This window comes from Molothrus ater, chromosome 26 (genome assembly GCF_012460135.2).
Source record: "Molothrus ater isolate BHLD 08-10-18 breed brown headed cowbird chromosome 26, BPBGC_Mater_1.1, whole genome shotgun sequence".
Taxonomy (NCBI): Eukaryota; Metazoa; Chordata; class Aves; order Passeriformes; family Icteridae; genus Molothrus; species Molothrus ater.
In genome coordinates, this window is record NC_050503.2 from 1,901,438 (window position 1) to 1,971,156 (window position 69,719).

General features: G+C 54.1%; 3 protein-coding genes across 6 annotated transcripts; 1 reads left to right on the plus strand and 2 right to left on the minus strand.

The window, feature by feature from the left end:
• The first annotated feature begins 3,421 nt into the window (after positions 1 to 3,421).
• On the plus strand, positions 3,422 to 7,152 carry OAZ1 (ornithine decarboxylase antizyme 1). Its single transcript, XM_036399210.1, is given in 6 exon segments — positions 3,422 to 3,599; positions 5,505 to 5,562; positions 5,564 to 5,650; positions 5,759 to 5,931; positions 6,426 to 6,511; positions 6,620 to 7,152. Coding segments are annotated over 6 exon segments (651 nt in total). The 5' UTR covers positions 3,422 to 3,483; the 3' UTR covers positions 6,751 to 7,152.
• Positions 7,153 to 9,546: 2,394 nt separating this feature from the next.
• Positions 9,547 to 13,536, minus strand: PEAK3 (PEAK family member 3). The gene is made up of 4 exons (XM_054517317.1): positions 13,430 to 13,536; positions 12,654 to 12,781; positions 11,609 to 12,402; positions 9,547 to 11,151 (listed from the first exon to the last, which is right to left on the minus strand). The coding sequence occupies exons 1-4, from the start codon at positions 13,534 to 13,536 to the stop codon at positions 10,159 to 10,161; spliced, it is 2,022 nt and encodes a 673-aa protein (XP_054373292.1). The 3' UTR covers positions 9,547 to 10,158.
• An 8,328-nt stretch (positions 13,537 to 21,864) lies between these two features.
• Positions 21,865 to 56,210, minus strand: LINGO3 (leucine rich repeat and Ig domain containing 3). Of its 4 annotated transcripts, none has more exons than XM_036399545.2 (3): positions 55,426 to 56,210; positions 39,641 to 39,744; positions 21,865 to 23,708 (listed from the first exon to the last, which is right to left on the minus strand). In XM_036399545.2, the coding sequence occupies exon 3, from the start codon at positions 23,673 to 23,675 to the stop codon at positions 21,870 to 21,872; it is 1,806 nt and encodes a 601-aa protein (XP_036255438.1). In that variant the 5' UTR covers positions 23,676 to 23,708; positions 39,641 to 39,744; positions 55,426 to 56,210; the 3' UTR covers positions 21,865 to 21,869. The 4 variants fall into 4 exon arrangements, with proteins under 4 accessions (XP_036255438.1, XP_036255440.1, XP_036255441.1 ...); XM_036399547.2 differs by lacking the exon at positions 55,426 to 56,210 and adding an exon at positions 54,308 to 54,376; XM_036399548.2 differs by lacking the exon at positions 39,641 to 39,744.
• Positions 56,211 to 69,719: the final 13,509 nt, after the last annotated feature.

Consider the following 69,719-nt stretch of genomic DNA (forward strand, 5'->3'; position numbering starts at 1 on the left):
GCAAGGGCTGGAGCTGGGCCAGGCCTTGGCATGGAGCTCAGGGCAAGGTTCTGCCCCCCGAGGCTGCTGGGCACTGCCCAGGCTCCCCAGGGAATGGTGCCAAGGCTGCCAGAGCTCCAGGAGCTCCCAGGGCTGCTCAGGGTGGGGTTCTTGGGGTGCCTGTGCAGGGACAGGGGCTGCACTGATCATCCCTGTGGGATCCAGCTCGGGATATTCTGGGATGCTGTGGATCTTCCCTGTGTGTTGAAAGCAGCTGTGCCACAGCAGAGCTGGGCTGCTCAGACTGTCAGGGCTCACTGCCCCCTGAATCAGGTAATTCCAGGGACTGAGATCCCAAACTGGGAATGCAGCTGGAGCAACAACCCTGCTCCAGAGTTACTCTGCCACAGGAAGGGCAGTCATGGCAAAAACCAGCTGGGGATGGCAACATCTCCAACTGCCTCAGCCATAATCCTGAAATTGTGAGTCAGAGGCTTCTGTGTGAGGATTTCTGAATCAGTGTCTCTGCTAAAGTGAAGTTGGGCTCTCTCAGCAAAACTGCAGCTGGAACTAATCCCCCGTGGTGTTTGACACAAACCCAGCACAGGTTGCTTGGGCTTTTGCAGAGCTCTCCAGGCACTCAGCTGTGAAATGGAGTGATGGACCATGGAGGTGACAGGGATTCAGAGGGCAAAGCTGTTCCCAGTTCTCAGGGAAGAGGAAACAGCTGCAGCGCTGATTCTGCTCACACAGAGCCATTATAAGGAATTACAGGAGGATTACTACAGCAATAATAAATGCCATTATTGGAAATAATGAAATCTATCACCGAGTGCTGATGTAGCCCTTCCACCCCCTGACACCTCCAGCCCCCAGCAGGAAAACCTTGCTAGCACAACACACAAACCAGGAATTGCTAAATCTCCTCTGATGTGCTCCGTGTGCTCCGGATATTCCGGAATTGCAGCTCTGCCATTGTTTCAGGCTGGACTCTGGGCAATGCATTAAACAGAAGAGTTTCCCCTCCATAAATCAACACCCTCGAGGCTGAGGTGAGCACAAGCTCCGTTTATGTCGTGTTCTGGGAGCTGAGTGCAGATGCCTGCAGCAGGAAAAGGACTTTCTTCTCATCCCTTTCACTTTCCAAGACTCCCAGAATTTTTTTCCCTGGCTGCTGGCCAGGCCAGGCTTCTCTGAGCTGCAGGAGAGCAAACACTGTTGAATTTTTGTTTTTAATTTTGACTTTTTTTATTGGACACTTTGTTCCATCCTGGGTTATTCCAGCAGCTTCAGGACACAAAAGGTGGGTGGAGATTTAGACAATGATCCCTCTGCAAAGTGGAGCTGATCAATCCATTGTGCTCAGAGCTCCTGGATGGGGATATTTTCAAGCAAATAAAAATAAAGGTAGCAATAAAACCCCCTAAGAAGTGGTCAAATGCAGCTCTGGTAGCTGCAGGCAAGAAAACAGGTGTGTTGTGGCCTGAGTTGATGAAGAAAAAAAGAAATGCAGCCATCTATAAGTTTTTTAATGGAAAACCATGATTTTTAAAACCATTACAATGTCTCTTTAGCAGTTTTATTTGGTTCTATAAACACCTTTCCCCACTTAACTTACAAGGCATCCCTGCCTACAAACACCATCACTTACACCATTATTTTGAGCTCTCTTTCCATACAGGATAAAATCCACTGCTCAGGATGTGCCCTGGATGTGCCTCTGCCTTGGTTTGCAGGCTGAAATGATCAGAAATGGCTCAGCCAAAGATTTGATTCCCAAACCCATGGGAATGATGACCTATTTAGCTTTTTGTGCACATTTCCTGCTTTAAAATGGATTTTGAAGGCTTTTGGATTTTGAGGGCTGACCCTCACCCCCAAGGCATGAAGCTGCTTCCATCAGTCCCATCCAGAAGAGCAGTGGGGGTGTCCTGTTTCCAAATTCCCATCCTTTCCTCGGGACTGTTCTTGTTGTGGGACTGCACAAAGACCCAACCACATCCCCAAGCCATGGATTTCCAAGCCCCTGGCAGGAGATGGAAAGCAGAGGGCATGGCTTGGCTGGTACAGGGATGAGCCCAACTTCTGCTGTGTAAATAACCAGAATTTATCCACTTTGTCATGAAGCAGAGCAAAAAAAGTCTTTTTAGCCTAAAAGATCATCACTGTCAACAATTCCCACTCCTAGTCCCCAACTGATCCATTAACCAACTCTTCCCCATCCCTATTCCCCTATAAATCCACGATCCAATCATTCCCCATCCCTATTCCCCTATAAATCCATAATCAAACCATTCCTCATCCTTATTCCCCTATAAATCCGTGATCCAACCATTCCTCATCCCTATTCCCCTATAAATCCATGATCCAACCATTCCTCATCCCTACTTCCCTATAAATCAACCATTTCCCATCCCTACGCCCTTATAAATCCATAAACCAACCCTTCCTCTTCCCTATTCCACTATAAATCCATAAACCAACTTTTCCTCATCCCTATTTCACTCTAAATCCATGAACCAACCTTTCCCCATCCCTATTTCCCTATTAATCCACAAACCATCCATTCCTTATCCCTTTTCCACTATAAACCCATAAACTCACTGTTACCCATCTCTATTCCCTTATAAAACCTTCACCTAGCTATTCTCCATCCCTATTCCCTTATAAATCCATATACCAACTATTTCCCATCCTTATTCCATCCTAAACCCACAAACCAACTCCTCCCCATCCCTATTCCCCTATAAATCCATAAACTACAGCGAGCCCAAAGGGGAGCAGTCCAAACAAAACCAGCTCACAACTCCAGAACCCGACTTTTCAGGGACCCACCCCACTGCTTGTGGTGGGTTTATTATTAATTTTTAATTAAAACTTTCCCTCAGCATAGAGCTCCGTGCGAAGCCCTGAGGGCGCGATGCCCACGGGGGTCCCACAGGTGATCCTGCGGCCGCCTCTCCGCCGCTTCCAGCCCCAGGGCTGCACCCTACGGACGTGCCCGTGTTTTTCCATGACTCTTCACGTCTCTCCCTCCCGGTGCTCCCTTCACACCCCGCTCCTCCCCCAGCCCCCCCGGTTACCTCAGCCGGGCGGGGCGCGGGAGCGGGACTCGAACCGGCGGCTCCGAGGGCAGTGAGGGGTTGCGGAGCGCCCGCCGGCCGATGCCCCGCCAGGCCCCGCCCCGCCCGCGCCGCGCGCAGCCAATCACGCGCCGCTATCCCCCGCCTCCCGTGCGGCACCCCCAGCCGATGTCCCTCCCACCGCGCTCCTTTTAGCCAATAAACAGCGAGATATTTAAATAGACATCTAAACTGCCCAATAAAAGCTGATTTCTCGTGCGGGGGCGTGGCACGAGCTGAGAGGCGTGGCTTCTTAGGGGGCGTGACAGAGGGAGGGTATATAAGGAGGCAGTGGGGCCGGGGTGCCATTTTGTGTAGCAGCGCCTGGGGAGAGGGGGGCGGAGGCGGCGGAGGGTTTCGGGGTTCGGACCAGAGCGGCCGGATGGTGAAATCCTCCCTGCAACGGATACTCAACAGCCACTGCTTCGCTAGAGAGAAAGAGGGGAATAAAAGCACCATCATGCCCGCTGTGCTGAGCCTCAGTACCGGACAGAGCAGGTGAGGCGCCGCGGCCTCCCTCAGCCTCGCACCGCTGGGCCCTCGCTGTCTCCTTCCTCTTCCTCATCCTCGTTGTCGCCTCCCTGGTGGCCGGAGATGGGCGGGGGACGCTGCGTGGCCAGCGGGGGAGGGGCGGCCTGGCCCTGGCCCCGCGGGGAAAGGCGGCAGGGGAGGGTGGAAAAAGCACAAAAAAAAGGAGATTTTGAGGCCCCAACGCTGCCCCGGCCCTGGGAGGGACCCCTGAGGGCACCCCCGGGCTGGGGGAGGCTCCGGACAGGGCTGGGGGGGGGGGGGGGGGGGGGGGGCGAGGGGAAAACAATAATTAGGCAAAGATATTGAAGGATTGAAGGCTGTTATCCCCTTATGTAACCGTGGATACTCCGCAAAACGAATCGAGGGTAAGAGTGTTACGAGAGCTGGTGGTTAAAAACTCAACCGAAAGATTAAAACACCCCCCACAGGTGCTGGGAAGAAAGAAAATACCTGAATTAAGGTGGCTGGTGTGGAGCGGTGGATGCTCAGGACATCGAGCTGCCCTTTCCACCTCGTGTGTGGACTGTGCAAGGAGTTCTTTAACCGTTTTATATTTAACTGCGAGCTAAAGATTGGTTTTTTTCTCCCTAAGAGCACGTAAACATCAGTAAAATCTATTTATGGATGCAAACCTTCCTTCTGCACCACCTTTTTGGGCAGAAAGGTGAAAATATTGAAGATTGCCACAGCACATCTTTGGAAAAGGGTTTTAAACGTTTATTTATGGGGGAAATTAAAAATGTGTAGTTCACAGTCATTCTCAGATAAAAATAAATAATGCTGATATTAAAGAAAAACGTCTCTTTCTAAGAGCTTAAAATAATGGGTTGGATACTCATTGAATTAAAATAACGCCTTCAGTTAGCACAGATTTTGTATTTTTAATAAAACTTCGCAGTTGTTACCCTTGCTTCATATTAAAAATATAAATATAATTTACCTTCCAGCACATAATATTTAACCTCTCTGCCCGTTTCCAGCCTTTTTAATACGGATTATTCATCACAAGTTTCAAGCTCATTTAAAAAAAAATAAAAAAAACAACGAAAAACGAAAAAAGAAATTAAAAAACCCCCAAACCAATCCAAACCCCGCAACTCGGGTGCAAAATGGTGGATTATTTTGTAGCTGTTTATTCGGATTTGCAAATGGCTGCAGTGGCTGCTGCTGGCACCCGGAGACAGGACGATTGTGAAAATTCCCCCAAGGGCCTCGATTGCTGCATCTGCTGAGATGACGCAACTCAAGAGTGGAGCCTGCGGGTGAAGGATGGTGCAGAGGGAGGGGCCAGCGCTGCTCTGCCACGGGAGGAGTGAAACAGCCTTGAAAAGGATGGGGAGAAACTTAAAAATATTCCTCGCACCTTCAGAAATGCAGTGTTTTTTCTCCTCGAGTGCTGAGCGTTGTGGGATCGCTCTGAGGAGTTCAGTGGGAAGAGGTTTGGAGGTTTTGCAGAGGTTCAGGTGTGGCATCAGCTCAAACTGAAATTCCCTGGAATTTCTTGGGAAGGTCTGGTGGGGAATAACCCAGGGGAAAAAAGTGATCCCTGCCTTGCTGGGCTGGAGGTTTGTGCTGCCTCAGAACAAGGAGAGCAGAAAACAGCAAATTCCTGCAGGAAGGTTCTCCTGAGCTCACATCAGGCCTGCCCTGGCACAGAAACACACCTGGCTCACCCAGCCTGAGCGTTTCTAGTCTCCAAGTGAGTCTTCACTCAAAATACTGCAGTGGCAGCTCCCTGGTGTGGAGCTTCCTTTATCTTCCCACTCGCACTGGGAGGAGTCCTTTGGCCTAGGTTTGGGTTTTTTAACACTGTTTGAATCCTGCAGGTCCCAGGGCTTTGCCCAAGCCTGTGTAACCATGTTCCCTTTGCAGTTCCAGGGTTCCCTTCAATTGCTGTAGTAACCTGGGTCCGGGGCCTCGGTGGTGCTCCTGATGTCCCTCACCCACCCCTGAAGATCCCAGGTGGGCGAGGGAATAGTCAGAGGGATCACAATCTTTCAGCTAATTTATTTTATTCGGTGAGTATGAGGTGCAATCAGCTCGTGGTGAGCTTGCTAACATTCCCTGCTTCAATCCTTCCCCTGAAAACGAGCAGGAAAATCACTCTGCTCTTGTCCCTGCTGCAGGATAATCGGCTGAATGTCACAGAAGAACTAACACCTAACAACAGGACAAGAATTCTCAATGTCCAGTCAAGGCTTACAGATGCCAAACACATCAGTTGGAGAGCAGTGCTGAACAACAACAACCTCTACATTGAAATTCCCAGTGGTGCTCTGCCTGAGGGGAGCAAGGACAGGTGGGGCAGGGAAAACCTGGCTGTGAGTTAGCACGAGGCCTCTCAGGGGGGTGGGACAACACTTTGCTCTTTGTATTTTTAAAGTTTAATTTTGGGTTTTGAAGGCTCTCTTGTGAGCCTGGTTTCAGGGCTGCAGGCAGAACCAAAGTCTGGGGTTTCAGGCTGGTTTAGGCACTGAGATTTCCAGGCTGTTTGAGTCTGTCACTGCAGCTCCATCAGCTTTTTCTGTGCCACTGAGGAGTCCTGCCTGGGCTTCAGGGATCTGGTGGTGTGAGGCTCCAACCTGTGCCTCTTCCCTAGGAATTCCTGTGTGGATTGGCTCTCAGGGCTTTGAAACTCTCTCTGAAGGAGCACTTGCTGCCAGAACTCAAGCGATCAGGGTGGGGTTGTTGGGGTGCCTGTGCAGGGCCGGGGCTTGGCCTGCATGGTCCCTGTGGGTCCCTCCCATCCCAGGACATGCCCTGGGCACTGAACCCCTGCTGTTTCTCTTGCAGTTTTGCAGTTCTTCTCGAGTTTGCTGAAGAACAGCTCCGAGTTGAGCACGTGTTCATCTGTTTCCACAAGAACAGAGATGACAGAGGTGGGTGTTCCCTGCGCCTCCAGAGACACAAAATGCCTTCTGGTGGAAATTTCAGGTGATTTTTTCACTATCCCATGGGTGAAACCTGTCTCCTGCTTTATTTTCTAGCTGCACTGCTCCGTACTTTCAGCTTTTTGGGCTTTGAGATTGTGAGACCAGGGCATCCCCTTGTCCCCAAGAGACCAGATGCTTGCTTCATGGCCTACACGTTTGAGAGAGACTCAGCAGAAGAAGACTAGATTGCAATGTTTGCCTCTTTAGAGCTTTCTTGTTGTCTATAAAAGATGATTCTGTAGAAATTTTGTCAACATCTTATTCCAGTCTATCTTAACTCTTGTACGAAAACCTTGTGTGACCCAGCTGCTTTGGTGGTGAGATGTTGAAAATTTCAGACTCCACATCTTTCTCTGGATTTTGTGCGCATGTCGTGGTTGTGCAAAAATAAATGCTCCCTCCAAATTTAGCAGTATATTTCTTGAAGTTTAATATTGTGTTTGTGATACTGAAGTATTTGCTTTAATTCTAAATAAAAATTTATATTTTACTTTTTATTGCTGGTTTTAAGCTGTTTAAAGACTTGCACTCTTGAAGAGGTGGCTCTGGAACTGCCCCAACCATTAAAGTTGCAGGTGTGGAAAGGCTTTGCTTGTTCTTTGCTTGACTGGAACTCATGGGTTTGCTCTGACAGGGCTTGGAATAATCCAGCAATCCTGGAAAAGTCGAATTTTAGTGAATAATTAGCAGGTGTGCTAATTAGGAGCAGTGCTTGCCTGCTCTGCCAGTATTTTGGAGGATATTCAGGGTGTGATTTGGTTGGGAAGTCTCAAGTGAAACACAATCAGCTCGACCCATGGCTGCTTTAAATACCAAATATGCAACTTAAATACCTGGAATTTTATAGTGTTCCTGTAACAGTGCAGCCTTTCCAGTGTGTGCAGGTGAGTGCAGGAATTCTGGCTGTGAGCTGGGAAGGTTTGTGGCACTGCTGCACCTCAGTGGTGTCACCAAGGATGCTTGGGGGGGTTGAAGGGTGAGGAGGGGGCTGTGCTGGGGCTCCACAGACACCCCTTGGTGTCTGTGTCAGGGGAAAGGGGCTCCTTGAGATGCTGGAATTAACAAACCTGGGACTGAAATGACAACAAATAAGTTTCCAAAGGGGCTGAGCTTTAAACTGTCGTATTTCCATGTTTTTCAGTACTTGCAGGCTTGTTTAGAGCTGATGAATCTTTCCCCTATAAAACCTTGGAGCAGGGGGAATCCTTGGGATGGGTTTATTTCACCAGGTTCTGCTGGGTGTGAGTAGAAGTCTCTGAGTGCTGTGAAATGTGTGAGGCCCTAAAGTTTCTCCCACAGCCATCCCTGGGCTCAGCAGTGCTGGGATCCCATGGAATACACTGAAATGTTCCCTGAAACTCCTCGGAGATGCAGCACAGAGTCACTGGGGTGTGTGAGCAGTGATGGTGCAAAGTGGGGACTCTTGTTGGGCTCTTTAATTTGACTCTTCCCAATTCTCTTGTGGCCCTACAATTGTGCTGATCCTGGAGGGATTTTTAGAAGGCCAGTGACAGTGGGAAACTGCCCAAAGCTGGGCTGGGAGAGATTTGGCATGGAGCTCAGGGCAAGGTTCTCCCCCTGAGGCTGCTGGGCCCTGCCCAGGCTCCCCAGGGAATGGTGCCAAGGCTGCCACAGCTCCAGGAGCTCCCAGGGGCTGCTCAGGGTGGGGATGTTGGGGCCAGGGGCTGCACTGATGATCCCTGAGGGTCCTTTCCCACTCAGGATATTCCTGGATATCATGGTGGTGGCATGACCAGGGGAGGGTGTCCTTGTTTTGCACAACAGGCTGGCACAGGGCTGAACTCCTGCTCTGGTTATCTGGAAAAATCCCTGTTTTCCTCTGCAACGTGGTACCTGTGCCATGTTCTGCTCTCCACGGGTACAGGAGTGTGGAATGTGCCTGGTCCTGCCTCCATGGGACGTTTTGCTGGCTTTGGATGCTCCTGGCAGAAGGGGGAGGGGGTCACCCACGCTGCAAACCAAAACTGGGGGACTGGGCAGGAGCTGGGGGAGCGGGTTTGGCTCTGTCTCCCCGGGATGAGGGGCTGTGCCACGGCCTTTACTGCCCTCTGGTAGCCACGGCAAATACTGCAGGAGACACGGGGACAGCAGGACTGGGCTCTCCCGGGACACCTGGAATGAGATCTGAGCCCCATTTCTGTGCCTGGGTTAATGGGGTCCAGCCTGGGCAGGGAGAGGCTGCTCTGGGGGATTTGGGTGCTGCTCCAGGTGGGAGCAAACCAACCATGGGGCTGGGACTGAGCTGCTCTCTGCAGGGTCCCAGCTCTGGTTTATTTTTGTGTTTTGGAGCTCAGGGACTCCTAGGAGGAATCCTCCTCACTCCAACCATGCCCCAGGCTCTGGGTGTTTGCCTGGGGAGCCACTGTCACATCCATGGGCACAGCAGCTGTGGGGAGGCTCTGTCCCACTGTGTGCACAGCCCTGCTGCTGTCAGGTGATGGAGTCACTGAATCATGGAGTTGTTTAGGTTGGAAAAGCTTCCTGAGACCACTGAGGCTGACCATTACCCCATCACCACTAAGCCATGTCCCCAAGTGCCACATCCACGCTTGGAACACTCCCAGGGATGGTGACTCCAGCACTGCCCTGGGCAGCCTGTGCTGATGCCTGATCACTCTTTCAGTGAAGGAATTTTTCCTGATACCCAGCCTAGATGGCTGTGAGTGGATCAATAATTGCTGAGAAATAATTTAAATGACCTTCACCATGCTGGTCCCTCGACATCTGGATGGATTTGGGGACTGGGTCCAGGTCCCACGTGCTGCCAGGTGTTTCACAGCAAGGAGCAGATGCCACAGCCCTGCCTTGGTGCCCATGGATTCACCTGAGCTGTTCACAAGGGCCCATTGGAGGCTGTTCTGGGTAATCACCACCGGGCAGGGCAGTTTGGCTTTGTGTTTCCCTCTGGATCCATCCCTGGCGTGTGTAATGCTGGCAGAGAAGCACATAAAGGACCAGTGTTTGAGAGGCTTGGCTCCAGGTTTTATTGAAGCTGTATTTTTCCCTTTAAAAATGTCATTTTTATTAGTGACTGTTCCACAAATTGTCTCTGGGAAGCACAGGCTGAAGGAGCTGTTGTTTCTCCTCTGCTGAGAAGGGTGAGCTGTGATGGGTGGCTTTCAGTGTTGTTTAAAACAGCAAAAACCTGGTGGCTGCAAAAAGGCTCTGAGAGGGTTTTGTTCAAAGTCTGAACCCCATAAACTTTATTTGGTATTATCAGCCACTAAATTGGTGCTTGGGACTCCCATCCAGCTGCCTTTCCTCAGGTGCTCTGATAAACCAGACTTAGAGGATCAAGGAACAATGGTTTGAGGGTATAAACCCTGTGGTTTTACTCACTTCATCATCCATGGGTTTGGGTTTGCAGAGCTTTCCCAGTGAAGACCTGCTGGAATTTCTCAGGAACTGATGGATTTCATAGAATCATAGAATGATTTGGGCTGAAAGGACCCTAAAAATAACTTAGTTTCAATTCCCCTGTCCTGGGCAGGGACAGGTTTGGGCAGAGACAGGTTTGGCCAGGCCCTCACGAGCTTTGAGGAGACCTTTGGGTGGGCTCTCCTGGAGGTTGCTTAGGGAGCATAGAGAACCTGGGTGACCTGGTAAAGGGTGTATTCAGTGACCCCCTGGAAGTACTGGCAGCACAGCCACTCCTCCAGGCCTGGGCTGACCCCAGCCCCAGCTGAGTTCTCTGCAAACCTCAGGAGCAGCAGAGCCCTCTTGACCTGCAGCCAGCTCTGGAGCAGCTCCAGGCTCTTCCTGCTCCTGGCAAAGAGCTCCTGGCGTGGTCCCCAGAGCAGCACCTGCAGGATGGCCCTGGCCTGCAGGATGGACACCCTCTGGTGAGGATCCCTGTGCAGCAGCAGCGAGGCCAAGCGCTTCAGTCCTGCTGAGTAGATGGACAGCGAGGGGATTTCGGGAAGCCTTTTGCTTCTGAAGTCCAAAATGTTCTCCAGGGAGATGTCCACGTGCAAGATCTGATAGATCAGCCTGCCCAAGTTCAGCTCAGCTGCTGTTGGAGGGGAAGGTGCAGCAAGAGCCTGGCTCCAGTCCAGCTCCTGGCTGCTGGAACAAGGTCTCTGCTTCTCCTGCACCTTGAAGAAGCTGCTGATGAGCAGCCGTGGAAGGGACAGTCCCAGCGGCTCCTTCTCCCTCTGGGGGGGACATGGGCACTGCACCAGCAGCAGGTTCTCAGGGCACAGGTCCCCCTGGACCACGTTGTGCCCCCGGAGGTGCTCCAGCCCCATGCAGAGCTGCAGCAGCAGGAGGCAGCCCAGGCGTTCGTAGTGCCCGGGGCTGCTCCTGTGCAAAGCGTGGGAGCCCTTCACAAACTCTGCCAGGGTCTGCTGGGGAACCTCGGCACAAAGGAGCACCTGCAGGACGGGCTGGGGGGCAGGACAGGCTGGCCCCTCTCTGGAAGGGCCCTGGCTCTGTGCTCCAGGGATTCCTGGGAGCACCAGCTCCCGGGGGAGGCGGTCGGTGAAGCGGCCGAGCAGGCGCTGGATGCTGCAGTGCGTGCCCAGGGAGCTCTGCACGGCCAGGCTGGAGCAGCACGGCTTGGGGACCTGCAGGGACACACAGGACAGGGCCAGCTGTGCTAGGACAGCTGGCCTGGGCTGGGCCACCAGCCCTGCTGTGACCCACATGTGGTGCTGCACCCTCTGAACCCAGGAATGGAGCCAGAGCTGGGATATGAGGGTGATGCATGGGCTGGGCTCTCATCCTGCTCTCCTGGGCAGCCAGCTCTGCTCCAGCCTCTCCTCTGCCTGTGCTGGCCCCTCTGGCTGAGTTAGCAGGACCTGTCCCCCAGCAGGGCTGTTTTTGACGTGTCCCTTGCCCCCAGGGGAAGTGTCACCCTCACCAGCCAGCCCCTGCCAGCAGCACTGTGTCATCCAGCAATGCAGAAGTGGCTGCAGAAAGGGGAAGTGGCCCCAGAGTCGTGTTCCGTGGAAAAGCCAACACTCCTGGATCTCCTGGCTCCCTCTGCACCACCCAGACCTCTCACCCTGATTCCCCCCTTACCTTGGCTGCCAACTGCAGCTGGCTGTGCTGGAAGGTGAAGCCCACCCTGAAGTACCAGGCGTCCCCGCTCTGGCAGCAGGGCTGGGGCTCCAGGACACCGAGGGCTGCCCAGCGCTTCCCCACCAGCTCTGCCTCCAGCAGCTGCTGCCTCTCCTCGGGGCCCAGCAGCTCCTCCTGCAGCAGAGCCGAGAGCCGGGCCAGGGAGGCCTCCTGGCACCCCAAAACCACCCCAGAGACCCCGGCTGGGCTCTCCAGGAGCTGCCCCAGCTCCCCGTCCCCTGTCCCAAATGTCAGCTCCTTCAGGCGGCCTGAGGGGGCTTTCTGGGGGCTGCTTGGGGCCAGCGGCTCCCCCAGGCTTTGGGACTTGCTCAGGAGCTTCTTGGAGGGTCTGTCCCGGGGGGGAGCCCCCTGTCCTGCCGGGATGCTGTACAGGCTGCTGCCAGCCCGGGGCTCGGGCTCGTCATGGCAGCGCTGGGATGGTGCCGGCGCCGGGAGGGACTCGGCTCGCTGGAGCTGCTTTTTGGGCAGGGGGGGAGGCAGCGGGTCTGGCTGGGCCCGGGGGAGGGGTCTCACAGCGCCCTCCCCTCGGCTGGCCTTGCGGGGAACGAGGTGGGCACGCAGCTCTCCTGGGGACGGAGGGACAGACGTGACAGGACAGACAGGACAGAGGAGAGGAGTGGGATGGGATGGGATGAGTGGGATGGGGTGAGTGGGGTGGGGTGGGGTAGGGTGGGATGGGATGAGTGGGATGGGGTGAGTGGGGTGGGGTGGGATGGGATGGGGTAGAGTGGGTGGGATAGGATGGGATGGGGTGGGATGGGTAGGATGGGATAGGATGGGGTGGAATAGGGTGGGGGGGTGGGATGGGGTGGGATGGGAGTACAGCACGTTGTTCTTTGCCCCCTGCATATTTCCAACCCCAAAGCCACAGCCAGCACCGGCCAGAGGGGTGACGCGGGCTGGGGGGAAGGACAAGGCCAGCAGTGCCACCGCCCGAGGTGACACTCAGCAGGCAGGGGCACAGCGGGGTCAGGAGGTCACTCACCCACGTTGCTGTAGATGAGGGCTGAGCTGGGGGAGCGAGGGGGGCACCCCCCCGGCGTGTCCGGCATGGGGGTGGCCGCGCTGGGGGCAGCCGGGTCCGGGCTGGCGCTGCGGGGCGCGGAGCTGGCCCTGCAGGGGCCGGGAGCAGCAGCGTCACCCCCGGCTCCCGCTGCCCCCGGGGCCGGCTCAGGGGAGGAACGCTCAGAAAAGGGGAAGCAGCGGCCTGGGGAGCCTTGGTGGGGCGGTTTTGGGGAGAAACACGGGGAGTTTGGTGGCCCAGTGACTTCAGTTGCCGCTCTGGGAAATCCTGGGGCTGGCAGAGGCCCCAGGGGCTCCACACGCACGGGACACACCCAGGTGTGCCCAGGGCCTGATGTGGCACCGGTGGGCCCTGCTGGGTGACCCCAGGGAGGACACAGCGCTGGTAGAGGTGTGGGACAAGAGCAGGAAAGGCCTTTGACAGCCCCAGCCAAGCCTGGGGGACAGGACAGGGGTCTGGGCATGGGGAGAGAGCCCGAAGGAGGAGGGCACGGGGATGGAGCCACTGGTTTCACTTCCCTGTCCTGGCGCTGGGCTCTGCCACCAGCGATACCAAAACCACGGTGGCTTTGTCTAAACCTCCCCGTTCTGCCTGGAATCTCCAAAGTTCAGCTCTGTCTGAGCAACCCCAGATGGTGCCCCCAACTCCCCAGTGCTCCCCAGACCCCTCAAAACACTGGGCTTGGGGCAGCAGCCGCGCTGAGAGCAGCTCCTTCCCCTCTGCAGAGCCCTCGGTACCTGTGAGGTGTCCTTGGGGGCAGGGAGGTCCCACGGGGCTCCAGCTGCACATCCCGGAGCCGCAGCAGCTCCTGCTGCCCATCCCAGCCCCTCCTGGTGCTGCCCATGGCGCTCGGGGCTCGCCTTGTGCTGCCTCCCAGCCCGGCAGGATGTGCTTTCAAAACCTGCTCCGGGCTCGGCTCAAGGAAGCTGGGCTTGGCTCAGCTCAGTTTGGCTCAGCCGGGCTTGGTTCAGCCGGGTTTGGCCTCGCGCCCCCAGAGCCCCCTGGCACTGCCCCGGTGTCGCAGACATCTTTGATGGAAAATCCTTTCCTTAGGATTTTTCCTCCTGAGAAGCTGAGAGGCCTCAGGAACAAAATGCAAAGCAATGGTTATCTGCTGCTGTGGAATGCAACAGGTGGGTCTGTGATTGGTCTCATGTGGTTGTTTCTAATTAATGGCCAATCACAGTCAGCTGGCTCAGACTCTCTGTCTGAGCCACAAACCTTTGTTATTCATTCTTTCTTATTCTATTCTTAGCCAGCCTTCTGATGAAATCCTTTCTCCTATTCTTTCAGTATAGTTTTAATATAATATATATCATAAAATAATAAATCAAGCCTTCTGAAACATGGAGTCAGATCCTTGTCTCCTCAGAGCCCTGTGAACACGGTCACACCCCGGCCCTGGTCACTGTGTCACCATCAGTGCCACCTGTGGGTTTGTGTCCCTCCAGCTGCTCCTCCTTCCTAGATGGCTCCAGGGACGGCTTGAAGGGTGGCAGCTGCTCTGAGGAGGGGATTGACCCCCCCAAACCCCCCTCAAGTTGCATAATTAATTCCCCCTACGTAATTAAAACCCCCTTCCTCTGGGTTATTACTCTGGGAGGGGTTGGCAAGGAGGAATATTTTAATTTTCTTACATGGACCGAGGTTGTGGGTTCAGTTCCTTTAAGAATTGGAGCTGCTGATCCCTGTGCTTCTCTTCCAACTCAGAATATTCTTTGATCTGTGATCTGTCTTTTTTGCTGGGATCTGCTGCAGCCATTGCTTGAGAGGAGCCCAATTCTTGGAAAAAACCTTGGAAAAAAACCTTTTTTTTTTTTAATTTTTAAATTTTGTCTCCCAGAGCTTTACAGATGCTCAAAGTGCGCAAGTGACCCAACTTAGCTGGGAAAAATCCTCCCATTGGTGTCTATCCCCTCTAGGAAGAAGTCACTTTTTAAACACTCTAAAGCCCAAATATTTCAATATTTCCTCCCTCCTATTCACTCTTTGAGTCACCAGTGGTGCCACTGTGGGTGCTGTGGGAAGGCAGCTGCAGGGATTTCTCCTGGGGGCAGTGAGGTTGGGATGAGCAGCCTTTGGGAAATGTGGATTTCCATGAGGAAAACAGAAAATTTCACTTCTGGAGCCCAAGAACAGCAGGACCCTGGGTCCAGGCACCTCTGCAGGGTTTTGGTGGCTGGGGTGGGACTCGGGGGGTGCTGGGAGCCTGCAGCCACCCCCGTGAGGAGCCCACAGCTCCCTCCCTGTATTTATTTCTGTATTTCCCAGGGTTGTGTCTGTTGGCTGGGCTGGGCTGTTTCTGGGTGCTGAGGCCGTGTGTGAGAGCTGATAAAAACTCTGTGGGGCTGAGTCATGCTTGGATCCAGCTCAGGGAGGAGGAGCAGGGCTCTGGGAGGGGACAATCAGCACCATCCACCCCATGTTGCACCAACAACCAGAATGGTTTGGGTGGGAAGGGACCTCAAAGCCCACCCAGTGCCACCCCTGCCATGGCAGGGACACCTCCCACTGTCCCAGGCTGCTCCCAGCCCTGTCCAGCCTGGCCTTGGGCACTGCCAGGGATGCAGGGGCAGCCCCAGCTGCTCTGGGCACCCTGTGCCAGGGCCTGCCCACCCTCACAGTGTTAGAAGCATCACTGTTTTCCCCTAATGAATAAAATTACCTTTAAGAAGTACCGAAAGATGGTAGGAATAAAATGACAGAATTCCTGCCATCCTGGGACCCTGCCAAGCTAGAGAGAGGTGGCCAGGGAAAGAGGGGCAGCCAGGAACAGCCTTTTAGCTGTGAAATCCCTCATTTGTCTTACTCCAACCAAGGAGAAAATGCCAAGTTTAAAAGCCACCCAAGCCCTTAACAAGGACAGTCATTTCCTGTTGCCAACCTCTGCAGGACTGTGCAAAATTCTGATTTAGTGCAGCATCCATGAATCCTTTGGTGGGTTCTGCTGCCTGTTCCAGGTGGATAAATCAGCTGCAGGACACGGCCCTGGTGGCATTGCTGGCCCTGATGGCACTGACAGCATTTGCAGACTCTGGTGCAGGAGCTGCTGAGCCCTTTTCCCCCTGGTCTTGGGGGACTGATGCAGGGAAGCTTTTCTTAGCTCCAGCCTTTTGTGCTTTGTAAGGAAATTGATTTCTCTTCCCAGTGGGAGATAGGATCTTTAATCGCAGCTGCTGGAAAATGGCATTTTTCTAATTGTCTTTATTTCTTTTGCTGTTTTTTTGCCATGACATCATTCAGCAGCCCCAGGGTGCTGTGGGGATGCTCTGTGCTCAGCTCAGGGATGATCCCTGGGGCACTGAACCCACCCGGGGGGCTCTCTCAGCATTTCCATCCTGCACCACCCCCCAAAAGGAGCAGGGGGTTCAGTCCTGGCTCCCACACCCTCGGGCACAGGCAGGAGATGTAACCTCCACCCTTCACCTCCCTTTGCCACGAAACTCATCTTGAAGCAGGAAATGAGAGAAAAACCCCAATTTCCTCCTTCCTCTCACGGCAGCTCTCTCTCATGGGGGCTGCAGCCTCACGGTTAATTTGGCAACCAGGGCCACCCCCCTCGTGTGGTGGGGAGGGAGTGGGAGCCTCCCCGGCCCCCAAGGAATTTTTGGGGTCTGGAATTCCGGGCTGGGGTGGCCCAGGGCTCGTTTCTCCAGCAGATGGAGGCATTGCTTTGTTGCCACATTTCACAGAGAGAAAAGCAAGGCACAATTCTTCCCAAGGATTTCTGAGATTCACATTCTCTGAATCCCAGAGAAAGGGAAAACACAACTCTTATCACTTGCTGTGCCTGTGTTGTGCCCAAGTAGAATACAATATTGTCCTAGGGTGACATTATGATGCTTGTATCTGTTCTGTTTATGCTGGATATCACGTTCTGTGCCTTCAAGACTGGCTCTGAAGAGTGAAAGTTTTGTTTGTTTTGTTATCAGCTGCTCCCCCACAGCTGGCGCGACACAGAGACAGGGCAGTGCATGGTGCTGCTTTTGCTTTTTGCTTTGCTCTTGCTCTTGCTTCTGCTTTGCTCCTGCTTTTTGCTTCTGCTCATTAGTTAGTTTAGCTAAGCAGCCCAAATTTTTCCTGGACTGTTCCTCCTTTCCCTTTTTTGGACCTACTTGAACCTGCTCCGGACTGGGACCTGGGAAACACCGAGAGTTTGCACCTTGTGGCTGCAGCAGCTGCCCCAGCACCAGAGGGACTGATAACAGAGCAACCACCCCCAGGAGAGACTTTCTGAAGTTGTCATCTTTTTCAGAGCAGTGAAAGAGTGGTGTCATCTGGTATTGTTCATTTTGTGTGCTGGGGGGTGCTGTGCCCGTTAAATAAACAGGTTCTTTCCACTTCTCTCAGAGGAATCTTTCCAAACCAGTTGGAGGGGAAGAGCCCTGTGGGTTTGCTTTCTGGAGGGGCCCCTTTTGGAGGTTTTCTCCCAAATTTGCCCTAAACCAGGACAAATATAGAGATTGTTTATCCAAAGTGAAGATGTTTTGTTTCCTTGGCCTATCAGGCCCAACTGTGTGTGTATGTTGGGACTGTGAGCTAACAGCCATGAGATTCAGTGCAGTGTAAACAGTTGTGTGCAGAGTGAGTGTTTAGTGGATTCAGTTTAGATAAAATGTAGAGTTGTTCCAGATTGCAAGGCAAGATGTACTCTATTACCATCTGGATGGCAGCTGTCTTCTGTTCAGTGGGCAGTTTTTCCTTATCTCTTCCACAATCACTCCTCCCTCAGGGCAGACACCTGCTGATAACAGCTATTGAATGTCTCTGCATGGCTGATAAGAACTACAGCATCCCATTGGGAGATGTGAGCCCAGAGGGAGGAGCCAAGCATTCCTGCCTGGATATAATCTGGAGATTCTGGAACACCAGCACAGCTTCTGCACTGGATTTCCCAGAGGAACAGCAGCTGCCTCTCCTTCCACTGGATCTTCAGAGGATGATTCCACCCTTCTGCAGGATCCCTGCTCCAGCAGAGCCACCCCTGACACTGCAGGAGGGCTGAGCCACAATTCCAATGGTTCTGCTGCCGACACCCTGACCCACAGGTGTCAGGCTGGGTTCTGACTCTGGCAGTGTTGGTTTAGTTACTGCATTGTTTATTTTATCCTTTTATTTTATTTCCTATTAAAGAACTGTTATTTCCTGCTCCCATATTTTTGTTGCCTGAGAGCCCCTTAATTTAAAATTTATAGCAATTTGGAGGGGGGAGGTTCATTTTATCCATTTCAGGGGAGGCTCCTGCCTTCCTTAGCAGGCACCTGTCTTTCCAAACCAAGACAATAGTATAATAAAGTAATTAATTAACCTTCTGATATCCATAGAATCCTCCTCATCATTCTCTCCCCTTCGCTGGAGTCACCTTTGATTTACAATATTGCTTTGCTCCCAGTGCCAGCCCAGTCTGTGCTGGGAGAGCCAGGGCTGGCAGGGGACAGGGCACTGAGCCTGGCAAAGGGACATGGGGGGTTTGGGGAGGGGCATTGCCCCCTTGAGGGGGACACAAGGACAGGTGGCCCCCTCAAACATAAAATTGGTGCAAACATAACACTGGGCCATGGAAGGTGCAGCTCACAGGACGTGGCCTCTCCAAAGGGTAACTGGTTAAAATTATGATGTTTTTACCCGAAAATCAGTGAATGGGATGGTTTAAAATGTCTGTGTTTCAGTGTGGATGTGCTCCTGTTTGGAGTTTCCAAGCAAAATGATGTTAATATATAGAGAGACCAAGAAAATCTGCTTTGTTTTTTTTTTTTTTTGGTAGTTCCTGCAGTTGGAATGGATGATCTGGTCCATGGGAACACCCAGTTTGAGTCTGATCTTTCCAGGCAGCACCTGGGACTTTCTCTAACCTCTTGGAACACCCCTGGATGCTCCAAGGCACCATTTCCATAACTTTTTTCCCAGCTTCTCTTTCTCTGTGGCCAGGGGACCCTGGGCTGGCTGAGCCCGTGGTGGGGACAGCAGTGGCAGCTGTGCCAAGGGCAGGGGTGGCCTTGGGAGGGCCAGGCTGTGCCCTGGGGCTGGGGGAATGAGGAGGGCACTGGGAGGGTCACTCTGTGGGGAGGAACCACCTCCTCTTCCCCACTGGCTCCTGCCCCACTGCAGTGCCCCCCTGTGCCTCAGTTTCCCCTGGCACATGCCCGATTTTCTGGCCCCATCCAAGGGATTTGGCTCCCTGTGCGCACTCTGGGGTGGATGTGACTCCTTTTAAACCCCCCAAACCCCAATTTTCCAGCAGGATTCGAGGTGCTGCCTTTGCACCCTCCACTTTTGGCACATCCTCCTAAACACGGCATTAATAATTAATAATTGATTAATAGCAGCAGCAGTCTGTTAGCACATGTGCATTAATCATTTATTAGTTATTAATATGGACTTTGGCACCCTCTGGGAGGTGGTTTCACGTTGTTTATGTGGGGTTTGTGGGATTGATGGTGGGGACGGACTCAGGGGCTGCAAATCCCAGCAGAACCCCAGGAAGGCGGGAAGGCCTGCTGGAATTCCAGGAGCTTCCCAGCTTGCAGCAGGTCTGGAGAGCTCAGAGCTGTGAATTCTGGTGCTCCTGCCCTTTCCAGCTCCTGCTCAGGCTTTGCCCACTGATTTTGCCTTTTCTTATCGAGGCACATAGGGAATAAAAGGGGGAGAAAAACCCAAATGAGCCACAAAAATCCCTTTTTTTCCTTTTTTTTTTTTTTGTTTTGCTCACAAATACATCTCACATGCTTGTTACATAGAAAATTGTGCCAGGTCTGCACTGCCCTTTGCTCCCACTGTGAAGGTCCATGCCCAACCCCCTCCTTGCCCTCCCACCCACCTCCCACCCCCTCCCCAAGGATAAAAAAACCCCAGACACCAAACAGGACCCTGGGAGGACATGGCATGCATGGCTGGGGACGAGGGGCACCGGGCATGAGGGGCCACAGGGACAGACGGACCCACGGCAGGGAGGGATGGAGATGGATGGAGATGGATGGATGGATGGATGATGGATGGATGGATGGATGGATGGATGGATGGATGGATGGATGATGGATGGATGGATGATGGATGGATGGATGGATGGATGGATGGATGGATGATGGATGGATGGATGGATGGATGGATGGATGGATGGATGGATGATGGATGGATGGACGGATGGATGATGGATGGATGGATGATGGATGGATGGGGGATGGATGGACAGATGATGGATGGATGATGGATGGATGGATGGATGGATGATGGATGGATGGATGGATGGATGGATGGATGATGGATGGATGGATGATGGATGGATGGATGGATGGATGGATGGATGATGGATGGATGGATGATGGATGGATGGATGGATGGATGGATGGATGGATGGATGGACAGATGATGGATGGATGGATGGATGGACAGATGATGGATGGATGGATGATGGATGGATGGATGGATGATGGATGGATGGATGGATGGATGGATGGATGGATGGATGGACAGATGATGGATGGATGGATGGATGGATGGATGGATGGATGGATGGATGGACGGATGGATGGATGGATGGATGGATGGATGGACGGATGGATGATGGATGGATGGGGGATGGATGGACAGATGATGGATGGATGGATGGATGGATGGATGGATGGATGGATGGATGATGGATGGAGGGATGGATGGATGATGGATGGATGGATGGAGGGATGGATGGATGGATGGATGGATGGATGGATGGATGGGGGGCACCCTGTGGCAGCAGAACAGGGTTGGGGGGATGTTCTGAGCAGCCACTTGTGCCCCACAAAGCTCCCAACCCCTCGGATGCTCCGGTGCCACTCCAGGATGCCCATCAGGGAATGGGCAGCTGCTCCCTCCAGCTCCCAGCCTGACCATCACTGGCTGGAGAAGGGACATCCAGGTGGGGAATATCCCTGCAGGAATGGGGACAGAGGTGGGACCTGCAGCAACCCCCAGAGTGCACGTGGGAGGAGGAAGAGGAGGAAGCAATGAACTCCCTGGATCCTCCAGATCACATCCAGGCTCTTCCATTCCAGCTTCATTCCTTCTCCCACACACAAAAATCCACACCCTGAGGCAGAGCCAGGGCAAAGCCTGGGAAGGGGTGGGATGGGAAGGCAGGAACCACCCCTGTGGCAGCAGAAGCAGCCCCAGGGACATTGACCTGTGGTCGTCAGCGTTGGAGGGTGCAGGATCTGGGATGGAGGTGCCAGCCAGGATGTTCTCCTGGACTGCTTCTTCCCAGCTTTTCTCTCCTCTTCTTTCCTGGGCTGTAGCACCTCCCTGCACATGATGAGCCAGGTCCTGCTCTTCTGCAGATTTTGACTTTGCAACTCCAAGAAAATTAATCCAAAAGTGCCTTTTGAACCCGTAGGAATCCCAACCCTCCATTGGGTGGATGCAACGATGGGGAGGCCTTGCATCACCCTGGGGTTGCTCTTTCTGATTTTAATGATCTTGGCCTCGTTTTGCCTTTTTTTCCCTTTTTTTTCTTGCTGACACCTCCTCAGAGCCTGGCCCTGGAGGGTTATTATTGCTTGTGCAGAAGTTCCCTGGGCACCCACATTGGCAGATGCTGGATCTTAAATCCATGGATGAAAAGCTCTCAAGGCACATTTGTGCCTGGGAGGAGGGGGGTCTGTCTTTGCCAAGGGGCTGGGGGACCCCCGAGCTTGGCACAACCTCCCCAGTCCTGCATCGCCCCGGAAGACATTTCTCTTGGAAATTTATTAAAAAAAAAAAAAAATTGGACCAAAACCCCCACCAACAACAAGAAAAGAATCACAAACAACTACCAGGAAAGTTTTCTGAAGAGTCCCTTACAAAAAAAGGGAAAGGGTGGGAGGAAAATAGGAAGCATTTTTCTCCCAGGCCCAAACACTGCTGATCTTTTGGTTCAAGAAATGCATAGTTGGTAGCAAAAACCTCGCTACATCAGGAGCCCCTGGGACAGCCCCTGAGCCCTGAGGGCTCTCAACAGGGCCAGGACATTGGGGTCATCCCTCCTCGACCCTGAGGTCCCCACAGTTCTGATCCTGCTGGCTTGTGGCACCTCTGTCTCCAGCCATGTCCCAGCACAGTAAGGTCACTCTGCCAGCTCTGGGACATGGCCGGTCCTCCCACAGCCCTCCCAGCCCTCCCAGCCTGGGGCTGGGCTGCAGAAAATGGTTCTCCTCTGGGAGAGGCTCAGATCATCTTCATGTTGAACTTCCTGGCCCCTCCTTGGCCGGTGGTGGTGGTGGGACCATCCACCTTGCGGAAGGAATATTCCACGGAGAAGTTGTTCTTGTGCTGCCCCCGGCCGCGGCTCCAGACGAAGAGCAGGAGGAAGCAGAAGAGCACCACGCCCAGGAAGGTGATGCAGCCCATGGCCGTGGAGACCAGGATGGTCTTGAGGTCCAAGGTGAACTTCAAGAAGACCTGGGTGTTGTTGTGGAAGGTGTCGTTGAAGTCGCTGAGGTACAAAGTCCGGTTGGCGAGGTGGGCGCTGTCGGCCGGGCGCCCCTTGACTGTCAGCGTGGCGAAGTAGGTGTCGTTGCCACCGGCGTTGCTGGCGATGCAGATGTAGGTGCCACTGTCCTGCACCTGGGCAAAACGGATCTCCAGGGTGCCCCCAGGCAGCACCGTGGCCCGGCCCGTGCTGCGGGTGGTGATCATGCGGTGCTGGGGGGACACCCAGGCGATGGAGGGGTCGGGCTCCCCGTCGGCGCGGCACAGGAAGGACACGGACTGTCCCTCCCGCGCCGTCACGTGCTGCAGCTTCCGATCCCGGATCTTGGGCTTCTGGCAGGTGAAGTACTCGAAGAGCACCGAGTCCGGAAAGTCGCGCAGGGCGTTGCCCTGGATTTCGGGCGGTGAGGAGCACATGGGCTGCTGCCCATCGAAGTTGAGTGTCTTGCGCCGCTGCAGGATCCAGAGGAGGCGGCAGTCGCAGGCCAGGGGGTTCCTGTCCACCCGCAGCGTCTCCAGCGTGTTGACCGAGTGGAAGGTGCTCTCCTCAAGCGTGGACAGGAAGTTGCTGGAGAGGTTGAGCAGCCGGATCTGTCTCAGGCCGGAGAAAGCCTGCGGCTCCACGGACACCAGGAGAGCGCCCACGATGTGGAGCTCCTGGAGCCGGATGAGGTCTTTGAAGGAGCCCTTCAGCACAGTGCTAATGGGGTTGTAGGACAGGTTGAGGTACCGCAGGTACACCAAGTTCCTCAAGGCAGCGGCGGGCACGGCTGTGATGTTGGTGTAGGTGATGGAGAGCGAGGTGAGGTTCAGGCCCTGGAAGCTGGTGGGGGACACCTCCTCCAGCAGTGGCCAGTTGTCGATCTCCAGCTGCAGGAGGTTGTAGAGCTTCTTGAAGTTCTGGTCCTCCAGCGCGGAGATGCTGAGGTGCCGGAGCCGCAGCACCTCCAGGTTCTGGAGGTAGGACAGCGACTCGGCCGAGATGGAGGTCAGGTTGCACTTCTCAATGGTCAGCTGCTCCAGGCCCAGCAGCCCTGAGAAGGCGCGCTGGGAGATGTACACCAGGTCGTTGTCGCCCACCTCCAGGCTCTTCAGGTTGCGCAGGTCCTGGAACATGTAGTCCAGCAGGATGACCAGCTTGTTCTCGCTGATGTCCAGCAGGGTCAGGTTGCTCAGCTTGGTGAAGACCCCCGGGGGGATGAGCTTGAGCTGGTTCCCCCGCAGCCGCAGGGTCTGCAGGTTGAACAGGTTGCTGAAGGCGCCTGGCTCCACATTGGAGATGATGTTCTCGCTGAAATCCAGCTCCTCCAGCAGCGGGTAGGGCGCCAGGTCGCCGGGGTTGAGGCAGCGGATGCGGTTCTTGTTGAGCTCCAGCACGCGGGTCTCGCTGGGGATGCCCTCGGGGATGGCGGTGAGGCGGCGGCGGTGGCACAGCACCGAGCGCAGCTGCGGCGCGCACTCGCAGCGTGCGGGGCACGCGCCCGCCCGCGGGGACAGCAGCAGGGCCAGCAGCGGGAGCCACCATCTCATGGTGTGGGGCATGGTCTAGGGGCTCACTGCCGCTCTGCCATGTGCCTGTGACAAGAGAGAGAGCAGAGTCAGCAGGGACAAGGTCGTACCCTGTGACCGTGTTCACAGGGGTTCTTGGATGAGGGAAGAGACGAGGATCTGACTCCATGTTTCAGAAGGCTTGATTTGTTATTTTATGATATATATTACATTAAAACTATGCTAAAAGAATAGAAGAAAAGGTTTCATCAGAAGGCTGGCTAAGAATAGAATAGGAAAGAATGATAACAAAGGTTTGTGGCTCTGCTCTCTGTCCGAGCCATCCGGGCTGTGATTGGCTGTTAATTACAAACAACCAACATGGGCCAATCCCAGATGCACCTGTTGCATTCCACAGCAGCAGATAACCATTGTTTACATTTTGTTCCTGAGGCCTCTCAGCTTCTCAGGAGGAAAAATCCTAAGGAAAGGATTTTTCATTAAAGATGTCTGTGACAGTACCCTATTGGAATAATTACCAATATTGCAGACAGGACGTGCCTGAGCTTGTCTGGCCCTTGGTGCTTGTCAAAGCTCAGTGCATCCCTCCAGGTGTCCAGAGTTGCCAAGAACCCTGATGGGGGGCTCGGAGACCCTGGCACAAAGCCCAGAGCACCTCCGGGTTTGATTGTGACCCCTGGAGCAAGTTACCAGCTTTGTATGAGGACCTGAAAGTCACAGAAGTTTGAATAGTATAATAATAAAATGATCACAGGGTGAAAATGTAGATTTTAGCATTTTTGGTATGGGGGTTATGAGGACAAAATGGAGGAACTTGAGCGTGTCCAGCCTTTCTTCTTCTGCTTCTTGTTCTCCATTTTCTGCAGCGATGTTGGCACTTTGGGATTGGTTTAGAATAGAAATGCACTGTCTAACGTAGGTGATAGGTATTGGGAATTAAGTGTAAATATGTTATACGTAGTTTGTGGTATAAAAAGACAACACCCCCTCAGGGGTGGTCAGAGTGCCTGTGGCTGCCCTGCTGAGCAGACCTCGGCTGGGCAGAAAGAAAATTTTATAGATAAGAATTAATAAACAACTTCAAGACCGAAAACTGAAGAGCTCTGACTCATTCTTCAGACGTGCGGGCTGAAACAGAGACATCCTGCACATCTGGGACAGCAATTAACAACCAAAAACCCGAGAGGTGCTGAACCAAATAGTGGCAACTGTGGTGTTTCACCCCAGGGACACTTTTGGCTGGCTGGGTGTGTGGTGTTTCACCCCACAGACACTTTTGGCTGGCTGGGTGTGTGGTGTTTCACCCCACAGACACTTTGGGCTGGCTGGGTGTGTGGTGTTTCACCCCACAGACCCTTTTGGCTGCCTGGGTGTGTGGTGTTTCACCCCACAGACACTTTTGGCTGGCTGGGTGCTGCAGCTGGGCACTGCAGACAAGTCCAGGCCTACAGGAGCTCTGGTGGTGCTGGGATGGAGCTTCCCCCCATAACAGGGGCTGCTCCTCAGGTTTCCCTCTGCTGGAGAAGCTTTAAGGGGATGGTGAAGGAAAGGAGTCGCTTCTGCTGGAGGGTTTGGATCCAGAGCTTTATTCTGGCCTCTGAATGCAGCACCAGCTCCAACAGAACTCCCTGAGCCCGTGGCTGCTGCTCCTTTAACCCCGGGGAGAGGTGCAGGGAAGGGGCAGGGAGCCACCAAGCAGGGACAGGAGGGGAGGGACAAAGGGACAAAGGACACCTGGATGGCCCAATGCCCCCCAGGGGTAGAGGGCATCCTTTGGATCTGCCAATCCCTTCTGGAATTCCAGGACTGACAGACAGTGCTGGGAGGGGAAAGGAGAGGTGACTGACACACCTGGGAGGGAATTATCAGGGGAGGGAGCCGAGGTTCTGAGGTAAACCCTGAAATCACACTGCAACAGTACCAGGCCCCACAGATCGCCTGTCTGTGAGCTGGGACTGGACACTGCTCCCCAAGGCCCTGGGGTTGATGAGGCCCCATTCCCTCCAGGAAAACCCCTGGATCCCTTTCACCAACTGTGCAACCCAGGGATCCTGCCCTGTGCAAAGCTGGGATAAATGAACCTCACTCTCTATTGGAACAGGGAAATTGAGGCAAGGGGTGAGGTCTCTGAGAGGAGACAGAGCTGCAGACCCACACCTGAGCCTCTGCTCCCACTGGCTCAGCCTCCCTGTGCCCCTGATGGTGCAGGCACAGGCAGAGGGGGTGGTGAGCACCCTGGGATAATGCACAGACACCCCAAGGGCAGGGCAGGAGCAAAGAGATGCTGGCAGAGACATTGCCAACTTGTGACACAGCTGGGATGTCCCATTCCCTCTGGTGACACAGCTGAGATGCCCCATTCTCTCTGGTGACACAGCTGAGATGCCCCATTCTCTCTGGTCACACAACTGGGATGTCCCATTCCCTCTGGTGACACAGCTGAGATGCCCCATTCTCTCTGGTGACACAGTTGGGATGTCCCATTCCCTCTGTTGACACAGCTGAGATGCCCCATTCTCTCTGGTGACACAGCTGGGATGTCCCATTCCCTCTGGTGACACAGCTGAGATGCCCCATTCCCTCTGGTGACAGAGATGGGATGCCCCATTCCCTCTGGTGACACAGCTGGGATGTCCCATTCTCTCTGGTGACAGAGCTGGCATGCCCCATTCCCTCTGGTGACACAGCTGAGATGCCGCATTCCCTCTGGTGACACAGCTGAGATGCCCCATTCCCTCTGGTGACACAGGAGGGATGTCCCATTCTCTCTGGTGACACAGCTGGGATGTCCCATTCCCTCTGGTGACACAGCTGGGATGCCTCATTCCCTCTGCTCCTGGTCTGAGGTCTCATCCAGTGGCAGAAATTATCCGAGGGCCCCTGTCTTGGAGGGGTCCCGTAGGACAGGGGATGCTCGATGCCACATGTAGGGCCCAGTCCCCTGTCCCCATCCCCGTCCCCATCCCCGTCCCCGTCCCCATCCCGGTCCCGCCCTCCCAGATCCCAGATTAAGGCGGCCCCGGGCTCCATCTTTGCCGAGCAGGGATTAACTCCGACCCCGCGGCGCCGTTCCCCGCCTGCTCTCCTTTCCTTTCCAGGGATTAGCACTTGGCTGCCGCTTTCCCTTTTCTTTGCCTCCCCTTTCCCTCTCCCTGTCCCCATCCGTGCCCCAAATCTGCCTGGAAACGCCACCGCAGACTCCTTTCCTTAATGAAGCACGGTCATTAACCTAATTAAGTGGCAGAGTTGCTCGGTTGGGTGTTGTTGAGCCTGGCATGAGAATATTGGGGGTGCCAAGAGCAGAACCAGCCCCTGGGGAGGTGCAGGGAATGGGGCACTGTCATCTCCAGCGTGGGGGGCTTTGTGCCATCGCTCCCACAGCACTGGGACAAACTGGGGTGCAGTCCCTGAGGGTTGGTTCCAGCCCCTCTCACACTCCCTTCTGTCCCTCTGGGCTGACCCCAAACCTGTCTGTGGGAGCCCAGCAGGATGTGGGGCGAGGGAAGAGGACAATGTGACATCTGTGGCTGCTCAAGGCCATTGAGGTGTGGCTGCAGTGCCCACCTTGGTGCCACTGCAGGTGCTCAGTGTCTAAAAGGTCCCCAAAGGGCCCATTTTGAGGTGGCTGCTGCTTGGCTTAGGGGGGCACAGAAGGAGAGTGATGGGGACCCAGATCCCCCAGAGAGGTGACAGTGGTGGAGCAGGGACAGCAGGAGCTGGCCCAGCCCAGCATCTCCTGCTCCTCACACCCTCAGTGCTGGTAAAGGACACCCAAGGCTGGTGTCACCCTCCCTCCTGTCCCCACGGGCTGGTGGCACATGGGACAGCCCCAGGGGGCTGTTACTGCCTCCCTGTGCTCAGGACCCAGGGAAGGATGACACCTCCATGGGTAATTTCCTGATCCCATTATCCCAGAGCAGCAATCTCTGGGATTAAACCCATTGCTCAGTGCAATTTTGGAAGGATGGGAGAGGATCTTCAAGGATCTTCAAGGACACCGCTCTGAGGGATGCTAAGGGTGGGGTTGTTGGGGTGTCTGTGCAGGGACAGGGGTTGGACTGATGATCCCTGAGGGTTCCTTCCCCTCAGGATATTCCAGGGTTCTGTGATCTTTTACAGATGTGGGGATGTGGCACTGAGGGACAATGGTGTCCTTGGCAGTGCTGGGCTTGCACTTGATCTTAGAGGGATTTCCAGCCTCACCAATTCTATTCTGATTCTGTGGCACCTTTTTCTTTTATTTTGTGTGTCTTCATTTTGCCACATTTCCCTTTTTCTTCCAACAAATCAAACCAAGAGGGAGGTGTCACCATTTCACACAACCACAGGATTGTGGATGCAGCTGGGGGTCAGGGAGTGGGACCACTGACCCCACTGCTGCCCCTGCCCCTTTCTCCCCTCTCTCCAGCACTGCTCAGCTTCACTCCTTGCCCCAAACTCCTTTTGGGGACTGGAGGTCCCCAAATGCCACCTGGACACTGGAGCTGCCTGGCAGCCACTTTGTGAAGGCTCTGCCTGGCTGGTGGCCCGGGAACCTGAGCTGGCTCTGGGGTGAGGAGGGGGCAGCTCCCCTTGGTCCCCCTGGTTCAGGAGGCCCCACTCTTGCTCTGCCCTGGGGCTCCATGGGAAGGATGCCCCAAGCACAACATGCAAACCCACAGGAAAAACCCCTGCCCATTTATTGTGACACTTTTTCATCCTATTCAGAGTCTCTACACTAAATAAATGTGCCCTGGAGCCCCTTTAACGGTGTCTCCCTGCCAGCCCCGGGGGGATCCAGCCCTTCCCCTCCCTGCCTGAGGCTCTGCCCTGTGTTCATTATGGATGAGCCTGGAGTAACCCAACTCCACTTTTGGTTCCTACTCCGGCCACCTGATCCTCTAAGCAAAGCTCCAGCCCCACTGGAGTTGTTTTCCCTGGCAGATGGAGAGCGGGAGCCACAGCCCTGGGCTCAGCTTCCCTGTCCAGAGCCAGAGCATCAGCCAGCCCTGCTGTGGGCTCACCTTCCCTGTCCATTCCTGATTCCTGCTGCCCCCCAACCTTGGGCTCACCTTCCTTCTCCTGAGCCAGAGCATCAGCCATCCCTGCTTCCCCACAGCCCTGGGCTCACTTTCCCTGTCCAGACCCAGCCCTGCTGCCCCCAGCCCCAGCCATGGATGCTCCACTGCCCCCACAGCAAACCCCACATTAGGATCAGCCAATTCCCTGCAAACGCAGGCAGAGCCGGGCTCTGGAGCAAGGCTGGCTCTGCCAGGGTCTCTGGCGGCCCCAGGACACCCAGCAGAGGAGCTGCAGAGCCGCAGTGTCCCCCAGGGCCAGCGGGACCCTCTCGGTGCCGGGCAGAGCCGGGCTGGTTTATTAATAGCTCATTACGGTGATTGTGCGGCGCTTTCCGGGCTCGCCCGGCCCCTGGGGAGCCCGGGCAATAAAGATCCAGAGCAAGGCCTAGATAGAGGCTCTTCTCCTCATTTAATTTGTTTTTAAAAATAACAAGCTTGCTGCATGCAGCGCTGGGGACGGAGCCAGCAAAGCCTGGGGCTGAGGGGCTGCGATGGGGGAAGCGGAGCAGAGCAATTTTGGACAATTTGACAATTTTGTGAGCCCCTGGAGCCTTCCCTGCCTCGTTCCCTACTTCCCCACCAGGATTTGTGACCACTGAGCTTGTTTTGTCCCAGGCACCAGCAGCACAGAGGAACTGCTGCTCTCCAGCCACCCTGGCTTGGGGCTCCCCTGGATCCCTGAAGTGTCCAAGGCCAGGCTGGACAGGGCTTGGAGCACCCTGGGATAGTGGAAGCAGCCCCTAGCCATAGCAGGGGGTGGGATGAGATGGTTTTTAAGGTCCCTTCCATCCCAAACCATTCTGGGATTCCATGCAGGTGGGATTTTGTTCCCTCTCCACCCTTCAAACAGCTCCTGCTCCTCTGACACAAGCTTGGCCCTGCCAGCTCCTCCAAGAGCAACTGCTCCTCAGCTGCCATTATTTATCCCTTTTTGTGAATAAAGACCAAAAAATCAGCCCAGGCTGCCATTTCCAGGTTCCCCTGCTCAGACATCACATCAGCACAAACCCCTCAGTCAGAGCAAGGTCTTGTTTTATCCTTCCCTTGACGTGCAGGATGTAAAATGCTCCCGCTGAGCTCCTCTCCTTCCAGCACCCCACTGCTGCTGCTCCAGCCTCATGGTGGGGGCCAGGGGATGCTGCTGCATCTTTCCAGGGATGCAGGGAACCCCAGGAGAGGATGGAGACTCCAAAGTAAGGAGGGAGCAAATGGAGCAGAATGTGATTGTGGGATGCTGTGAGAGTCTGTCCGAAACATCCCTCATCTGCCTCACGATTGTTATTTGGGGACCACTAAAGAAAAGACCCCCCCTGTCTAGAATCTCTGGCTCTGAAGGAGAAATTCACATGCCAACAAGGCCCAGAGATCTGAGAGCATTGCTAAGTTACTGTTTTCACAGGTGTTTGCTGTATGCTACACTGAGCCCAATGAGAAGAAGAAGGGGGCACTGTGGCCATTTTGCAACAGCAGCCTTGGGAGCTGTCCCACCTCTTGGCCTGGCTGGACTTCTCCTGAGTTCAGGTGGTCTCCCACAGCAGACCCTCACCTGCTTTACAACCACCGTGATAGACAGACTGAGATGTAAGGAGCCTCTCCATCAAGGACTGAGACATGGAACCCCCGTGTGAAAAGGCCCCTCTGCTCCTCCCAAGGACTGAGACATGAAACCCCCATGTGGAAAGGCCCCTCTGCTCCTTCCAAGGACTGGGACTGAACCCCCCAGCCCGGGGCAGGTGTGTGGGGGAGGCAAGCTGACCAGAGCGAGATGTTTGCCTGCAGGTTGTGACCACTGGACCAAGAACACAATGGCTCTCGTTTACTGCTGAGAACATGGACTACCTGTTACATCTATTCCTTATTGTATCTGTTTCCCACCCCCCCTCCACAATTTTCAATAGAATTATCATAATAAAAACCTCTGAGTTAGCGAGAGATTTTGAGATCTCCCCAATGTAACAGGGGATCCTCAACTGGAGTGGACCAAAGGACTTCATCTCTACGTTTGGTAGCTCTATCCCTCTCTTTCTCTCTTTTCTCTCTCTTTCTCTACCTTTTTCTCTCCCTTAATCCCTCTATCGCATTTTGCTGTGGTCATTCAATAAAGGTGCATTTGTTTTGATTATTACTGCAAATCCCCTGTGCTGTGCTGGTTTTTTGCACCCTGAGATCAATCCAGGAACCATCACGAACCCCATTCCTAAGGATGGACCGTGACAGATGCCCACCCTGAAAACACCAACGTGGGGATAACCCAGTGCTCTGTCACGCGGCTATCAGGGAGCTGCCAGCGCCTTGTGCCAGTGCCAGTGTGTCCCAAACTTGGCCTGAGACAGGAGAGGGCTCCTCAAAACACCAGCAGCAGCCAAGTGCTGTCGGGAACACCCCGAGCGCTGCCCTGCCTGGCAGCTGAGTGTCCCCGCGCCATCCCCGCTCCCTGGCTGCTGTCCCCAGCCCAGCTCCGCGCCAGGTTGGCAATGCCAACCCTGCTGGGCTGTGCCAGCACCCTCACAGACTCTGTCACCCTGCTCAGCCCCTGCATGGGGCTGCATGGAGTGTCCAGGCACCCCTGTGGTGCTCCCCAGCCCACTGAGAGCTGTCCAGGATTGCTGCTGGGGTCTCCATCAGGACAAGCTCCCTGCGCTTCCCTGCAGGAATGCGCTCTGTGTTGACAGAGTGACAAAACCATCTTTTGTCTTTTCAAAAAGGAAAGAAGCCCAGAAGTTTTTTCTCTTCAATTAGGTGAAAAAACTACTTCATAGGCCTAAGGGACTTTACCTTAAACTTAAGGATAGCTAATTGGACAGAAGCTAAAAAGTCTTGCTTAGGTAATTTACTAGAAAAAGAAGTGAACAAAGAAACAAATTGCTTTTGTAAGGTGTTTTATCAGGAGCAAAGACTTTTTGCACTTGGCTTGGTTTTTCTTTGTTTGTTATTTTGCTTTTTATTAAACTTTTTTTGTTTCTAACACTGCAACAGAAACTATTTTGTTAATTTTCATGCTTCCAAGCATACCTGAGCTATCTTGGGTGTGTTATAGACCTCTAAGAGCTTATGAGACTTGGCTTAAAGAGAATATTATAACACTTTCCTGTCCTGGGGTGTGAGCAGGATGAGATCTCCACTGCCAGGAACAGGACTGTGCTGGACCAAGATATTTTATGAAAAATCCTTTTGCTAGGATTTTTTTCTCCTGAGAAAATGAGAAGCCTCCAAGGAAAAGAAAAACAATAATTATCTGCTGCTGTGGAATGCAACAAGTGCATCTTTGATTGGTCCATGTTGGTTGTTTCTAATTAATGGCCAATCAAAGTCCAGCTGGCTCAGACTCTCTGAGAGTCACCAGCTTTTGTTATCATTCCATTCTTTTCTTTTCAAGCCTTCTGATGAAATTCTTTCTTCTATTGTTTTAGTATAGAATATATAATATATAATATATAATATATAATATATAATATATAAAATATATATTATATATTATATATTATATATTATATATTATATATTATATATTATATATTATATATTATATATTATATATTATATTTTAATAGAATAAAATTACAATATAATTAGATAATATAATATAATATATTATAAATTATATATATTATATATAATTATAATAATGTTATATACTATATTATATCATATAATATTATATATATTATATAAATTATATTATATATTATATAATATTATGATATATTATGTTTTACCATATAATTATTATATAAATGATATTATATATTATATAATTATGTTATATTATATATTATATGTTATATATTATATATATTACATTATATTATATTATATATTATATGTTATATATATTATATAATTATAATAATATAATTATATAATCATAATATAATATATATAATATATTTATTATTATTATTATTTTATATATATATATATATATATATATATACATATATGTATATATATATATGTATATATATATATATATATATATATATATATATATATATATAATAAAATAATAAATCAGCCTTCTGCAACATGGGAGTCAAGATTCTCTTCTCTTCCCATGCTGGGGCTGCCTGCAGCTTCCACACCAAGCAGGGTCCCTGGGCTGGAGCCTCCCTGAGCTGCTGGCAGGGGCTCAGAGCAGAGGATGGGGCACTCTGGGTGCTGATGCCAACAATTCCCTGGCTCCAAGCCCATGGGGAAGGGAAAACTGCAGCCAGAGCTGCCCCAGGACAGAGCTCCTCCAGACCCCAATCCTGTGCCAAAGCCAGTCCAGACCTCTGCTCCTTCTTCCCTGCTGGAAAACCCCAAGCCCTCAGTCACACCTTCCAAAAACACCCTTCCCTTTGTATGATTTTAGGCTGAAATGGCAAAAAATGAGAATCCCTGGGGTCTGCTCCATGCTCAGCTTCACTGGTGACACCACCCACACTGATGGTGGCTCCAGGGGCTGCTGGGGATCCCCTGGGGGTGTCCTGGCATCGTTCAGAGCTGCCAGGGCCCAGTTTGATGCCCAAAGGTGAACTCAGGGAATCCAACTGTGTTTTTCCAGCTGTTGCTGCAGCTCAGAGCAGAGCACAGGGCACTGAAATGAGGACCAAAGGTGACCCGTGCCACCCTCCAAAAACCAACCAAAAGCTCCTGCAGCTTCAGTTTAGCCCTTGCCTCGAGTCTGAAAAGTCAGTGGGTTTGGAGCCACACTGAGCTTGGAAAAACCCCAGAAAAGACAGGGGGGCATGGGGGGGGGATAGGGGTGATGGGGAGGAGATTCAGGAGCATCCCCTGGACCTTCCCTGGCTCCTGGGGTGACACCAGCAGGTTTCTCCCTCTGCACAGGGCAGCAGAAAGATCCTGGCTTATGCTGGGGCGTGGAGGGGATTAAATCAGAGCTGAGACAGAAACAAAGAGGCAGAAACTGGAGGGTCAAAGGAGGCCAGGGATGTGCCCAAGCCTCAGCTCTGGTGATCAGGCAATTAGCAAGCCAAGCATGAGAATAAATAATCCAGCTGAAACAGGGAGAGCAGGACAGAGCTGGGGGTAAGAAGGAAGGAAATCAATCACCAGACCTAATGGAGAATTATCCAAGAGAGAGTTATTCCTAATCCTATCAGGGGCTGGCTGGGAAACAAATTCTCCTGGCTCTGTGGCCCTCAGCACGTTTTTCTGGGTCAGGGCTGGGCTGGGCAGGGCTGGAGGAGCAGAGGGAGAACCAATGCTGGGAGGGCACTGAGGGCACCCAGCAGGGGCCCTACAGAGCATCTCCCACCCCACAGGACCTGGTGAACTGTGGGAGTGTCGGGGTAGGACAGTGGGGATGGATGGAGACGAGAGATCTCTGCAGCCAGGTCATGGAAATTGCATTTATTGCAAAGGGCCTGGGTGCAGGGCCCTGCTGGGAGCTGCCAGGCACAGCTGGAGCAGGACTGAGAGAAGAGAGGGGCAGAGAGGATGAGAGGGTGAGAGAGTATGAAGGGTAAAAGGGTAAGAGCATAGAAGGATAAGAGAATAAAAGGCAAGAGGGCAAAGTTCCCATTCCAATACAATAAATCATCTTCTGTGTTGAATATTCTAATTCTCACTAACCAGTCTAGTACAAGATACAAATCCTATAGCATTTCCAAACAGCCTATAAGAATCATTACATTACCATCCTGTGTTACATTTTAAACCCTAAAAACTCCTCTTTGGGCCCCTCTGCCAGGCTGGCAGGGTCTGCTCTGACCCTTGGAGCTGTCTGCAAGCAGAGGGTGTTGTTCCATCAAAAGGAGATCACCTTCAGCTGGCTATGCCATTGTTTTCCAGTTGTTCAGTAACTGAGGGATCTCAAAGCTTGCTTTCATTTCAATCTTGCTTATAGTTTCCATATTCTCAAAATCTTTTGCCAGACAATCATATTTATGAGGCTTTCCTGTTTCATCTTCCCCAACAGTGAACACCTTGAGAGTCCTCAGGCCACCAGGTGGCCAAGTGGCCATCCCCAACAGCCCTGTGCTGGCTGTGCTGGTCGTGTCACCCTGGTGTCCCTCTCAAGGCTGCTCAGGCAGAGCAGATGTTGCTGGCAAGGCAGGGGAATGGGGAGGGGAGCATGGAAGGAGCTGCCTGGGCAGGAGCCAGGTGGTGGCTGGGTCACCACTGAACGTCCCCAAGGGTGACTTCAGGGACAGCTGGAGAACATGAAAAGCTTCCACAGAAGGGAGCTAATTTGGTGAGTGGCAGCTGCTGCCTCTCACAAGGCTCCTCCTGCTCAGCAGCCCCAGGTCTCGGGGCGGCCGAGCAGCGCCGGAGCAGCTCCCAGGGAGGATCTGCCCTTCCTTTCCTGGTGTCTCCACGGTGTCTTCCCACCCCAGGATCCCATCCTGAGTCCCCAGCAGCCACAGGACTCTCCACTCCTCTCCCACGTGGGAACTCCCAGCACTGAGGATTCCCTGATGAGCCACGGCACCAAGGAGACGACCCGAAAGGAGCCACCGCTTATTTTTAGAGCCAACCTTATGATTCCTGAGCACGTGGCCCAGGCAACACTGCACAGGCAGCCCCAGATTGGCCACAATCTGCTCTTCTTCTTGACAGACATCATGTCTGAATCTCTATCTCCACAAGATGCTCCCAGGAGAGGAGACATTTAGAGAACGACCACGACGTACAACATTTCTGAAAGGTCACTGCCTGCACCAGGCAATGAGGAGCAGGAGCCACTCATCAGCAACAGGGGCTTTAGGGAGGTGTTTAATATTCCATGAGCATCTCTATTTCTCTACCAAAGTGGATAACTCTTCTAAAAGTGGGGTGGGGGGGGGCAGGGCAGGTGGGTGCTGGGCTCGTTTCCACCCAAGGGGGGCTGACTGAACCACAGGCAGAGCTGAATCTCGACTGCTGCTGGGAAATGGTGGCTGAGAGTGAACCTGACCTGGATCTCAACAATCTCAGAACCTGCAGGAGCAGAGGTTGAGCTTGACTCCCCCTCTTCAGCTGCATCCCAGACCACCCAGCTGCCACTGATGCCCCCAGGAACCCTGGAGCTGAACTCAGTGGCTCTGGTCCCTGCATGGAGAGCAGGGCTCATTTTTGGAGGGTTCAAGTGAGAACTTTTAATTTGCAGAAGCCCATTAACATCAGGGGCAGGATGAGGAGGGGCTGGGAGGCAACTGCAGGGTGACAGCCCACGGCCCACAGTGCCAGGACTTTCTGGTGTTGTCCCAGCCCAGTCTGTCACCAGGACTGGGTGCTGGCCACAGCCCCATGGTGGCCTTCTCCCTGAGCACTGACCCAGCCAGCAGCAAGGTGACAGCCCAGGTCTAGGAGACTCCCACTGCAAACCAGCTTTGTCCTCTCCCACTGCAAACCCAGCTTTGCCAAGGTCCCCATCCAAGCCCAAAGGTGCCCATCCAAACCAACCTTAGCCAAGGCTGGCCTGGTCTCAGGTTTCTCCCCAGCCTGGGAGTGGGGTCAAAGAACACAAACCCCTGGCAACTGTCCTGGCACCTCAGCTGTAGGGTCCACATGGCATTTGTTGCTGCTGGATGTACAAAGCACAGATGTGACAGCCAGGCACAGCCACGGGCACAGAAAAGCTCCTGGCAAGGGCTCCTGCCCCCACAGAGACACAAATACAGAGCATTCAATGAGAGAGGGGAATTTGCTCCTTCCTCTGCAGCTGCCTCCCCCTCCGGCCTCCCTCCTGAGCTCATCCCTCACCTTCTACACCAAAACACGGCCTGGGAGCGAACTGAGAGCACCACAGCATGGCTGAGTCCATGTGGGAGGGCACAGAGGGAATGGCCAGGCAGGACATCCCCAGGGTGTGGGGGGGACACCTCTGGGGGTGTCCCCTCCTGCTGGGGGGGACAAATCACCCACAGGGGCTCTGAGCAGCAGGGAGGATGTGAGACCTTCTCACAGGAAGGGTCCCTGTGCCTTCACTGCTCCAGCCCTGCAGTTCCAGCCCTGCAGCTGGGTGACAAAGGAGGTGCTGGGGCAGGAGGATGAATAAGGGAACAGGAAAGCAGAGGCTGTAATTAGGCACCTTTCAGAGCGCTGATGGATGACGATGATGATGATGATGCTGCTCGGGGGCGTGCAGAGCTGGGATGCTGACGTGCAGCCACCCCCCAGTGCCAGCACTGGTCCCAGGCTGCCCTGAGGTGCCCAGCAGAGCCCTGCCCTGCTGCTGGACAGTGATTTCAGTAACAGGAGAGCCCTGCCCTGCTGCTGGACAGTGATTTCAGTGCCCAGAGAGCTCTGCCCTGCTGCTGGACAGTGATTTCAGTGCCCAGAGAGCTCTGCCCTGCTGCTGGACATTGATTTCCTGGTGATTTCAGTGCCAGGAGAGCCCTGCCCTGCTGCTGGACAGTGATTTCAGTGCCAGGAGAGCCCTGCCCTGCTGCTGGACAGCGATTTCAGTGCCAGGAGAGCTCTGCCCTGCTGCTGGACATTGATTTCCTGGTGATTTCAGTGCCAGGAGAGCCCTGCCCTGCTGCTGGACAGTGATTTCAGTGCCCAGAGAGCTCTGCCCTGCTGCTGGACAGTGATTTCAGTAACAGGAGAGCCCTGCCCTGCTGCTGGACAGTGATTTCAGTGCCCAGGAGAGCTCTGCCCTGCTGCTGGACAGTGATTTCCTGGTGATTTCAGTGCCCAGCAGAGCCCTGCCCTGCTGCTGGACAGTTATTTCAGTGCCCAGAGAGCTCTGCCCTGCTGCTGGACAGTGATTTCAGTGCCCAGAGAGCCCTGCCCTGCTGCTGGACAGTGATTTCAGTGCCCGGAGAGCCCTGCCCTGCTGCTGGACATTGATTTCCTGGTGATTTCAGTGCCCAGAGAGCTCTGCCCTGCTGCTGGACATTGATTTCCTGGTGATTTCAGTGCCCAGAGAGCTCTGCCCTGCTGCTGGACAGTGATTTCCTGGTGATTTCAGTGCCCAGAGAGCTCTGCCCTGCTGCTGGACAGTGATTTCCTGGTGATTTCAGTCACAGCTGCCTCCCAGGGGCTTTGCCCCAGCACACGACCTCATTTGTCCAGCCCAGCCGTGCCAGCCCTCGTTAGATCAGCTCCTTCATTAAGCTCAGCACTTCAGTAAGGCTGGTCTGAGCCCCTCGGGGGGCTGGCACATAAATCACACCCTGATTGCTGTCACTGGCTGCCAGTGCTGCACCTCTGATGGCAAAATCTCCTCCTAATCCCTCACCTGAGCTGTGGTGGCACAGATCAGGGCAGTCCCAGCCTCTCCTCCAAGCTCCTGGATAAAACAAAGGCTCTTTGCAGCCTTGAGCCACAGGGAGGGCCCTTCTCCTGAGGGCTCAGCCCCATGGGAGCCTTCATCCATGGCAGGGGTGCCCAGCAAGGCCAGCTGCCCTCTGGAGAAGGAGCCCTGGCTGCTCCCAGCCGATCTCTGCACCTCAGCAGGGGGATCCATCATTCCAGAGGCTTTAATCCCACTGGACTGCTGGACATGTGGGCAGGGGAGCAGACTGACAGGCCAGACTGACAGACAGCTGCAGGGACAGGCAGCTGTGGCTGGAGAGCAGCCTGGTCCCAGCAGGACTGCTCAGCTCTGCAGAACCCAGCTCGGAGCTCTGCGGGGACAGGGGGGAAAGGGGGCAGAGGTGGAGCCCCCAATTTGCTGGAAACCCTGAAACCCTGCTGGGAGTGGGAATTCCAGGCAGGAGCAGCACGGAGTGACAGCTTTCCCTCCCCCTCCCAGCTCTGCTCAGCAGCACTCCTGGGCTGAGAGCATTTTTTAAGATCTGTCTGCAGCTGCTGCTTCACTGGAGATTTATTTTATTGCCATCCCAATTATGATCATGGGAGCAGCGAGAGCAAAATACCACAACAGGGTTGAAACAACTCCTGACATCCCAAACCCACAACAGGGGTGAAATAACCCCTGAAATCCCAACCATGACAGGGGTGAAACAACCCCTGAAATCCCAACCCACAACAGGGGTGAAATAACCCCTGAAATCCCAACCATGACAGGGGTGAAACAACCCCTGAAATCCCAACCCACAACAGGGGTGAAACAGCTCCTGACATCCCAACCATGACAGGGGTGAAACAACCCCTGAAATCCCAACCCACAACAGGGGTGAAACAACCCCTGAAATCCCAACCATGACAGGGGTGAAACAACCCCTGACATCCCAACCCAGCCCTGTCACACGAGTGGGAGCAGGACCAACCCCTGGGATCATCCCGGAGAGGGGAGGGGACAGGGGGATCCACCCCAGATCTGTCCTGGCCTCGCTGGAGATCCCAGAGGGGCCCAGCAGAGCCCAGGGGGGTTCAGCTGTGCCACCCCCAGACCCCCCTTGGCTGGAGGGTGACACTGATGAGGCAGTGGTGACATTTGGAGCAAGACACGCTGGCGTCAGTCCCAGATCTGTGGCTGCAGGGCATCAGCTGGGGCACCAGGAGAGCAGCTCAGCTCCTTCTCATGTGCAGCCCCAAGAGGATCCCAAAAGCCAGAAATCTCCATGGGGGAAGGGAAAGGGGCCGTGTGGCTTCACTCCCTGTCTGGCATCTGGACAGCAGAGCAGAGGCAAAGCCTCCAGAGCTCCTCTCTGAGCTGATGAACTCCCAAATCCCAGGAAATCCATACAAACTCCAAACCACGGCTGCACATGGATCCGGGCATGGCCAAGGCTGAGGGTCCAACAGTGACCAAGGGTGGGGTCCCACTGCTGCCTGCCACCAACCCTGAGCAAAAACTGAGCTCAGCATCCCACAGCTTCACACCACAGCTTGCCTGAGCCTCTTCTGGCTTATTTTGGGGTGGTGACAACAGGCTGGACATGTCCCAGCTGCTCCACGGGATTCCTGCTGCACGAGGAGCTGGGGACAAGGAGAGGCCTAATGCCACCAAGCAGGGGTGGCCACGAGGTCAAAATGAGCTGGATTTTGAGTGTCCCAGTGCACAACCCCCAATCCCACTGGAGCCCAGGGAGTTCTCACCGTTCTGCAGGTGCAGGGCTGCTCTGACATGGGGCTCTGCTGAGGCATTGGAGCCTGGGGACGGTCACATGGTGAAGGCTCCAGCACAGCCAGCCTCGGCTCCTCTGCACAGAAAGCACAGGGAGAGCACTGTCAGTCACCTTCCCCCAGTGTCTGCCACAGAAATCCCAAATAAACCCCTCCAAAGGCCAGGGATGTGGCACCCAGGCACTTCCCAGAGAGAGGGAGCATCCTCAGAGCTGCTCCAGGTGCATGTGTGACCTGACCATTGCAGCTTGGCTGGTTTTATCTGTAAATATATAAATATTATATAGCATATTTTTAATATAAAATATCATATATTTATAATAATCTATAATATATACCCTCGATATTCTATTCTATTCTATTCTATTCTATTCTATTCTATTCTATTCTATTCTATTCTATTACATTATATCATATTACATTACATTATATTACATTATATTATATTAATTTATATTGTAATTTATATTAAATATATAGTACAATATAAAATATATATTCATATGTAATGTAAAACATAATAATATTAATTGTTATCATTAAATATATAATATGTATATTTTATAATAAGTATATTTTATATGTATATTTTATAATATATAAATATAGTATATGCCTAATTTATATAATTAGAAATATACAATATTTATATATTATAAAATATCATAAATAAATATAAATATAAAAGATATAATATATTATAAAGTATATTTATAATTTTAGAAATATAAAATTATATCACACTTTGTGCCCTGAAGGATCCTCTCCCCACCAGGAGAGTGTCCCAGCCCATCCCTGCCTGGGTAGCTCCGGGTGGAGCAGGGAGCACCCAGCCCTGCCCTTGGGGAATCGTGCAGGGACTCCAGGAGGGCACTGAACCCACACAGGGGATGCCCACTGCCCAGGAGGCCTCGAATCTGGGGAGATTTCACCCAAACGTGGCAGCAGAAGTGCCACTGGCCGGACCCCCAGCCCAGTGTCCCCCCCTGGGCATTTTTGGGGACCTGGGGGGGATCGGGAGATGCTCCCAGCACTGATGCAGCAGATGCTGAACAAATGATTCGCTGTGGTTTTACCGAATTGCTTTGAGTTCTCTGGATGAAGTTTAATTTGCCTGTTGCAAAGGAAGAGGGAATTTAAATAGCTCCTTTTGTGTGGAAATCCTGCTTAACAGCCCTCAAATGTCCCCGGCTCGGGTCTCTCAGCACACCCACGCTGCTGCTGCAGCTCAGCAGCTGCTCTGAGCCTGCTGCAGACCTCACTCAGCTCGGGGAGGTGGCGTTTGGGTGGGCAGCAGCAACCAGGGGGTTAATTCCTGCTGGGAGAGGCTTGGGGAGCCTTTGGCAAAGGAGCTTTCCAGGGCAGGGGAATGAGGAGCATCAGCAGCCGGACCTGGGCACAGGGATCACAGCCATGGGGACACAGGGATCACACCCCTGGCACAGGGATGACACCTTTGGGGACACAGGGATCACACCCCTGGCACAGGGATCACACCCATGGGGACACAGGAATCACACCCAAGGGGACACAGGGATCACACCCCTGGCACAGGGATCACACCCAAGGGGACACAGGGATCACACCCAAGGGGACACAGGGATCACACCCCTGGCACAGGGATGACACCTTTGGGGACACAGGGATCACACCCATGGGGCACAGGGATCACACCTTTGGGACACAGGGATCACAGCCAAGGGGACACAGGGATCACACCTTTGGGGCACAGGGATCACACCCAAGGGGACACAGGGATCACACCTTTGGGGCACAGGGATCACACCCATGGGGCACAGGGATCACACCTTTGGGACACAGGGATCACACCCATGGGGCACAGGGATCACACCTTTGGGGCACAGGGATCACAGCCATGGGGCACAGGGATCACACCTTTGGGGCACAGGGATCACAGCCATGGGGCACAGGGATCACATCCCTGGCACAGGGATCACAGCCATGGGGACACAGGGATCACACCCGTGGGGCACAGGGATCACACCCATGGGGACACAGGGATCACACCCCTGGCACAGGGATCACATCCCTGGCACAGGGATCACAGCCATGGGGCACAGGGATCACACCTTTGGGGACACAGGGATCACACCCATGGGGACACAGGGATCACACCCCTGGCACAGGGATCACAGCCATGGGGACACAGGGATCACACCTTTGGGGCACAGGGATCACACCCATGGGGACACAGGGATCACACCCCTGGCACAGGGATCACACCCGTGGGGACACAGGGATCACACCTTTGGGGCACAGGGATCACACCCATGGGGACACAGGGATCACACCCATGGGGACACAGGGATCACACCCCTGGCACAGGGATCACATCTTTGGGACACAAGGATCACACCCATGGGACACAGGGATCACACCCCTGGCACAGGGATCACACCCATGGGGACACAGGAATCACACCCCTGGCACAGGGATCACACCTTTGGGGACACAGGGATCACACCCATGGGGACACAGGGATCACACCCCTGGCACAGGGATGACAGCCATGGGGACACAGGGATCACAGCCATGGGGACACAGGGATCACACCCATGGGGCACAGGGATCACACCTTTGGGGCACAGGGATCACACCCATGGGGCACAGGGATCACACCTTTCGGGACACAGGGATCACACCCATGGGGACACAGGGATCACACCTTTGGGACACAGGGATCACACCCAAGGGGACACAGGGATCACAGCCATGGGCACAGGGATCACACCCGTGGGGCACAGGGATCACACCCATGGGGCACAGGGATCACACCTTTGGGGTGGGATCCCCTTTATTGAGGAGTGTCCCTGACTGAGTTCCATGCAGTTCCAAATGAAAGCATTTGTTCCAGAACATGAGTTTCAAATCCCACATGGGATTTGCATCCCTGCCACCCAGGGAGGGACTGGCTGGGGTGAAGGGCTCAGCGGATCCCACTGACACTGGGACCTTCTGGGAGCTGGGAATGTGAGTTCCTGCCATTCCAGGGGGAATTCTGGGTGCCTCAGGACAAAAGGGACAATCAGGGCTGGCAGCAGGATGGAGAAACCCAGGATCTCAGCAGGATGTGAAAGCTCAGGATCTCAGCAGGATGGAAAAGCCCAGGATCCCAGCAGGATGGAAAAGCCCAGGATCTCAGCAGGATCCCATCTCCTCAGGAACGTGCCCTGCAGCACAGGGAGCTGGAGCACACAGTGTGGGAGTAACTCTGACCCACCACCCTGAAATAACAGCAAGAATGACCCAAACCAAGCCCTGAGATGCAGAAATGACCCAAAAACACCTGAACCCACCCTCAGCACCTGCAGGGGGGAGCTTGTGACACCTCCATCAACTACAGCTGGTGCAATTCGAGAAGGAATTTGCCTCCAGGGGATGCAGTGTGTGTGCTTTGAGGGACTGATGCCCACGGATCTGCTGTGGATCCCTGGGGCTGCTCCACTCCTGGGAGATGGGATAACTGGGAGGGAAGTGGGTTTGGATCTCTTGCAGCACCGTGTGTGGGACTCACACACTCAGATATTCCAGCAGGGATGGAGGAGGCTCCCCAGAACCAGCACCACCTGAGGGTAAATCCCAACCACAGCAGCCCAGCTGCTGCTCCCCATGGCCAGGCTCCAGCTCTGGGGATTGAAAAGGTAAAATTTCAATCCAATTCCAGCAGGCTGGACACAGCCAGGTATTTACTGCAGACCTGCAGAGAGCAAACTGCAGTCAGGCCAAACGTGCTCAGCTCCTGGCCCTGAGCAGCCTCTCCTGCCCTCCCTGAGAGGTTTCTTCACTCCCATCCTGCCTGAGCATGGGGAATGTGGAATTTAAGCTCACTTAGAGACCACCTGAGCTTGGCTTGTCAGGTGAGTCCCTCATTCCCAGCCCTGGGAATGAGCTGATGGTCTTGGCATTTGTTTTTGGCAGCTCCTGGGTCACGTAGCAACCTCTGTCTCAGGTTACCTCCGGGGTTTTGTCTGCAAATACATTTTAATCCTTGTGAAATGGGACCCACCAGCACGTGGGTGAAGTGCCTAAACCTCCCTCAGTGCCACGTGGTGACATCAGCACAGCTCCCTGGCCCTCTGTATGTTTGTGCCACCAGGGTTGTTGTCACCTTCTGCTCCTGTGATTTTTGGTTTTTTACTCAAAACTTGGATTTTTCAAACTCTTTTCTGGGCTACTCAGTGCAGGAGCCAGGAGAGGATTCCCCTCTCCCTGGGTGCCACACAGGACCTGCTTCTCCATCAAGGAGCTTCCAGTTCTGCATAGTGGATCTCCTTGAAAAAAGAAATTCAGCAGCAAATCCCAAAGCCAGACAGGACCCAGATGTCCTGGAAATCAGCAGACATGCAGAGAACCAGACCAAGGTGCCCAAGTTGAGCTCTTCTAAGGCAGATCCAACTTGCCACTGACCAGGACCCCCAGGGCCCTTTCTGCAGTGTCTGAGATGAGCCAGATCTGCTGTGATGCCCTGGAACAGTTGCTGAGCACATCCCAAGGGCCCTGGGGGTCCTGGTCAGGGGCAAGTTGGATCTGAGTCACTGCTGGGCCCTGGCAGCCCCAAGGGCCACCCTGTGCTGGGGGCACCAGGCCCAGGGAGGGATTGTCCCACTCTGCTCTGCCCTGGGGCAGCCTCACCTCCAGTGCTGGGGGCACTTTGGGCACCACGAGATCAGAAGGAGCCAAAGCTGTTGGAGAGTGGCCAAAGGAGGGACACGGAGCTGGGGAAGGGCTGAGGAGCAGCTGAGGGCACTTGGCTGGTTCAGCTGGAGCCCAGGAGACTGAGGGGAGGCTCCTGGGGGCTGCAGCTCCTGCCCAGGGCAGGCACAGGGGCAGGGGCTGAGCTCTGCTCTGGGACAGGGACAGGAGCCCAGCAAGGGCTGGAGCTGGGCCAGGCCTTGGCATGGAGCTCAGGGCAAGGTTCTGCCCCCCGAGGCTGCTGGGCACTGCCCAGGCTCCCCAGGGAATGGTGCCAAGGCTGCCAGAGCTCCAGGAGCATTTGGACACAGAATTCACAGAATCACTGGGTTGGAAGAGACCTCCAAGATCATCGAGTCCAACCCAGCCCCGGCACCTCAACTGAACCCTGGCACCCAGTGCCACATCCAGGCTCTCAGGGGTGCTCAGGGTGGGGTTGTTGGGATGGCTGTGCAGGGATGGGGCTGCACTGAGGATCCCTGTGGGATCCAGCTCGGGATCTTTTGGGATTTGATCATTCCATGGATCCCAGGACACCTGAGAGTGCCCCAGTGTCACACAGCCCTGGTATCCAGGAGCATTAAGCCAGAGACTTTTGCTCATTAGTGTAATGAATGTCAGATTGCCCAGCCAGCTGAGCTTCCAGCTGACCTTTAGTTACTGAAATATCAACAACAAAAATGACACATTACCATGGGGAGGTGTCACAGGCTGCTCATTTGAAATCCTCTCTCAGTGACAGCCCCCCAAAGAGTTTCTATCTGCAAAAGTAAATGGGAAAATTTGGAAAATGCTCAAGGAAGGAGGAAGAATTCATCTCCACTGCAGCACAACAGGGACACAGCATCTCCCAGCTCTGGGGGGACAGCCAGAAATGATCCCAGGGAGAGAAATGGAGGGAGAAATGAGGCAGAGCTGTTAAAAATGAAACAGAGGGAAAAAAAGATCTGTTTCTTAGGAGTCTTGGGAAAGTCACTGAGGTGGAAAGAGCTGAGCCAGGACTGAGGCAGCAGGGACAGGTCCCCAGGCCATGGAGTGATCCCGGGACACGGACAGGGACATGAACTCAGGGGCAGCAAAAGCCTGAGCCAGAGAGACCCTCAGGGCATGGAAAGAAACCCCAAAAACCCAGCAGCATTGTCTGATGCTGGATGAGCCTGACCCAACAGATCACAGCCCCACTTGTCACTGCAACAGCAACAACCTGCACCTGGATTTCCAGAGGTTTCCAGATGTTGGTGCAGGCTGAGCAAGGCAGGGGAAGGCAGTGGTGCCAAATTACTTTGCCACAAGGCTGGTGCTTGATGTAAAAGTGACTCTGAAGGGAAGAGGTAAGACCCTGGAATTTGTTTTCCCTCAGGAAATGATGTCTCAGGTTTGAGCTTTACTATTTTTCAGATTCTGTGCTGCTTTAGTGAGTGGGTCTGGGTTTCACATTATGGCATGGTGAGCTCTGTGCACAGAGCAGGGAGACAAAACAATTCCTGCTCCAGCTGGGGACCAAGGACAAATGATCCAAATCTCAGCCCCAAGAGCACAAACAACACGGGCTGAAGAGAGAAAAACAAGAAAGATGGGACTTAATAAGCTAAAGCTGTAATTAGACAATTAACTCCAATATGCAAATGGAGCAGAACTGATAAAAGTGAGAGACCCCACGACCAGGTGTTCATTTTGGGACCATTTTGGTTCATCTTGGGTGCAGGCCTGGCTGGGCTGGAGGGTCCAACCTCCACAATAACTCCTGGAATGACTTTCCAGAGCACTGGGCAGGGCTGGCAGGGATGCTGGCATCAACCACTTCCCTTCCCTGGGAGCAGCAGCCCAAGGCTCCCACTCCTCATCAGGCCCTGCAATAAGGACTAACGAAGGCAGGATTATTTCCTCCCCACTCCATTAGTCACACTTGGTTAATATTCCTGCTTATGGAAAAAGGTCACAGTTTCTCTCTCATTTATGTCACTCCACCTTCCATTTGCAGTCGCAGGGTTCTGCTCCTTTTCCATCCCTAATTAGTGTTCAATTACAGGGGCCCTGCCCCAGCCTCCCACCAGGCACAAGTCCTGGGCCACACTGCCTCTCCTGGGTCTCCCTGTGGAAAACTGACCCAAGAAAAGCCCTTTTTTCCTCTGGCAGCACAGAGGGAACCAGATGGACTTTCCTTCAAATGAGATTTAAATGGAAAAACACAAAATAGCTCCTTGTGCCAATATTGAAGGGTTGGTGTCCAGCTGTCCTGAGCATGGGGAAGGTCAGCCCGGGTGACCCTCTGGAAAAAGAGGCCAAAAGCATCAAACACCCTCATGGTTTGCTCCTCTGGCTGCACCACTGAGAAGGGGTTGGAAATGATTCCTTCAACTCTTCTGATGCCTTGTGAAGGCTGACCTAGAACAGAGACTGGACAGAGCTAAAGAATAAAGCAGGGATTTATTAGGAGGCCTCAATGGATCCACCTTGGGCAGCACAAAAGCCCAGCCAGGGCTGCACCCAAGATGAACCAAAATGGTCCCAAAATGCACAACTGGTCATGGGATCTCTCACTTTTATAAGATCTGCTCCATTTGCATATTGGAGTTCATTGTCCAATTCCAGCCCCAGCCCATCCAGTCCCATCCTTGTTTTTCTCTCTCCAGCCCATGTTGTTTGTCCTCTTGGGGCTGAGATTTGGATCATTTGTCCTTGGTCCCCAGCTGGAGCAGGAATTGTTTTGTCTCCCTGCTCTGTGCACAGAGCTCACCATGCCCTCATGTGAACCCAGACCCACCCACTAAAGCAGCACAGAACCTGAAAAATAGAAAAGCTCAAACCTGAGACATCATTTCCTGAGTGAAAACAAATCCTCTCACCTCAGGTGAGGTGTTCCAGCATGGAGTGTGGCTGAGGGAGTTTGGATGCTCAGGGAGAGCCCCTTTAGCTCCCCTGCCCTGCAAACCCCTGCTGCTGCTGCCCTGTGAGGAGCACTGTGAGGACTGTGCTCAGGAGGCTTCAGAAGATGGAAAACACCTTTCCAAGGCTGCCTGAATCCCCTCAGTCCATGCTCCATCCCTGCTGGTGCACCTGGCCCAGCAGCTCTGTCACAGCCTGATCCCACAGAGCAGCCACCAGCACCCTCCTGGCCACTTCAGTCTAGAGATGAACCCCTCATCCTCCTGCACTGAAACAGTGGCCAAATTGAGAGGAAAAGCAGTCAAGGCCTGGGGAAGCTTTCTGGAGATGCTGAGGATGGGAACTGAGTCAGAGATCAGGCACAGCCTCCCTCACTGCAGGTCCTGTTCCTGCTCCTCCTTCCCTCCTGTGCCTGCTGGGATCTGCTGGGTGAAACAGCCACCACGTCCCACACTCCCAGCTCTGAACCCAGCAGGGCTTCACTGCAGGGACACAGTTTGGGGTGACTGGGAGTGGGTGCAGCTGTGAGAAGCAGGTGAGCAGCACTGACAGCAATGAGAGTGCCCAGGTGTGCTGAGCAAGCACTCCAGGGACACACAGCTGCAATGCACGGACATGAGGGGTATAAAAAGGTGGGCTAAAGAACAAGAAGGGCAGATGTAGGAGAAGATGAAACAGGAAAGGCTCATAAATATGATTGTCTGGCAAAAGATTTTGAGAATATAGAAACTATAAGCAAGATTGAAATGAAAGCAAGCTTTGAGATCCCTCAGTTACTGAACAACTGGAAAACAATGGCATGGCCAGCTGAAGGTGATCCCCTTTTGATGGAACAACACCCTCTGCTTGCAGGCAGCTCCAAGGGTCAGAGCAGACCCTGCCAGCCTGGCAGAAGGGGCCCAAAGAGGAGTTTTTAGGGTTTAAAATGTAACACAGTATGGTAATGTAATGATTTCTTATAGGCTGTATGGAAATGCTACAGGATTTGTATCTTGTACCAGATTGGTTAGTGAGAATCAGAATATTCAACACAGAAGATGATTTATTGTATTGTAACGGGAACTTTGCCCTCTTACTTTTCTATGCTCTTACCCTTTTATTCTCTTATGCTTTTACTCCCTTACTCTCTCACCCTCTCATCCTCTCTGCCCCTCTCTTCTCTGGGGCCTGCTCTGAGCTGTGCCTGGCAGCTCCCAGCAGGGCCCTGCACCCAGGCCCTTTGCAATAAACCCCAAGTTCCACAACCAGAAGAAGATTTAATGTATTGTAACAGGAATCTCGTCCTCTTTTACTCTCTCTTTACCCTCTTTACTCTTCCTCACTCTCTCATCTCTTTACCACGCTCTTGCCTTCTCTCTATCTCTCTCTTCTCTTGGGCCTGCTCCAGCTGTGCCTGGCAGCTCCCAGCAGGGCCCTGCACCCAGGCCCTTTGCAATAAATGCAATTTCCATGACCTGGCTGCAGAGATCTCTCATCTCCATCTGTCCCGACCGTGCTACCCCTGACGCTCCTACAGGCAGATGCTTGCAGCCCTCGGAAATGATGTGATGTTATTCTGTATGAGTTGAGCCCTTCTGAAACTGATGATACCCTGTGTATCGTGGCTGTCCCAACTGTGACACTTCAGCACCTCCCTGGCAGGAGCAGGACTGTCCCCAGCACCCAAAGTCCCCCCAGTCCCCACTCAACTCTCTGGGAACATCAGGGTTCTGTGCTGTGACAGGGAGAGGTTGTTTGAGCTCAGGCTCAAACACACCCAGGGAGGGACAATATTTGGTTTAAATTTTTCCTCAATTCCCCTCCCACTGAATATTTTCTTTTCTCCATTCCAAGAACTTCCTTTATTTCTCCCTGTCTCCCTCTAGCAACAGTATCTGGGAGAAACAATGAATTTTTAATAGGAGGGGGCGGTGGGAAGAGGCAAACCCTGAGGCAAGAAGAGAAAACATTGATCTGTTCAATCACCTCCATCAGCAGGAAACCACATTTAAGGGAGAGGGAGCCACGTGAGGACCACACAGCAGGGTCCTGGTCCCCCTTTTCTCTGAACCAGTGGATGTTGTACAAGTCCCAGCCAGGGTGAATCCTGCTCAGAGGAGCTCTCCACACCCCCCTGATGTGGAGCTGGGGATGCAGCCCCTTGGAGAGGAGGAGAACCAGGGTTGTTCCTCTGCTGCACCATCCCTGTGAGGGTGGGCAGGCCCTGGCACAGGTGCCCAGAGCAGCTGGGGCTGCCCCTGGATCCCTGGCAGTGCCCAAGGCCAGGCTGGGTGGGATTGAAGCAGCCTGGGGTGGTGGAAGGTTTCCCTGACCATGGCTGGATGGGCTTTAAGGTCCCTCCCAACCCAAACCTTGGGGATCCCACGATCCCAAAGCCGAGGTGTGCCCACCTCCTGCTCCCCACTCTGCTCTACAGGGCCAGGGCTCATCCCCATGGAGCTGAGGATGCCCAGCTCCCCTCCCTTGGTGCCTGGCCTGGCTCCCCACCACAGCCTGAGCCTAAATATAGACCCTGGTTCTCTTTTCTTGTAGACACAACCGGTGCTCTGAGTCAAAGTCCTTTCCCATGAACTCAGTGTTGCTTAATAAAGCACAAACCCTCGGAGACCTTGATGCTGAGATCTGTCATTTTAATTCCCAGTAACACTTGTTCCTCTCCACTCCAGTGTGTGGCCGCTGCTATTTTGGTTGGCACATCGGGAGCTGAACAAGGAGCCCCGGCGCTCCAGATCTGAGCTGGGCAGAGCTGGGACAGCTTTGAAAACCAAACCCTCCTGATGGATGGGGCTGCAAGCCACAGCTGAGCTCGTGGTGGCATGAAAAATTCAGGGGGAGGAAGGCAGGGAAGCAAGGGAAGAGGCAGAGGAGGGAGGAGGGCACACTCATGTCGCAGACATCTTTTCATGAAAAATCCTTTCCTTAGGATTTTTCCTCCTGAGAAGCCTCAAGAGCAAAATGTAAACAATGATTATCTGCTGCTGTGGAATGCAACAGGTGGATCTGTGATTAGTCCATGTTAAATGTTTCTAATTAATGGCCAATCACAGCCCAACTGGCTCAGACACAGAGCCCAAGCCACAAGCCTTTGTTATCATTCTTTCCTATTCTATTCTTAGCCAGCCTTCTGATGAAACCTTTTCTTCTATTCTTTTAGCCTAGTTTTAATGTAATATATATAATAAAATAATAAATCAAGCCTTCTGAAACATGGAGTCAGATCCTCGTCTCTTCTCCTCTCCGAAAACCCCTGTGAACATGGTCACACACTCAGAGAGGTGGATCCTGCCTCTGCTCCTGGGCTGCCCCAGCTTGGGGTGCCCCTGTGGATGCCAAGGCACCACAGCAGCCTAGGGAGCACAGCCCAGGCCCTCTGTGCTTTGTTTTTAACCCATCCCTGACAAAGCTGTTTCTATTCGCCCAAATTTTCCATCCCAGTCTCTCCTGTTTGGTTGCTCTGGGGTGAATTTGGTGCTGTCCTCAGCTTTCTCATTTTATATGGGAAAGAGGGAATGGCAGCCCCTGCCTGGGCCTGGGGAGGGCTCTTGCCCATGTGAAATGAGCAAGCTGAGGACAGCACCAAATTCAAATTGCCATTTCCCTGCTCTCCCACCACCAGGGCCATTTCCCCACTTTGCCCCTCCTGAACAGGGACACCTCTGACACCCCACAGAGCTGGGGCACTCGTGGGGTTCCAGCTCCAGCCCCAAACACCACGGCTCAAATGGGATCCAAAGGAGAATCCTGCACATTCCATTGCCAGTGGCTGAGCAAAGCTCTGGCCCAGCCTGTCCCACTCCTGCCCCCCTGCTCCCACAACCCCTGAGCAAAACCTCGTGGAAGCAGCTGCTTTGTCTTTCAAGGTAAACCCTACAAAAACTTCACAAACAGAAGGTTTGTCAGCTGAGGGTGCCCAAATCCATTTCCCTTCCACAGCCACTGAGGCTCTCAGCAGCATTTCCAAGCGTTCTCGTGGGATTTATTGCTTTTCATCTCCTCTCACATCTCTGTTCTGATCATTTCTGCCCTCACCGTTTGTTCTGGGGCTTTTCCAGCATTCCAGAGTGGCCCTTTGGGCTCAGGCAGCACCTCCCACCCTCCCTGCAGCCCCATGGACTCTGCAGGATGCTCCCTGATGCTCCCTCTGCCTGCTCAGACAACCCCACCGCCGCTCCACAGCCCCCACAGGCAGCAGGAGTTTGGCTGCTGAGGGTCTGTGCCACCCTCCAAAGCCAGGCTCCACACCCCAACCCCTGCAGCCAGGGAAACTGAGGCACAGCACGCACACAGAAGGGTTTCGGAGCCTCATGGTGAATCAGAGCCACTGGGGACAAGCCCAGGGATGGCCTCACTTGGCTCCCATCTCTCTTCCCTCTTGCTGTGCCTCTGGGGACGTGGGGAGATGTTGCTGGTGCCAGGATCCCACCCGGGCTGCCCACACGCACCGGCGGCACGGGAATCGCCGCTGCCCACACCCAGCACACCCAGCCACGTGTGCTTCACATTCCCAGCAGCATTCCCAGGGCTTCCAACACCCCTCTGCCTCTTCCACATCTCCATCCCGGGGATGGGAATGCAGCAGCTCCGAGCTGCCGGAGCAGCCCAACTCCTCCTGCCTTATGGCAGCTCCTGCTCCTCACGGAGAGAACAGGAGCCACCTGCTCCCTGGTGGGATGCTGAGGGGGGGGAACAGGAGTGATCTGACAGCCAGGAGTTGGGAAAAATCCATCCCAAACACGTGGATTGAAAACCTTTAAATGCTGGATTGAAAACCTTTAAATGCTGAGTGCAGCCGGCGCCGAGTCCGTCTGTGCTGCTGGGCTGTGAGTCCAGGGTTTAATTCAGGCCCAGGAGGGAAAAGCAGGGATTAGGTTTGGGCCTTGGAGCCAGGGATGAGTCCTCTGGTGAGGCAGGATTAGCACAGCTAATAAAAGCAGACATTCCTGAGCTCTAAACACTACAAAATAGGAAAAAAGCCCCCGGCCCTGCTATCTTCAGCCAGGGATCAGCAAAAGCTCAACACCCAGAAAGGCTGAGCCTGGCAGGAAAGGCTGAGCCTGGGAGGAAAGGCTGAGCCTGGGATATATCCCAGCTCTGCCCAGCACAGCCTCAGCATCGATGCCCTGGATGGATGAAACACAACCCAGCCTCTGTTCCTCCTGTCCTCCCGCTCCCTTCTCCAACAGGGCAGGATAAAAGGAAAATCTGATTTTGCTGATTTTTAAGCAAACTCTTTCCTGAAGCTGCTTTGCCCCCTGCTCCCTCCTCTCGGGATGCTCCCCCAGCTGTTTTGCAGGATGGGCATTGGAGAGCATCTTCCCCCAAGATCAGCCCACAAGCCAAGAGCTTTGGGAAAGGCTGCAGACACCCAAGTGGGGTTTTTGCAATGTGAAAACCGTAAGAAATTTTGAGTGGACCAAAAATCACCTCTCCAAGCTGCTCTGGCCAAAACCCATCCAGCTCCACCTGTCCTCCAGCAGCCAGAGGCAGCAGCTCCACTGCTTCCCCTCTGTGAGTGCCACAGAACCATTGGTGATAAAAACATCAGCACAAAATTAAACCAGATCATCCCCAGGCTGCCCAGCTGGCAGCTCTCCTACTCATCTTCAATTATTCTCCCATTTAAAGGACGTGCACCACGTTCTCTGCCATGCCCCAGGGTGCTGGGATTTTATCCCATCTCCATCCTGCCAGGGGTGATGGAGCTTTGGGGTGCAGAGCAACCCCAAGGGCCTCACAATTCCCAAAGGGTTATTGCAGGGTTCAACACCTGCATTTGGGATTTTAACCCACACACGACCACATCACTGCTGGGCAGCTCTGCTCTTGGAAGGATTTTTGGTTTAAATGCCTCATGTTTTGATGGAGAGGATTGTAGGAACTTTCCCTGCCTGGATGAGGCTTTTCCCATGGTGACACCCCTGCTTTGGGGCTGGCGCTGGGTTTTGGGGTCTCCATCCTGCAGGCTGGGTGAGAGTGCATGAGAGACCATCCACAAAACCAAGCAGCAGCCAGGAGCTCTGCTAGGCCCAGGTTGGTGTCCCCAAGCCACCAAACACCCCCAGTCCTGGTCAGTTCCCTCTCCAGCTGCTCTGGCTCCAGTGCTCCTCACTCCCCTAGGCTGGGTTTGTGCTCTGGGTGCTGCCAGGCTGCAGAGCCCGGCACGGCTCCACTCTCCATCTATTTCACAGGCACTCTGCCTTCTCCTGCCATCCTCTCTCCCTTCCTGGTTGCTCTTTTCTCCTTCCCAAAAACCTCATCTCAGGGTAGGAACAGAAAAAGCAGCTGCTCCTCTGCAACCGCTGCCTGCGCGACTGCCGCGGGAATTGGAGCACCTTTTGTCAGCTTTTAGCTCAAATCCACTTTGCAAGTGGATTAAGGAACTGGCACAAAAGTACTCTGGATGGAGAGTGGGAAGAGGCAAAGGCTGCTATTCCAGCACGGCAATAGGAGCCAGGAATGCTGCGCTTGCTGCCTGCTCCATTTCCCCGAGAAACACAAGCCGGTAACATCCGCGGCTAAACCAACCCTCGGAATTTTCGACAGGAGAATCCGCCTAAAAATCCGCGATGCTCGGGGAAGAAGAGGCAGGAAGGGCCCTGGGGTGCCGAGGAGTGAGGACCTGCAGCGCCCGGGGGGGAAACACGAGCGAGAGGAGACGGGAAAAGCTTTCCCGACGCCCGGCGATGCCCGGACCCGCTCGGCTGTGCCGGGGAAGGGGCTGCGAGCGGCGGCCCCAGCCCAAACCGGGCTGGGGGGGACTGCGGGTACCGGACCCCCGGGGGATGGAGCGGGACAGGGGCGGGCGAGGCGGCACCACCGCCACCCCCGGTGCGACCCCGGGCACGGCGGGGGCTGCGGAGGGGCCTGCGGGCGGTGGGCACAGCCGGGCAGCCCCCGGCGGGCAGGGATGGAGGGAGGCATGGAGGGAGGGATGGAGGGAGGCTGCGAGTCCCCAGGGGCGGCGGGGGCTCGGCGGCCGCCCCCCGGCGCCACGTGTGCGGCTCGGCACGACCCTCCCCGGCCCCGGGACCCCGCACTCACCGCTCGGCGGCCGCTGCGGGGCTGCCCATGGTGCGGCGGCGGCGGCGGCGCGGGCAGAGCCGCAGCCCCGGGGGCGGCGCGGCGGCGGCTCCGGACGGACCCCGGCCCGGCCCCGGCCCGTCCCCGGGGGCGGCGCGGCGGCGGCAGCGCCTCTCCAGCCGCGTTGGGCCGTGCGCGGAGCCGCCCCCCGCGCCCCCCGCCCGGCCGGGGGAGGGACGGGGCCGGGGGCGATGCGCGGCCCCGGGCGGAGAACGGGCACGGCCCCGGAGGAGCGCAGGGAAGGGCACGGGGGTCTCCTCTCCGCGCAGCCGTGAGCAAAGGGGAGGGGTTCACCCGGGCAGCTTGGGGTGTACAAGCCTCGGAGTGCTCTTGCTGAGGTCCCCGACCCCATGGCAGCACTGTGGGGTACCCCCGAGCACCGTGCCTGGGGTACACAACCCCATGGCAGCACCGTGGGGTACCCCCGAGCACCGTGCCTGGGGTACACAACCCCATGGCAGCACTGTGGGGTACCCCTGACCACCGTCTGGGCTCCCCCAGCCCCACTCTGCGCACCTGGGTACCCCCGAGCACCGTGCCTGGGGTACACAACCCCATGGCAGCACCGTGGGGTACCCCCGAGCACCGTGCCTGGCTTCCCCCAGCCCCATTCTGCACACCTGGGTACCCCCACACCGCCCTGCCTGGGCTTCTTCCATGGCAGCACCCACAGGTACCCACCTGCCACCCTGCCTGGGGTCCCTCAGCCCCATAGCAGCCCCCCCAGATCCCTCCCACCCCATCCCCATGACAGCCTGTTTGCATCCCCCTGCCTGCCCCAGGACAGGGTCTGGGGGCCACCTCACCCTGAGCTGCCCTCTGCACTGGAGGTGGAGGTGGTTGTGGATGGACACAGCCATTCCCCCTCCATCCCATGGGAAGTTGGGGCAATCAGGGCACAAACAGAGCCGTGACCCCAGGAATGAGAGCAGCCCCCAGCCCAAGCAGGGCTCCTGCATTTGTGCCCCCACACTGGGTTCCACTGTCCCTTGCAGCAGTGCCAGGAGATGCCAGGCACACGGGACAATGACCTGGAGCCCCCCAGCAGCATCCCCATCCCCCATGGGGACAGCACTCACCATTGCAATTCCTCCTTGGAGTTCTCCTCTTGCTCCTGCCGAAGCCTCCTGAGCTGTGGTGATTTGGTTAATTGGGCTTTGAGGATGGCAGAGGCCGATTCCCTCCTTGGCTCTGGCTTGCAGGGTGGAATTGTTGCTCCTCTCCACTCATCACTGGTCAGTCCAGGCTGGCCTTAGCCTTGCTGGTCCCTGGCTTCAGTGGGCAGCTGATGCAGAGTGCCCTGTGCCCTTGATGTGCTGTGTGCCAGCTGACCAAGCACCACCTGAGCCATTGGGTGACATTTGCTGCGTCTGACAGCGCTTTTCAAGCAGGGCTTGGCAGCATCTTCTTCACTTTACAGCTGAGGAAACTGAGGGCAGAGCTCAGGGGGAAGGAACGGGGCTCAGCACCGAACACCAGGTGGGTCCAACGCCGTGGTTTCACCTGGGCTGGCTCCGTTTGTGCAGGATTTTGTCAGGAGAAATGCCAACAGCTCTCCCAGCCTTGTCGGTTCCACTCCCAATCCCATCCCTTGCTGCAGCCCAGCGCTTCTGCTGCTGGAGGTTCCTGGTGCCTCCTGCTGCTCGCTTGCTCCGGGATGTGGATTTATAATTTCATTGCAGGCACACGCAGCTCGGGCTTTCCCATTTGAGCTTCATCCCCAGCCTCAGCCCTGGATCTGCAGTTAAAACCAGGAGATTTATGTGGCTGGGAAGGAATTTTGTTGCTGTTTTAAACAATATCAACTCATCTCCTTAGGAAAAGATGAAAAATCCAGGCATGAAAATTGAAAATTGCGGCCGGTTTAGTTTGGGGATGGATTTTTGAGAGGCTGGCGTGGGGGGGAGGGTGTGCCAGAGCAATCCACGTCTCATTTCCATCCCCCAGGATGGAAAGGTGATTCTGGCTAATTTGAACACAGTCATTAAGCTGCTGTATCAAAAGCACAGAGCCAATTAAGCAGCGTCCCCCCCACCCTGGCCCCTCAGGCTGTGCTGTTTTAATCAAGGATGGGGGGAATTGCTGCTGCTCCCACCCAGCTCCCCATCCTGGTGCTGGGAGCTGATTTTGCCTGGTGGAAGATGCTCTCCTGCCTGCTGGCCTGGGTTAGAGGCGATTTTGGGGGAGCAGACTGCTGATAAATGCACTGGGGGTGCTGGGGGAGCCCCAGGTTGGAGCAGGCTGCTCTGTCCTTGTCCTCTCCCCAAGCACCTCACCAGAAAATCAGGTTATTTCTGTCTTACTGTGTCCCCTCCATGCTGTTATTTAATTCTGGGGGAAACCAAGGCACAAACTTGGATAAGGGAACAGGCAGGTTGTGGTTCAAGCCTGGGCTGTGGGTTTTGGCTCAGCCCTGCTCCCCCCTCTGGGCTCTCTGTCCCACCCATTAACTCCAATGCCCTTCTGGCATCATTCTGAGCTTTGAGGAAGGAGCAGGACAAAGCTGTGGAGCAAAAGCACCAGGCTGAGGTGACCAGTTCTGCTTCCCCAAGCCAGAGTCTGGCACTGGACATTGGATGATCCCATGGGGCCCTTGGTCTCGTGCTCCAATTAATTCAAATTGGCTTCAATAGGAGCAGAAATCCAAAGGGATCTTAGGCCAGGAGGCAGGGACAGATTGGGGAGGAGGTCCCTGCCAGGGGCTGTGGCATTTGGGGTGCTGAGATGGGACCCAGACCCCTCCTTAGGGAGCTTTACCCCCACATGTCACCTCTGTCCCATGAGCCTGGCCCTAAACAAAACCAGCACCCCCACAAGTGAGGATGGGGACCCATAAACCACCAAAACCCTCCAAAATCTTGCTGAGCATCAGAATTGGGATGAAATGGGGCCACCTGGGAACACAAATACCATGGAATCATATAATCATCACGGTGGGAAGAGACCTCCAAGACCACCCAGTCCAACTGTGCCCCAGTTTGGGGGGGACACACAGAAGTAGCAGCACCCTGAGGTTGCTCCAGGGAGGGTCCCTGCCTTTGGAGATGCTGTTCCAAGTGAGCCAGCTCTTGGGAGTGTCTTGACAAGTTTTGCTGCTTTCTGGGGCATTTTCACACAGACTCAGCAAAATGATTTAGGGAAAAAAAAAAAAAAAAGAAGTGTGAGAGAAATAAAAAAAAAAATCACAGCTGCTCTGGCACATGCTCAAAATCTCAAAGAGTTTTTGACTGAAACGTGCCAAGGGGAAAAAAAAATTAATTCCAACAAAGTGAGAAGCAAAATCCCTTTTGCCCCCAGTTTGCCCTCTGTGGTGGAGTGAGGGATCTGAGGGATCTCTCCCTGCCTGCAGGGTCCCTGCCAGCCCCTCCTGCCACGGCCAGGCTGGTTCCCTGCCAGCCTGAATGCAGCATTCCAGCGCTGCCAGCTCCAGTGACAGCCTGGGATGGTTTTTGTCCCCCTTCAGGATGCAGCAGTGGGTGCCACGTGATGAGAGCAGGCTCCTGGTGCCCATTAATTCTTCCTAATGGGAACCTCGATGGGCTCCTCGAAGGAGCCAGCTGGATGCTCCCACTCTATGTGGTCCTACAGAATTTGGGTTTTGGGGAGCTGGGATGATGCCATGAGGGTGCCAGGGTGTGGGAATCCACAAAATTAGAGGGGTTTGGGAAAGCTCCTAAGCTACAGCATGAGAAATCATTTATCTAAAACAAAATAGGACGTTTTTTGCCAGCTTGAGAAAATTTTACAAGATAAAAGACGTTCCTACATCTCGAAACATGAACTGAAAGACTTATTAATCTAAGTAAAAGCAAATACTCAAAATATAGACTTGCAGTCTGCTTTTACCTTTGATTTTTGAGACCAGATAAACGGTGATACCAGGGAGCCACTCCTGGCTTGGCAGCCCAGAGCCCCCAGCCCCAAATGCTCCTGAGCAGAGCCAGCCACACCACAGGGACTGGGGACAGCACCATCCCCAGGATTTGGGCCCCAGGGCTCATCTGGGGGTTTATTTTGTGCTGACCAGAGCTTTGCAGTGCCCCAAACATCCCTGGAGGGCACCGTGCCCCTGTGCTGTCCCCTCCATCCAGCCTGGAGCCACCCTGTCCCAGAGCCCTGCTGAGGTGGCACCAGGAGGTCCCATGGGTTCACTCTGACCTGGTCACCCATCACACCCAAAACCGCAGCTTCTCCTCAGGTGTGCAATCTGGAAGGACTCAGGAATGGAAAGTTGGGGGCACAGCCCTGCTGTGGGGTTTGGGCGGCACAGGGAAGAGTGGCTGCCACACCACGAGTGACATCTGTGACCTGCTGTGCACAGAGCTGGGGTGGTTCCCCTGCAAACCCTCCTGTTCCTACTCCAAACCCTCCTGTTCCCACTCCAAACCCTCTTGTTCCCCTCCAATCCTTCTTATTTCCCCTCCAAACCCCTGTATTCCCCCTCCAAATCCTCTTGTGTCCCCTCCAAACCTCTTGTTCCCTTCTCCAAACCCTGTTGTTCCCTCTCCAAACCCTCTTTTACCCCTCCAAAGCCCTGGGTTCTCCATCCAAACCCTCTTGTCCCTCTCCAAACCCTCTTTTACTGCCTCCAAACCCTCTTTCTCCCCCTCCATCCCTCTTGTTCCACCTCCAAACCCTCTTGTTTCCCTTCCAAACCCTCTTGTTCCTCCTCCAAAGCCCTGGGTTCCCCTTCCAAACCCTCTTTTTACCCCTCCAAACCTCTTGTTCCCCCTCCAAACCCTCTTTTACCCCTCCAAACCTTGTTTCCACTCCAAAGCCCTGGGTTCCCCCTCCAAAACCCTCTTTTACCCCTCCAAACCCTCTTTTACCTCTCCAAAACCTCTTGTTTCCCCATCAAATCCTCTTTTTCCCCCTCTTGTTCCCCCTCCAAAACCCATTTCCTCCAGCCCCCTCTGCCCTGACCCCAATATCTCCATGTTTACCCTTCAGATCTGTTCATTTTGAGCCCCTGAGGGGGGACAGTCCCAGCTCCTGTTCCCTGCCAGAGCCCTGGGTGGGTGGCCCCGCTCTGCACACACAGCCTGAGCCCGTGGCTGAGCCCAGTTACTTTTAATAAATATTTGGTAATAACAATGGAAGTTTCTTTGGCCAGGAACCTGCTGTTCTGAGCTGTGCCAGGCAGGAGCACCATCAGGTGGAGGGTTTTCATCCAAGCAGGAGGGAAAGGGACCTTTCCCCTCTCTCAGTGCCTGGGAGCCTCACCTGCCCTTCCTCCCACTGCAGCCCCTAAGTGCGCCCTCATCTCTGGGTCCAGGTGTCCCTTCTGGCACTGATGTCACCCCAAGGTGACAAATTCCACCAAAGGAAGATTTCCTTCCTCTTTTAAGGGTCAGTTTTGCAGAACTATCCAGCCCCAGCCAGCTTCAGCAGGAGCTTTGCAGACCTTAAATCCGGCCTAACATTTCCCTGATCAGAGAAGGATCAAGCAAATTATCTCTGGTTTCCCAGCACAGATTGCATTTCTCCTGCTGCACAAATTAGGCCACCCCAGGTCCCATTTGCTGTTGGGACCTTTAGCTTGTCACAGTGACCCCAAGAAGAGTTGGAAAGTCTCTTTTCCCAGCAGGGTTTGCTGCTGCTGCTGCCCAGCCAGGCAGGATGGCAGAGCCACCTGGGTCCCCAAGGGCTCCCTGACAGGCTGGGAGCAGCCCTGGGACAGTGCAGTGACAGGGCTGGGGCTGGGGGAGTCCCTGGGATGGGAAAGCCTCATGTTGGGACCCCTGCTCGACCCAAAAGCAGTGGGGAGCAGAACATTTCAGGCTCCAAATGCAGCTGCCCCAGGCTGCCTGAGCTCAGGGGCTTTGGGGAGCAGTGGCTGGGCTGTGGGGTGCACTCTACAGATGATCAGCTCAGATTTTACCCCCAACACTTTCCTTTATTGTTCACTTACTATCTTATTTTTATCAGGGCTGGGGTGTGCTTGGCAGGGTTGTGGGGCCGTCCTGGTGTGGAGGGGCAGGACAATCCCAGAATTACAGAATCATGGAATCACAGAATAAGAGGAGCTGGAAGGGACCCTCAGGGATCATTGATCCCAGCCCCTGTCCCTGCACAGGCACCCCAAGAACCCCACCCTGAGCAGCCCTGGCAGCTCCTGGAGCTCTGGCAGCCTTGGCACCATTCCCTGGGGCCCTGGGCAGGGCCCAGCAGCCTCGGGGGGAAGAACCTTGCCCTGAGCTCCATGCCAAGGCCTGGCCCAGCTCCAGCCCTTGCTGGGCTCCTGTCCCTGTCCCAGAGCAGAGCTCAGCCCCTGCCCCTGTGCCTGCCCTGGGCAGGAGCTGCAGCCCCCAGGAGCCTCCCCTCGGTCTCTCCAGCCTCACAGATGAGAACCAGGGGTGTTTTTTTGCCATGTAATTCCTGTCTCAGCAGCTCCCAGGTTCCCTCCCCATCCCTGAACCAGCTCAGGGATGGATCCATTGCTGCCGTTCCCGGTGGGCTCCCATCACTCGCCCACCCTCGGGGGTCTGGGGGCGGCCTCTCCTCTCCCTCCCCGTGAGGAAATCGCTCCTGATGGGATCCAGCCCACGCTCCCCGAGCCGCAGAGAGCGCACGGAACCCGCGCTGCCACCCCCGCCCTCCCTCCTGCCTTTATCTGCCAGCGGCATCGCATCCCTCCAGCAGCTCCCAGCTCCTTTTCAAACACCATTAGAGCGATTAGAATTCCGGGCGCTGCGGTGCCACGGACAGGCAAACACGGCATTTGCACCTTCCAGATGGAAAATATCCCCGTGTCCCCGTGTCCCTGTGTCACCGCGACCCGCAGACAGGGCACGTTCTAATCCCCTTCATTCATCGGCTCGGCCTCATCAGCTCCCAGCTCTGGGAGCTGCTCAGGGATGGGGACAATGTGGAATGGTGGGGACTCCTTGTTCCCAGGGAATCTGAACAGGATTGCACCTGAAAACCCCCAAATCCGGGGCTCCTTGTTCCCAGGGAATCTGAGCAGAATTGCACCTGAAAACCCCCAAATCAAACCCCAAATCCGGGGCTCCTTGTCCCTGAAGAATCTGAACAGGATTGCACCTGAAAACCCCCAAATCCGGGGCTCCTTGTCCCCAGGGAATCTGAGCAGGATTGCACGTGAAAACCCCCAAATCCGGGGCTCCTTGTCCCCAGGGAATCTGAGCAGGATTGCCCCTGAAAACCCCCAAATCAAACCCCCAAATCCAGGGCTCCTTGTCCCCAGGGAATCTGAGCAGAATTGCACCTGAAAACCCCCAAATCAAACCCCAAATCCGGGGCTCCTTGTCCCTGAAGAATCTGGACAGGATTGCACCTGAAAACCCCAAATTCGAGCCTGTTTCTGGCCAAGTTCTCACCCAGGGGTGGCTCAGGAATGGCTGGACTCAGGGCAGGAGGGATCTCACTGGGGCCACCAGGCAGGGACATCCCCCTCAGCCTCTCCTCCCAGCTGGCAGCGTGTCTGACCCACCAGTCACCCCTCAGGGTGTTGTTTTGGGAGAAAAAAAAGCTGCCAGTGCATGGCTCAGTGCAATCCCAGTCACCACCTGGATTGTCCCCTTGTTGGGAAGAAAGGGACCCACAACACCAAACTGGAAAAGAGCACATGCACCCCAGCCAGAGCTGCCCAGCCCCTCACCTGTGCCCAGGTGTAGCTGGCAGGTGACAGCGGTGACAACACACTGTCCCTTTGCCTGCTGGAGGCTCTCAAGGTTTTCCCTTCCTCTGTTTGTGCCCTTCCCAGTCCCTTTCCTGCTTCAGGGCCATGCTGAGGCAAGGAGGTGCCAATCCCCAAAATTCTGCTTCTTCCATGTCCTCATGTGGATCATGTCCAGAATATGGACTCAAACAGCAAAGGAAGAAACTCCCCTGTCCCCATCTGTCCCCCTATCCCCTCCCCAGTCCAGCACAGGGGTCCTGGGGTTTTGTTTTGCTGCCTACTCTTGCTCCACGTCCTTGGAGTGGGATGGGAGCTGTTAGGTTGAAAGACAAATTATGCTGGGATGCAGTGATGGCAGAGCTGATTCATCAGCTGGGGGGGTCTACAAGGTCTAATTTGGGAGGGAGGATCACTGACGAATCCTTCAGTAACCAGGAGGACTTGGGAAACTTTTCCTGGCTGAACACATCATTAATTTCCCTGCCCATCCAACAGCTCGGATGGGGACGCTGCCATGGGTAGGGAAAAGGTTTCAAACAGGAGATGTGTTTGCAGGAAACAGCTTCAGATTTGCTGGATCATCATTAATTGTTGGACTCGGTGATCTCACAGATCTTTTCCAGCCTCAGTGGCTCCATGGATCCAAAGCCTCCAGGCCAACACCAGGATGAAGATGATGGTTTCTCCCCTAGGGAATCCAGATTCTGAGAGTCTCTTCTGAAGCTCCACAGTGCTGGATGTGTTTTGCCTGCCAGAAGAACCTGTTACAGACATCTTTTATGGAAAAGCCTTTCCTTAGGATTTTTCCTCCTGAGAAGCTGAGAGGCCTCAGGAACACAATGTAACCAATGGTTATCTGCTGCTGTGGAATGCAACAGGTGCATCTGTGATTGGTCTCATGTGGTTGTTTCTAATTAATGGCCAATCACAGTCAGCTGGCTCAGACTTTGTCCGAGCCACAAGCCTTTGTTATTATTTCTTTTTCTATTCTTAGCTGGCCTTCTGATGAAATCCTTTCTCCTATTCTTTTAGTATAGTTTTAATGTAATATATATCATAAAATAATAAATCAAACCTTCTGAAACATGGAGTCAGATCCTCATCTCTTCCCTCAGCCTGAGACCACTGTGAACACCATCACAAGAACCCTCATTCCTTGTGCCCTCTGTGGGGACCAGGAGCAGGTTCTGGAATGCTCTGGCTGCCCTGATGCTTAACGGGGTTGGATGTGGCTGGACATGGCTCTGGAGCATGAAGGAATTCCTCCAGCTTGATGCTGTGGGAATTGGCTCAGGCTGGCAATTCCAGCCCCTCTGGCAGCCTTAGGGGCTGCAGGAGACACTCAGGGCTGGGCTCTGGGCATCCCTGGCTGTTCCCACATCCCCATCTGGGGCTCAGGGGTGGGGGGACTGTCATGGAATGGAGCTGGCAGGAGGATTTTGGGGAGCTGTCAGTGCTGGAGGTGAGAACAGGCCTGGCACCCAGCCAGCATTATTAGTGTCTCACTTCCACAGGCAACAAATCCGCCCACGTCCTCCATGGAAGGAAAAGCTGTTTGGAAACAAGAGCTGTACCTGGCACAAGGATGCAGAGATGCTCTCCTGGTGCATCTCCCTGCACCCCATGGCCCTGGCAGGATGGGCAGCAGTGCCCAAGGGTCCCTGTGACCGTGTTCACAGGGGTCTCAGGCTGAGGGAAGAGACGAGGATCTGACTCCATGTTTCAGAAGGCTTGATTTATTATTTTATGGTATATATTACATTAAAACTATACTAAAAGAATAGGAGAAAGGATTTCACCAGAAAGCTAGCTAAGAATAGAATAAGAAAAAATGATAACAAAAGCTCTGTCTTGGACTCTCTGTCTGAGCAAGCTGAGCTGTGATTAACCATTAATTAGAAACATCTAACATGAGCTAATCAAAGACCTACCTATTGCATTCCACAGCAGCAGATAATCAATGTTTACATTTTGTTCTTGAAGCCTCTTGGCTTCTCAAGAGGAAAAATCCTAAAGAAAAGATTTTTCATAAAAGATGTCTGTGACAGGTCCCCATGATCCTGTCCCTGCTCCTCATTCCAGCAGCAGCTCCTTGGATATGTGAGAGGGGTAGGGGTCGCTGCCCTGCCTTGCTCTGTGAATTATTAATCCAGCAGGAGACAGCTTGGACTGGGAAACCTTCCCCAGCAGCCACCCCCCAGCAGGCAGGAACACTGGGAATGGCTTTTCCAGCCTGTGCTGGGTGAACTGGCCAGGATTGAGGCTCCTGGGCCAAGCGTGGTCCAGCCTGTCTGGTGTCCTGTCCCTGCTGCACCCCCGAGCCATGGGGAATTCAGGGTTGCCCTTGCTCTGCTCCAGTTTCTCTGCTCCGCCCTGGGGTAAATCCTGCCCCAAACCTTGGGGTCCTCCTGGGAAAGGCCTGGGCACAGGGTGGGGGTGCAGCAGAGCAGAGGGCGCTCCCAGGGGCCCCGAGCCCAGCTCCCAGCACAGGGTCCTGGTGTGGGGCAGGTACCAGGGGCATTCAGCAGGGGAGAGAGACTCAGGTCCCTTGGTGCCTCAGGTTTGAGCTTTTCTATTTTTCAGGTTCTGTGCTGCTTTAGTGGGTGGGTCTGGGCTCACATGAGGGCATGGTGAGCTCTGTGCACAGAGCAGGGAGACAAAACAATTCCTGCTCCAGCTGGGGACCAAGGACAAATGATCCAAATCTCAGCCCCAAGAGCACAAACAACATGGGCTGGAGAGAGAAAAACAAGGATGGGACTGCATGGGCTGGGGTTGGAATTGGACAATGAACTCCAAGATGCAAATGGAGCAGAACTGATCAGAGTGGGAGACCCCATGACCTGTTGTCCATTTGGTTTATCTTGGGTGCAGCCCTGGCTGGGCTCTTGTGCTGCCCAAAGTGGATCCATTGAGGCCTTTTAATAAATCCCTGCTTTATTCTTTAGCTCTAACCTCTGTCCTAGCTCAGACTTCCCAAGGCATCACCCTCAGGCCAAAGCTCTCCCTTCCCAGCAGCCAAACCCTTGGAGCAGCCCCTGCCAGCCCGAAGCCTCACCTGCACTACCCAAGCATCCCCCTGGGTATCCCACCCCAGATTCCTGCAGAGAGGGAGGAGGAAGGGCAGCTGGATGCTCCAGGCTGTGGCTTGTGCCACCTCACCTCTGCTGACAGCTCCGGCCACCCCAGTGACCCCAAGGTGTCTGCTGTCCTCCTGTCACTCTGTGTTTGTGTCCCTGCTCCCTGTGGGCTGTTCCCAGCCTCCTCTGTGGGGAACAGCCAGGGCTGCAGGCAAAGGGAAGCTACTGCTGACTTTTGTGTTTTCCCAAGCCATCGGCTCTGGTGGTGTCTTCTGAACAGATTAAACTTTGATCCCAGCCCCAAGATCCGCTGATGGAGCTGCTGGGAGCCAGAAAAGGGGTTTGGGGGAGCTTGTATGAGTCTGGGAAGCAGGTGGGAATTTTGTGTGCTGGGGGTGGGGAGGCACAGGTTGTCCAGAGAAGCTGTGTCTACCCCTGGACTCTGGAAGTGCCCAAGGCCAGGCTGGACAGGGCTTGGAGCACCCTGGGGGAGCAGAAGGTGTCCCTGGCCATGGCAGGGGTGGAACGGGATGATCTCTAATGTCCTTCCAACCCAGACTCATGCCATGGTTAGTGGGGATCAGATCCTTTGTGCCAGGACCCAGAACATCCCTCTGGCTGTCCTGCCCTGCCAGGACCCCGCCAGGGGGCTCAGAGACCCTGGCACAGAGCCCAAAACACCTGGGGGTTTGATTATGACCCATGGAGCAAATCACCAACCTTGTATGAAGATCAGCAAGCCACAACAGTTTAAGTAGAATATCAGTGAAGTTATCATGGGGTGAAAAAGTAGATTTTAGGGTTTTTGGAATGGGGGTTCAGGAGGCAAGATGGAGGGAACTGGGTGTGTCCAGCCTTTCTCCTTCTTCTTCTTGGCCTCCATCTTCTGCTGTGATGCTGGCACTGACAGATTGGTTTAGAGAAGAAGCTCAGTGTCTAACATAGGTGATAGGTATTGGAAAGTAATTGCAAACATTGTACAGGTAGTTTTTAGTATAAACACATAACCCTGCCCTGGGGGCAGGCAGAGTGCCTGGACTGTCTTGCTGAGCGGATCTCAACAGGGCAGGAGAAAATTTTTATAGATAAGAAACAATAAACAACCTTGAGACTGAGAAATGAAGAGCCCTGACTCCTTCTTCGAGCGCCAGGCTGGGAAAAGAGACTTTCTAACTTATCTCGGGGTCACTCTGACAAGGTAAAGATCCTGACACCTTGGCTCTGAAAGGTGCAGAGATGCTGGTGCTGGAGCTGTACTGGGCCCACCCTGGGTGTTGAAGGTGCTTGTGGGGAGCAGCACCTCTGCTGGGACCACAGGAGCCTGGGGGACACATCCACATTGGCCATGGGCTGGTGACACTGAGCTGAGCAGTCCCTGCTCCCCTTCACGGGGCCTGGGCCACCTCCAGGCTCTGCTCCACCTTGGTGTCCCCCATGAGCAGCATCCCCTCACTCAGCCTGGTCCCTTCCCAAAAACCTCCCCAAGGCTTCACCCACGGAAGCCCCTGGACCTCCTGGAAGGCCCCAAATGTCTCTCACTGAGAGGAGGAGAGGCGGGTGCTGAGGTGCATCCAACACCCAAGGCAGCATCTCAGTGCTCCCCACATCTGACAAAAACTGTTTAACTTCATTAAACTTTGGGAGTAACAACACCATCACACCACTGCTGTCATTAATCCTTGCTAATTGTTTCTATAATTAAAAGCCCCATTGTGTCTTGTCTCTCCCAACATGATTTATCAGACAGGGAGCACTCTTGCATGAATGATGCACGGCTGGTGGGAGGACATCTGCTCTGGGCTGCCTGCATGGAGGGGAAATGCCTGGGGGCTGCTCCCTCCCCCAGCCCTCAGCCTCTTCAAGCCCAGGATGAAATCCCCATGCCCTGGACACCCCTTTGTTGGGAAGGATGAAAGTTTGACAAGAAAGTCTCACAGATATGTCTGCTTAGCAGAAAGATTTTTGAATGTGAAGTCTGATGAAGGAATAGAGTTGGAAGCAAGTTTTGATATAGAAGAAAAGAATTGCTGAGCCAGTCTTACTGGATAACCAAGGAGGCAAAGGGTGTGTTAGTTAGAAGGGGTATTTATTGGCTTAGAGCAAAGGATAAACCCACCTCAAACAAGAAGATGCTTTTACCAAGCAGAAAGAGAGCACAGGCAAACAAGTCAGCAAAGCTGCAAGTAGAAAAAAGGTCTCAGAATTTTCCACTGCAAGAAAACTGAAAAACAACTTCTAGATTAAACTGTAATGTACTGACTTTAAATGATTGGAGAACAGTAACATGAATATGGTAATGATAGTAGTTATGATAGGCTATAGATAATAGTTAAGGTATAGATTGGTTCTACTGTATTAAGATGCTTAGCAAAGTCTATAATGCATTGTAACCAAAACCAAAGGGTCTCCAGGCCTGCCTGCAGCTGGAGCTCACAGCTGTGGGCACAGGCTCTGTCACTGTGGACTGCTGGAATGTCTTAGATACAATAAACTGCATTTTGGAGAGCTGCCTGGAGTCCCACACCCCTCATTTAGGCTCTTACACCCCTTGGCTTCCTGGACACCAGGGCAAGGTTCTGCCCCCCGAGGCTGCTGGGCACTGCCCAGGCTCCCCAGGGAATGGTGCCAAGGCTGCCACAGCTCCAGGAGCTCCCAGGGCTGCTCAGGGTGGGGTTCTTGGGGTGGCTGTGCAGGGATGGGGCTGCACTGATCATCCCTGAGGGTCCCTTCTCATGTAGGAGCTTCCATGACCGATGAACATCAGGAATGGGATTGTTCCAATCCTTTGTGCAAAGCTCCTGGCCTTTGATTCCCCCAGTGAGATACAGGCAAGGACAGAACTCACTCCTGAGTGAAAGCAGCAAAAGAGGAGCCCCCTCCTTCCCTGGGGACATGGAGGACTGGGGTGGTGTCAGCAGATCCTGCTGTGCCTCAGCTTGCTTTACAAACCTGAAACCAGCTGGGAGGAGCTGCTCTTTGCTGCTGATGAACGAGGTGGGCCTTGGGCTCCTTCCCTCCCTTGGAGACCCTGGAGCCTGGGGGGGAAGGAACCCAAGGAAAGTGCAGCAGAAGATTCAAACCAGGACAATTCCATGGCTGGTGTGGGCATGAAGCCTCCTTAGCTGGGGGCTGCTCCTGGTGAGGCATTTTTGGTGCTAAAGCTGGGAGCTGGAAGTCAGAGGATCTGAAAGGTTGGAAAACCCCTTTGAGATCATGGAGCCCAACCAGTGCCATGTCCACCTGTGTCACCAAATGCCACATCTCTGGTCATTTGCTGAGGTGCCAGCAGTGCCCCCTGAGCTCTGCAGGGATGGGGCAGGTGCTGGGAGCTCCTGGAAGCAGCAGTGGCATTGAGGGGGTGATACTGAGCCAGCCAAGGGTCCCTTGGGGACAGAGCAGTGACCTGCAGCCTCTCCAGCCTGCCTGGCTCTCCCCTTCCCAGGGCTGGCATGTGGGGACACAGCAGGAGCACGAGTCACCTGCTGTGGGCAGAGAAGCATCCACAGCTCTCAGGGAGGTCCCTGGGGAGAAGGGGGTGTCACAGCAAGGAGGGGACAGGTGACAATCTACACTCCCACCCTTTTTGGTGCCCTGAACCAGCCACAGGAGCCTCTTCCTCTGCAGGCAGAAGAAACAAGAATAAGACCCAAGAAACAGAGCCAAGAAACTCAGTACAATCATGGAATGGTTTGGGTGAGAGGGGACTTTTAAACCCATCTTGTTCCACCCCATGACATGGGCAGGGACACCTCCCACTGTCCCAGGCTGCTCCCAGCCCTGTCCAGCCTGGCCTTGGGCACTGCCAGGGATGCAGGGGCAGCCCCAGCTGCTCTGGGCACCCTGTGCCAGGGCCTGCCCACCCTGCCAGGGAACAATTCCTGATTGCCAAGATCCCATCTAAACTTCTTCTCTTTCAGTTTAAAACCATTCCCCTGTCACTACATACTCTCATAAATAATTTTTCTCCAGACTGGCTCATCCTTGACCCCTGGGGGCTCCTCTGTACCCTCCACCTGAAGGCCCCTGGAGGGCACAGGAGGTCACAAATTGGCACCAGCAGCTCCAGGGCCACAAACTGGCTCTGACCTCATCCCTCCTTCCCTCTGTGGGGTGGGGATGGGAACCATCCATAGCTCCCAGGCTCCCCTGTCACCTCCCATTTTTCAGACCTAATATCTTGCAGCATCTTTAAATGAAATATGAACAAAACCAGCGAGTTTTGGGGAGCACAGGGCTGAGGATAATCAGACCTGAAAATGACTCTGCTTTGTGAGTCACACCAAATGCATGTGCATATCAATGCTGCCCTTCCCAGCTGTGCTTCCCAGAGCTTTCACTGGAAAAGCTCAAGCTGGAAAGACACTGGGAGAGAGGCACAGCTCAGCTCCCAGCTCTGCTCAACAGCACGATTGGCAGGGAGGGGGTGTCACAGGCATCTTTTATGAAAAATCCTTTCCTTAGGATTTTTCCTCCTGAGAAGCTGAGAGGCCTCAGGAACAAAATGTAAACAATGATTATCTGCTGCTGTGGAATGCAACAGGTGCATCTGGGATTGGCCCATGTGGATGTTTAGAATTAATGGCAAATCACAGCCCAGCTGGCTCAGACAGAGAGCCGAGCCACAAACCTTTGTTATCATTCTTTCCCATTC

Excerpts from the sequence above, each read along its gene's own strand:
- PEAK3 (XM_054517317.1), bottom strand. The coding sequence starts at position 13,536 with ATGGGCAGCACCAGGAGGGGCTGGGATGGGCAGCAGGAGCTGCTGCGG. Across the intron at positions 12,782-13,429 it reads CCCCCAAGGACACCTCACAG|GGCCAGCTCCGCGCCCCGCA; the intron begins GTACCGAGGGCT and ends CGGCCCCTGCAG. Across the intron at positions 12,403-12,653 it reads CCTCATCTACAGCAACGTGG|CACCCACTCTACCCCATCCC; the intron begins GTGAGTGACCTC and ends CCCATCCTATCC.
- LINGO3 (XM_036399548.2), bottom strand. The coding sequence starts at position 23,675 with ATGCCCCACACCATGAGATGGTGGCTCCCGCTGCTGGCCCTGCTGCTG.